This window comes from Pseudorca crassidens, chromosome 16, assembly GCF_039906515.1.
Source record: "Pseudorca crassidens isolate mPseCra1 chromosome 16, mPseCra1.hap1, whole genome shotgun sequence".
In the NCBI taxonomy this organism is placed as follows: domain Eukaryota; kingdom Metazoa; phylum Chordata; class Mammalia; order Artiodactyla; family Delphinidae; genus Pseudorca; species Pseudorca crassidens.
Genome location: NC_090311.1, coordinates 57,785,840 through 57,856,984, shown reverse-complemented (window position 1 = coordinate 57,856,984; position 71,145 = coordinate 57,785,840). Strand labels below are relative to the sequence as shown.

The following is a 71,145-nucleotide window of genomic DNA, read 5'->3' as shown; positions in this document are numbered from 1 at the left end:
CACCTGGTAAAGGGCAGAGGTAGAAGTTGAACCTAGGCAATCTGGCTCCAAATTCACAGTCTTAACAATACCTCACTCCTTTCACGAGGCTGCTCTATAGAACAGGAAGAGTAGATGCACCATCGCAGACTTCCTGGGCCAAGTGTGGCAGGCAGGAAGGGTTCCCGGTGGAGGTGTCAGTCTGGAGCTCAACCTCTGTTTCCTTGTGTGCTCTGAGGAATGTGTGGCTTTCCCTGCCTCTTCTCCCCATAGCCCCAGAATCTGAGCCCAACCCTCGGAGCCCGAAGAAGGTAACCTGCTGAAACTCAAGCCGCAGGCCCAGGGTGTGGCTCTGTCCCAGGTTCAGGGCACTCTACCCCAGCCAGCAAGGGCAGGCTGCCCACAGTCATAGACCCGGATGTTGATTTAGAGACTGGCTTCTGGAGCCACTATTTTGGATCCTGCTGACCATGCATAAGCAAGAGATAGCAACAAGGGCTGAGTTGTCAGGCTGAGTGGGGGGACCCAAGGGAATTGGGGGTGCGCAGACTACTGACGGGACTAGCTTTGTCTGCTCTGGAAAATTATAGGCCCCACCAACCTGAGGATGAACTGAGAAGTTTTCCATCCTGCCTGGTTGGGCACAGCAGCACCAGCCCTCCTGCCAAACTCCAGCTAGGACATGTGTTTACCCTTTGGAAAAGGCCCAGAGAGCACCTTAGGTAGCCAACAGCCAGCTGGGATTAGGACCAAGCACTGCAGGCAGCAGAGCAGGGGATCTGCTGGGCAGTACCTGCCCTTTGAGGCCAGAGCCTGGAGATCCTGGATCCAGGAGGCAACATCCAGCCTCATTTTAGCTTCTCTGAGCATCAGTTTGTTCATCTGTAAAATGGGGATATTAATCCCTATGGCCCAGAGAGGGCTGTCTACATTTGTGCAGTTTATAAATTGAAGGAGGAGTAAATGGGGCCTAAAACCCAGCCTGTGCTCAGCTCACTGAGTTGGGCACCATAACTTGGAACTACGTCTACTTGGGAGGAAGGGACACCTTTTTCTTGACCAAACTGTTTGCCCAGGAGTGCTCCTGCCTAAAAGGCTGGTTTGGTCAGAGGGTGCCCCTTTTTGGATTTGCACAAAGGAAAAGCACTTGCCCTCTGGAAATAGAGCAGATGGTGGAGAAGGGCAAAGGGCCCTTAAGTTCCCAGGAGAAGGCAGGGCTGTTCCCCGAGAGCCTTGGCAGGGGAGCAAAGAGGGAAGTCAAAGGTGGCCCAAGGGGACAAGATGAGCTGGGAAGAGGGTGTCAGGGTGACCAAATGGTGAGATGCTGTGTGCACGTGGAGCTGGGGGGAGAGGAGGTGCCTTCCGGAGGCTGGCCCAGTCCCAGGGGCAAGTCCACTCCCCCTGGTGGCCCCTGTAGAGAGGGCCCAGTAACACGGAACTCTACCTGATGGCAGGGTCATAGCCAGAGAGTGCGGGAGTCATGGGGACCTTGAGCCCAGGGAAAGCCTGGTGAGAGACAGCCAGCTGGAAGAGAATGACAAGGCACCAGGCAATCATAGTTCAGTGTGACAGGTGGTCCCACAAGGGGTGGATGGACATTTTGGTAGCATGAGGAAAAATACTCCACTCAGGTTTGCTGGGTCCAGGGGCATCCCCAGAAGTGACACCTAAACTGAGACCTCAAAGAGACCCCAACAAAAATGAGTGAGGATGTGCATTCAGGTGCTGCAACCTGAAGCATGTGCAAAGCACCAAGAGGTAAGCAGGTGGTACATTCTGGAAACTGCAAGTGTATTTAGCATTTCTTAATTACATGGCATGTATGGGAACAGAATTAGAAGAGAGATGTCTGGAGACATGAGACGGTCTCAGAAAACGAAGAATCTTTATGCTTTGTCAAGGTGTTTGTCCTTCAGGGGTTGTAAGTGTTGGGGTGATGTGATGCGATTTTCCTTTTAGTAAGCTGTCTGGGGCCCGCATGGAGATTGGAGGGGGCAAGGCTAGAAGCAGAGAGACCATCAGGGGCCTGAGCAAGAATCCAGGTGAGAGGTAAGGTGGCTTGAACTTGGGTAGTCAGCAAAGATGAAGCTAAGTGAGCAGGTCTGAGCCCTGTTTAAGAGGTAGAGTTGGTAGGCCAATTGGAAGAGTGGCAGAAGTCCACCACTGACTTGGATGACAAGGCCTATCAGAGCCCTTCACTAAAATGGGAACTAGGAAAAGGAGTGGGTCTGGGTGGGAGGTGATGAAAAGTTCAGTTTGAAGCTCAGGTTCAATATTCAAATGAAGGTGGCCAGTAGGATACAGAGGTTCTGAACTCAGAAGAGAGAATTGGGCCGCCGTAGGGGTCTGAGAGTCATCAGCCTAGAGATGTGAACTGAGGCTGTGGGGACAAGAGGACCCCCAGGAGAGCGAGAACACTGAAGGAGAGAAGAGGCAGAGGCCAGCGTCCTCGGACACCTCGATGTTTAAAGGTCAGCTGGAGGAGGCCAGGGCTGCATGGAAACAGCCAGAGAGGGAGGAGGAATGCCAGCCCATCTAATCCTCATAAATACCTCACGTACAGGTGAGGAACCTATGGGCTTTTTACATTGTTTTATTTTATTAGGGTACAAACAGTAAGAAACGCACAGCCAAATGTTGCCCCATCATATAACCGTCCCTCACCAGGAATTCTGGCATGTCTCCTCCCAAACCCCTGTGCTCTAGTTTAATGCTTCTGTTAGGTTTCTGTGACTTTAGTCAGTCCTTTTTGAAAGAAGAACGAAAGTGAAAAAACTGACCGGATTCAGGAGATGCTGTTTGTGCACAGCGAGTTTTGATAGTCGGTGTTTGATACAGGGTGGGCATGGAAAGGATGGTGATGCATTGAACTTTGGTCTTTACTCAGACAGTTGACTCAGACTCCACCTCTAGGCTGCCATCATGGGCTGGCAAGCCTTCTGGAGCCTCGTGACCACTGCCCCACAAACCACCAGAAGGTCTCCTGTCTTTATTATGATGAACCTTTTATTATAGAGACAGACTGAACTCTTTTCTGCATAAAGAATCTTCGGATTGGGTCAGGGAGATCCACCTGCTAAAGGTCACCACCCAGCTCTCCCTGCCTCTGCCTCAGCTAAGCCCCCACTTGCTATTTACATCTCAAGGTGACTGGAAGCAAGGTCCCCAGGGTCAGGCTGGTTGGGTGGGCCATGCTGGCTGGAGGGTCAGGGTTCCTGGTTGCCCACCAGGTCACAGCCGCCCCGTCTCCTGCCCCAGTCGGTTGTCCAGAACCTGGAGCTGCCGGAGGAAGCCTGAGTTGGGGCAGATATCCCGGTGCGCCTGCACTGTCTGGATGGCCTCCACCAGCGTCATGTTCTCGCAGATCATGAGGAAGGCCAGGACAACCGTGGCAGAGCGGCTCACCCCCATGGCACAGTGTACCAGCACGCGGCCTGCGGGGAGACCCAACCTAGCATCAGCTACCTGTTCTCACACCGCTTGCCCCTTAGGGAAACAAGGATGCTTCTGCCCACCTATCACAGCATCCTGGAGTACTGACACTGTCCTCATTGTCATATGGGGCAACTGAGGCCCAGAGAGGAAAGGGACTCGCTCAAGGTCACAAAGCAAGTTAGTGGCAGGGCGAAGGTTAGCAGCGGGACTCCCTTCTCCTGGTGCAAGGTGCCTCCTCTGGCATCCCTTGCCACTCTAGCACGGTGGGGAGTCAGTACTCCTGGAGTCCCCTGGGTTTGCAGGGGGTGTCCACCTCCCTCCCTTTCCCCCCAGTTCTGCCCTCTCCCCAGCCCCTGCAGCTCTACACTGAGGCCTCATCTTAGCAAACGCTCTTGAGCAGTTTTCTCTAGGTCCTGTACCTTTTGCCCAACACCTGGCCTCTTACCAAGCGACGACCACACTGGACCTTAGTTATATCTATGATTGTTGGTTTCCAGGGTGTCCCTGAAGGGGATGCTCACTAAATGGTAGTAGTGAGCCCCATGAGGTGGGAGGTTGCTGAAGGACCCCACCATCCATGCTCCTGGAAAAGTAGATAGCCCCAGACCCTGCCTGCACCCCACCTCCACCCCAGTGCCTTCCCCAGCAGCTGACCTTGGGGAATGATGAGGGCACTTTGGATGTATCGAGCAACGGGCAGAAAGTAGACACTGAGGTCGAAGAAGGGGTTGTCATCAGCCTCAATGCCATAGTACTCCAAGGGCATTCCACGGTAGAAGTTGGCACCTGTGTCCACCTGAAACTTTCCTGCGGCAACATTCACGATGTGGGTGATGCCCAGCTGGGTCAGCTTGTTCTTGTCCCGGGCTGCGTACCTGGGGGGGAGGGGCACGGGGGGAGTTGGGAGGTGGGGTAGAGCTCACTGGGTCAGCTCTGGCTGGCCTGGAACTTGCCCCCTTGCCTCCTCTGCCATCCTCCTCCAAGGGTAGACTGGAACCAGTGAACTGGCTTGGGTGAAGGGGCTCCTCTAGTAGGAGTTCAAGACTCCCTTTCACTCAGCCCAACTTTTCTGGAAGGCAGGTCGGCCACATGGCATCAGAAGCCTCGAAAATGTACACTTACTTTGCCCCAGCAGGTCTCCTAGGAACTTAAAGAATCCCAAGTGTGCTCACAGACAAATGTAAACTGGATCTAATGTTTAAGATAGAGAAAAAGTGGGGAAAAAATCACTAAATAGCCTATAAAAGAAGATTGACTATGGTATAGCTAAATGAAATACTACACAACCACTAAAATGTGGTAGATAGATGCTGGTGAACCAAGAAAGGTGTTGGTGCTATATTGGGAAAAACGGAGGATAACAAAACAGAACATTGTTTTAAAGTGTTTTAAAAGTATGCTGTGCAATGCAATTCCATTTAAAAAGTTTTCTATATAAAGCAGATTACAAGATGGGATTATAAAGCGATACCATTTTTGTATGCATTTTTAAAAAGTCAACAAGGATTTTATTACTGGTTATCTGTGTGTGTAGGGGGGATACATATTTGCCCTATTGTTAATAGGATATTGATCTATATTTTCTAAATATTAAGGAAAACATAAAATCCACATATATTCATCCATATGTTCTAAATTTTAAGAAAACTTTTGGGGAAAATGACTCACATTCCACTCTATATATACATCCTAGAGAAACGTGTGTGTTCCCAAGGCACATGTACTAGCTTCTAGAATCACCGTTTATAATAGCCCCAAAGTGGAAACAACTCAAATAGAATAAATAAACTATGGTGTATTCATACAAACGAATAATATATAGCAACCAAAAATGAATGAACTATAGCTACACGTAATGTCGGCGAATCTCGCAATTTTGAGCAAATGACGCCAGGCACAAAATACACAATATGATTCTATTCCTATCACTTTAAAACATAGGCAAAACTAACACAAATGGCGAAACTAAAAGGAAAAGCAAGGAAATTATTGTTTCAATACTCAATGATTATCTACAGGGAAAAGGGTTATGATGAGAAGGGTTCCACAGGGGCTTCTGAGGCACAACTAATGTCCTATTTCTTGACCTGGGGGGTGAAACTGTTCGTTTATGCTCTGTGTACTTTTCTTAGGTGTGTTCTATTTCCACAAAGTAATAATAGTGTAAAAGGAAATAAACATGTGGAAAGAGATGGTTGGAGGCAAAGAGGGTGCCAACTCTGCCCCTTGGCTCTGGAAGAGGCTCCCCTTCTGTTCTCCCCAACACCCACTGTGGATCGTACTTACGCATCTCCCAGGAAGAGGTTGGGCCAGACTTCGTTAATGTGGCTCAGCACGGCAGCCCGACGGACCCACAGCAAGCGCTGCAGTGAGGCCAGCGTGGGTGGCTGATAGGGGGGCACCCGGACTGCCCCGTGGATCTTGGGCCTCCGGAGGTCCTGTTTCTGCAGCGAGTCCATCCTGGAACAGAGTGGAAACTGTGGTGGCGAGGGGCAGGCTCCCCGCAGGTGGGTCCAGCTGACAGGGAGGCCCAGGCATGGTGCAGTGCCCAGGTGCCACTAGGATGCTTCAGAAGGGCCTCAGTTATTTCACATGAGGTTATTAACCAGCTCAGCTGGGGCTGAGGCCTTTCCCCAGGGAACAAGGGAATCAACCCCTCGTCACCGCTGTGGAGCTGGGAAGCCCTCTCTCCTGCCCTCTCCAGAGGCCCCTGATGTTGGAAGCTTTTTTCAAGGGGTTCTTGGAGTTCCCTGTTTGTAACAACTAGTCAGTGCAGACCCCACCCCTTAAGTCTGTGGTTACTTGGGACTTCGTAGGGGTGGGGACTCCAGATGGCTGTGGCCCTCAGAGGGCACCTAGGAAGACCCCTGCCAACTGGGCAGCTCATCTCAAGCCCCCTTCTCCGCTACTTCCACGGCTGGTCCTCAGACTCCCATCCCTGTAACAGGTGCTTGAAGGTCAGAGCCCATCTCTGGAGGGAGGGGCCTGGGCTATGAACTGACATTTGTTAACACTTCCGTACTGAATGAGCTAATGCCTCTTAGGGGCCTGGTACCTCATGCATGGTAGGTCCCTATCATACATAGGAGGAAGCTGAAGCAGGAATGTGAAGGTCACAGAGAATAATTTTTAAGTAATGCTCAGTCTTATGGCTGTTAAGGAGCAAGGCCGGGCTTTCAGTCCAGTTCTGTTCTCCTTCAGTTCCGTCCCCAAGCGTTCGAGTTACCACCTTCAGGGACTCCAGAGAATGGTCGCTAACTCATCTGTCTCTACAGGGGAGCCTAGTGCAGCTGTTCCATATCTGCCTATAGGCCCTGGGATTTCCTTCCTTACCCGCATGACTCAGGCCAGTGCTGCAGGTCAGGCCTCACCCAGGTGGGGTGGCTTGTGTCAGGAGTCAGCTGGCTGAGGGGGTCCGAGACCCTGCAGAGCTGGAATGTCAGTGGCACCAGAACCTGGGTCTGGTGCTGGGCTTGGAAGGAGTGCCTCTCTTGGCTAACTGTCCCTGGTCCCCTCAACCAGTAACTAGGGAAGGTACAAACTGGGAAGAACTTCTTTGCTCTTTGGTAGGTAGTGCCAGGGCCAGGAAGAGAAACAGGAACCCGGAAGGCCACCGGTTTGGCCAAGCTCACCCAGTGAGCAGTGGGAGGGCAGGGCGGAAGCGAAGGCCCGGCTTTCCCTTCCATCCCCCACTGTGACCTCTCAGGGCAGGCTGAACTGCCTGCCACCTACCTAGGGCATGGTCTGGGCCTGGGAGTCGGGGTGTGGGTGCAGGGACAGGACTCAGCACAAGAGCGGAACGGGGCCGGGGCAGGTTCCGCCCGGAACACAAACGCTATGAAGCAGCTAGAATTCCAGGTCCTCCCCTTGGAGCCCATGGGGGTGGGGCCTGAGAGCAGACCTAGGCCACCGCTGACTGAAGTGCAGACCTTCCAAACGCCCGGACCCCTCTCTGCTTGGTGTCTCTTTGCGATTAAAGGCTCTTGGCCCTGGGACTCCCCATGGAGATGGGAGGCTATGTGAACTGGTGGGAAGAGAACTTTAGAGGGAGCGGGGAGAGCCTGGCCACAGCTAATTCCGAGGTCAAGAGCAAGTCTTTGCTCCTGTCTGGGCCGCGGTTTCTCTTTCTCAACTTAAAGATGCTGGCCTTGCTTGACTTTAAGGAATCTCTGGAGGGTCTGACCTGAGAATGAGAGAGGAGAGCCTGGGTTTGCAAAAACTACAGGGTACAGCACAGTGTATTGTGTTGGAGTGGGGAGAGTCCAACAGCCACACTGGGCTGGAGCTACCAGCTGGGCCTGCAGGAGCCCCAGGTCGGTTGCGTTGGGGCTTTGGGAAGTCTGGCAGGCGCCGCTGCAGGCCTCTGAGCTTGGTGTGGGGTAAGGCTGCCACCCAGTGGCCAATTGGTGCCTTGCAGCCCCGCGGTGCCTGGGCGCGGATAGCCAGGCTCCAGCTGAGACAGAACTTGTCCCTACTCCTCCTGGAGGCTCCTGGGAGGAGAAGGAGCCAGTAGAGGGATCAGGGATGAGGGCTGACCCCTCTACTGGCTCAGCCTCTTCTACTGGCTCACGCCTCAGCCTCTTCGGGGCTTAGGCCCAGGTCTGGAGAAGGGGGCTTTTTCCTCGGACTTAGGGGTACCCCTTGCTAGGCCTCACGTTGGACCTCACACCTGATGCTCATGGATGTACCCCCTACCTGTCTGCTCTATCCCACAAGGGTCCAGCCCACCTTTTCAGCCAAGGTCAGGTCTAGCCCCCACCCAGCGACTCATCCTTCAAGCTCCGGGCACACCCAAAGAAGGGGAGTTGGTGGCTGCAGCAGCCCCCTGGTTTCCGCCATCCCCAGACCTAGATGCCGAGTGCCCCGCCTGACACCTCCTTCCGCATCTCCTCAGCCACCGCAGGGTGAAGCCTGGGTCCAACATCCAGCAGGGACAGGGCCGGCCTGACTCTTCTCCCCCTTCCCTCTGGTACTCCTCCTGCGACCTTCCTGTGTCTCCTCCCTAAGCTGAGCAGCTGCCTCTGTGGGCAACGGTTTTCCTGAGTCGCTGCTGTTTACAAGTTCAGACACCTGTGTTCTGCCTTTGTTGGTGCCTCTCTGTGTCGCGCTCCCCGGTTGCCTCTGTTTCCCTGCCTCTCACAGGAGCTTGTGCTCCTCCAGCAGCCTCCCAACACACCACCCAGCACGCCGGTAGCCTCAGGCCAAGGCCCAGGCCTCCTCAGGGCAGGGGGCCTCTGCCATCTACCTCCTCCCTGAAGCTCCAGACGTGCTCCCCTGGTCCTCCCTTCTGTTCACTCTCCCTGCTTTCTCCTCCTCCCCCCAAGGTAGACCACAGGGACTGTGGCCACAGGACAGCTAGGGCTAGACATCTCAGGGCAGGACAAGTGAGGAGTCTGGTGAAGGAAGCCTTGGGGAGGGTGGCCGGCGGGTGGCCTGTGGTGAGCTGCCTGGGGCTCTGCACTCTGTGTGCAGGCCTTGGAGGAGGGCGGACCTGAGCCGAGTTCTCAAGTCTGGAGCTTGTTTCTGTGTAGTCTTCTCTGAGCTAGTTTTCTCAGTGGGGCTGCTGTGAGAATTCCATGAGATAAGAAATGTTCAAAGCACCTCCCACGGGGTCTTCCTCCTGGTAGATGCCCCATAAATGGTGCATCTTCCTATTATTATCATCACCATTATTACTCTTTCCCTTTCAAGACTCAGCCATATCCCATGGGCTAATGAGGCTTGGTCTCTAACTCTTTGTATTTCTTGATTTTTCTTTCTCTGTCCAGCAATAATTATTGTATTCACCACTAACTAAGGACGTACTGTGTATCAGAGCTAAATGCTTACATTTTTTTCACTGAATCCGCACAGTACCCTTATGAGGCAGATGATATTATCATCCCCTATGCCGTAGGTCACATAGCCAATAGGCGTGGGAGCCAGGATTCAAGCCCGGGTCATTCTGACTACTCTGCTTTGTCTGTGCCTCTATCTCTGACCCAGTCCCTCCCCAGATCTAAACCACCCCCCCACCACACACACACACACACACACACACACACACACAGGCACAGGTGTCCTGGCCCTCATTACCCAGCATGCTCTGCAGCCCCCCTGAAATAGGTGCACTCACCCACCTGTGGGGGTATCTGGCCCAGGCTGAGGTCTTCTCTGACGGGCACTTTTTGCTCCCGGCTTCCAGCCGCCTGTCTCTGCACGCTTGATGCTGTTTCTATTTTTTGATCGGAGTTTAATTATAAAGCATGATGTGCTGCTCCCCTCCTCTGGCCTCCCCCTGCCACTCCCAACTCACCCACTGGTCCCCTGGCATGGTCAGTGCCAAGCCCAGCCAGGCACCTGGCCGTGCTGGGAGTAGAGGCAGTCTGGCAGGGGTCTGCCTGTGGTATGTGTGGATGTGGATGTTGCTTGTGAGGCAGGAAGAAGGAAGACTGAATAAGCCATTTTGAAAGGTCGGTTGGCCTTCAAGGGTGATGTGGAGCGTGGGCAGAAAGTTAAAGCTACAAGGATCTTCCATGGAGGGGGACAGGGAAGAGAACAGCCAGATCACACCCACACTGGCCGCACTGCCAACATCACAAGCCAGGTCCAGGGGCCCTTGGTTGGGAGCTGAGGATTACAGGACTGGCCCAGGATAAAGATCCAGAAGACTCAGGCTGAGGGAAGTGGGGGCAGACAGAGATATAAGTGGAGTTCAGAGCAGGTCTTTGGAGCAGGCCCGGCCTTCAGTCAGAAGCTGTGTGTCCGCTAACCACTCTGCCCTCTGCCAAGCTCCTCCCTCCCCCAGAAGACATTCCTGCACAGGCCTCACTGCTCCTCGAGGCCAGTGAGATGGTCTTTAAACTCCCTTCCAAGGCTAACGGCTCAGTGAGGGACCTTGGATTTGGGCCTATTAAGAACACTCCCTGCTCTCCAGAGACTCTCTTCATATACCCATACTTTAATACCCTTCCCCACTCATACTCCCAGATGACTGACACACACACAGACGTATGCATAGCCACGTAGCCACGCCTCCACGGGGTCTCTGAAGCCCGAGCTCCAGGGAGCTAGGGCTCAGCCCCTGCTGGGGCTCCCTGAGCCCTGGGGAGAGCTGGTGGAGACGGCCGTGGCCAGGGGCCATCATAAATGCTTAGAATCCCCCCTCCCGTGTCCCCCCACTCCTGAGGGGGACAGGGAAGAGAACAGCCAGATCACACGCCCGAGGGGCCTCAACCAGGAGCCCCTTCCCACCTGTGAGAACTGGAGACAGTGGCTGAGAGGGGGTGCAGGCAGCAGGAGGAAGCACATGGAGTTGCAGGCTCTAGGGCAGACCCCACACTGGTCTCTTACCATCTTCTGGGTACCCACCTGGGCCAGAGCCTCCAGCAGCACCAGCAGGGCCAGCGCCAGGGTGGCAAAGTGGCAGAGCCCTGTGGCAGGGAGTAAGGACCAGTTCTGGGGGAGAGATGAGCTCCATGTTACAGGCAGGTAAACCATGGTTCAGATTGGCCAGGACTCATCAGGGCAGGGACAAGAGCTGTCAGATAAGCCTGCTTCTGCCTTGAGCCTCTGTGTAAGGTCAAGTGGGTACGGGTGCCGAGAGAGATGAGGCAAGTTCGGGGCCCAGGGCTCATGGAGGGAGATGACCTCCCCAAAGCCCCCTCATCTCTCAGAGTCCCCAGCCCCAGGGCTGCTGTGTACAGTCACACAGGTTGCTCACTGCACAACTCCTGGGGCTCCAGCTGTTGGATGCACTCCCAGTAACTGTGCAATGCTGTAGTCCAAATGATTCTCCCAAAGCTAGCTGCCCGAAGGGAGAGATGCTGAGGGCTGAGGTCAGAGTATTTTAGGGCCCCAGGCCGCGGAAGTGGGATGATTGGGCATGATCAGAGATTTGCTGTTCTCCCAGGTTCCCAAACCTTGTTTAGAGGAAAGAGAGCAGGATGGGAACATGCCATTCCTGTCCGCCTCTTGGCTCCCACACCTGCAGAACTCCCCACGACAGTTTCCCGCCCAGCTTCACCCCAGGCCTAATCCCAACGCCAGCTACAACCCTCATTTTCTTCCTTTACACTCATCCCCAAACTCTAAACCTCGCCCTCCATCCTGCCCTAATCCCTGACGCCAAGATGCTCATCGTCCTGACAGCATGTGGGAAGGGGTCGATATTGCTCAAACGCTCCCCTTGGTTGGGCTGGCTGTGCATTCAGAGACAAAACCACCTCTTATGTGTGGGGGCAGGGGGAGATTCAGTCCATGCCCCAGGGAAGGTCTTGGCAGGAGGAGGAAGCTGCTGCTCTTCAAACTCCCAGGAGAGCCTAGGCCAGTGCCCCACTCCCACCTGGCAGCGGTGGGGCACAGCCAAAGTCAGGGTTGAGGAGAGATGAAGGAAGGAGCAGTATGGGTAGCAGGAGCTGGAGGCTGGATAGGGGGAATGGAGAGCAGCTCTGGAGGCTTAATCTTCCATCAGATGGCCCTTGGTGGGGATGTTGAGTGTGAGCAAGATGGGCTGTTGGGGACAGTTCCAGCCTGGGCATGATGGGAGAAGAAGGGCAGTAGGAATTCTGCAGCTCCTTCACAATCTGGCACCCTCACAGCCACTGACCCCAGAAAGAGGCACCCCTGCCTCTCCGTTGAGCTGGAGGAAAACACAGAGCTGACGCCAAAGAAATTGCGGCAGCACCTTGGCAACCATTTGTGGGCTGGGAGCCTGAGAAGCATTGTTGCTGCTAGGGGAGCCCAACTCCTTCTACTGGGCAGCTGGGGACGCTGGGGCCTCTGGCGGGAGGCAGGTGCCTTGGGAAGAGGAGGTATTAGGGATCTGTTCCCCTTAGGCAGCTTAAAGACGGGGCGCTATTCCTCCAAATGCACTGAACAGGGAACAGGAGGAAGGCAGAAGGTAAATGGACAGACTTCAGGGAAACCTTTATGTCCTAAAGGGTCCCCAGGACCAGAGAGGGAGGGAGGTTAGGGAGGGGCCTTCTGTAGGTCTCTGAGATCACATTGGGTGGGGTGAAGGTAGACAGTGGGGTGCTGGGTCCAAGGCAGAGAACTGAACGGCGTGGCGCCAGAAGAACTTTATATCAAGCAGGGCTTGTGCGAGGAGGTCATGGCTGGCGGCAGGAGCACCTGTTCTCCTTCCCTGTGGTGGGAACGGATGCTCAGGGCTGACAGAATTAACTAAGCTTGGAGCAATAGCTGCAGGACACTTTTTCCCTAGAGCTGGGTTCCAGACCTGAGGGGAGGGTGTGCAGAGGCATGGGAAGGGCCAGACAGCCCTCAGGTGCAGGACTGGCTGTGCTGCTGCCTCGGTGGGGTTCAGGTGAGCCCCACAGGCTTTCAGCCAAGGAGGCAGGACAGATCAGCATTAGGACCAGGTTGGAAGGCCTCACCTCTTCCATTTTATGCTTTCCACCCCTTTCCTTCCTAGCCTTTCCATCTTCTCTGGGTCTGAAGAATCTGGGTGGGCTGGAGAAGAGGGTCCTAGGAGAGGGGTGCCTCAGCCAGGCCTAGGTGAGACCTTGGATTGGTGAGGGGAGCCCAGCAGCTTGGGGAACGGGCCAGGCCCCCTTCAACCCTCTCTTCCAGCCACACACAGCCTTGATCTCCAACCTCTGAACTGGTCCCGTCCATGTCCCCTGCCAGCCCTCACCCAACCCCTTACTTCCAATCGTACCCTTGCCCTCTGCCCAGCCCTCACCTGACCTCTCACTGCAAACTGTACCCAGCCCCGGCCCCTCACGCCCTGCCCGACCCTCACCTGGCCCCTCAGCTCCGGCCTGCACCCCGCAGCTGCTGGTCCAGCCGGCAGAGCTGGTGGAGGAAGCCTTGGTTGGGGAAGACCCATCGGTGCTGCCTCACGGCGATCACTGCCTGACGCAGGGACAGCTGCTGGCGCAGCATGAGGTAGGCGAGGACCAGCGTGGCAGAGCGGCTCACCCCTACCACGCAGTGCACCAGGACCCTGGCTGAGAAAGACATCCTGCTGAAAGACCCTTTCCCACCCACCAGCCCGCCCAGGGGCTGAGGTGCGGACCCAAGTTCCTTTCCCTCCTCTGCCCTGGGTATATTCTGTGACCCTGAGTAAATCATTCAGCATGGATGGGCCTCCATTTCCTGCTCTGTCAAATGGGCACACCAGCACCTATTATGCCTACCCTTGGGATGGGGTCCACACTCCCCAACGTGGCTCACAGGACCCTCTGTGAGCTGGCCCCTGCTGACCCTGCAGCCTCACCTCAGGCTGTCCCCCCACCCCCCAACTCTCAGCTCTAGGAACACTGGGTAACTTTCAGTTCCTTGAAGCTGTCATGGTCCCTGGCCTCCAGCCTTACCACATGCTATTTCAACTACCTGTAAAAGTTTTCCCCTTCTCTTGGTCTGATTAACATCTAATTTGTCAGGTTTTGGCTGAGACATGGCTTCCTGACCACTCATGGTATCACTTGAATCACAGAGCAGCTCATCCTTTTTGCATGTGGCCCGGTGAATACAGTTGTAGAGGGAAGTCCCCCCCACCCCACCTCCCTTTGCTCTTCACATTTGCCCACTCATCTGAGTAGCGCTTGTAATACTTCACAGTTTGACTTTCTTTCCACCGGGGGCCCTGCCTTGCCTAAGTGTGGATTCCCAGTATCTAGCTCCGTAGCTGGCACAGAGAAGTTAATAGTTGGTGAATGAATGGTGAAGGAAAATGAATGTTAGAGTGCCTTGGATTGAACAGTGCTATGAGCCATAGTCTTGTCTTTCCCACGACACAGAGAAACTGAAGTCCAGAGAAGACACTGGCTCACCCGGGGTCAGGTGGCAAGGGACATGGCTCTCACCCAGGATGAACATGAAGCAGCTTCCCCAGGCTCCTTTGTTGTACCCCTGGTATTAGAAGATTTTTTCCATTCGGAAGTACTTTGGGGCAGAAGCCAGACATCTAGGTACCAGATAGCAATGTCCCAAGGCTGAGTGATACAGAAAGAACTGTTTTGTTGTTTGGGAGACCTGGCTTCTAGCCCCAGGGCTGCTCCTAGCTCGTGGCATGACCTGTATTCTAGGGCTCAGTTTCCCTATCTGTGAAGCAATGCTGTTGGATAAAGTGCTGGAACACTGAGCAGAGAGTTTTAAAAACCTGATGGCCCTTTAAAAACTAGGGGTGTGAGGACACTGATGTTTAAGGGGAAACTGGACATCCCCCCATGACTGAGCAGGATGCGATATGGGTTCAGACCCCAAGTCTTACCCCCGGGTGTGCTGAGGGCACGGTGGATGAAGTCAGCTGCAGAGGAGAAGTAGGCACTGATGTCGAACTCAGGGAGGTCGTGGGCTGGCACCCCCAGGTAGCTCACAGTGCTGCCGTAGAAGTCAGGGCTGCCCTGACAGTAGAGGCCCCCATGGGCAGCATTCAGCACGTGGGTGATGCCCAGCTTCCAGAGCTCAAAGCGGTTATTTGCCGTGGCCCTGGGGAGGGGAGGAAGGGGAGCAGTGAGGTCCAGGAAGGCTTTGTCTGGACCCCTGCTTCAGAGCGATGAATCCATTAGGGTCCAAAAGGAGCCAGAAGGAAACCATGGGGTCTGCGGCTCACAGCCCCCCCATAGGAGCTTTCTGGTAGGGGAGCTGGTGGTCAAGGGATTTAGCTTTAGCCTCTCTTTGCTCCCTGAGGCAATCCACCCTTGCCTTGGCCAGGACAGGAAGGAAAAGGATTGCTTCGGCCCTGGGACCCAGCTGCACCTCCCTTCTTGCCCCATGCCCTACCATGCATATCTGGCCTCTCCTGGCCACTACCTCATACCTGCTTCTAATCTGCAAATATTTAAAGGTGACACCTCCCCTGATTCACCTTCAGTCAGCCTTCCTCACCCACTCTGTGTCCAGAGGAGGGAGGCTGGAACCGGAAAGGCAAGCTCTCTGTCCAGCTCATCTCATACCCCAAATCACCATTCCCCAGTCCTTACCCCGCCCCAGATCCTCCAGTTGTTCTGGATGTGCCAGAAGACTCCGGGAACCTCTGGGAGCTCCCTTCTTTCAGGCAGGCAAAGTCTCTGCTCCCCCTGGTGGCTGCACCTGCTCACTGCACTGTCCCCAGTACAGAGGGGTCCTGGAGAAAGTCCCTAGGCTGGGAAGCTCAGAGAAGAACTATTGCCCTTATACCCACCCCACCCCCATCTCTGGTGAAGATCCCAGGAACTGTCTCTCCTTGTCTCCACCCCCTTATCCCTTCAGTCAGCTACCACTCACGCATCTCCTATGTAAAGGTTGGGCCAAACTTCGTCCACGCGGCTGGAAGAAAACTTCCCTGCCCTCAGGAGCTCCTCTAGTTCCAGGACAGTGGGGCAAGGCGTGACTTCGGCATCTCCCCTCAGCTGTGGGAGCGAGGCCTCCGCCATGGGCCGGCCCACCTGCCCCTCTGTCTCTGCGGTCACTCCTCTCTGCCTCTCCAGTGTCATTCCTTTCCTAGAGATTGGCAGGGACAGGTGAGACAGCAGCAAGTGACTCAGCAAGTCACAGGGGCCTCTAGAGAGAACAGGACATTTTCCTCCGCAGGCCACCCCCTAACCCCAAATTCCATGACAACATGGAATCAGACATACCTCTGCAAGTCACCTCTCAGCCTCAGTTTCTTCACCTCTGATGTAAGAATTGTGAGGATTAAATGAAACAAAGGATATTCTGCATCTAACACATAATAGATGTTTAATAGATTTAGACTCCTGTGTAAGGCTATTTGGTTCCAAGGACTGAGTTAAAGTAGACATCTGGGGTGCAGAGGAGGTGATTGCCTCCAAGGATTCGTGATAGGAAAAGTTCTTCAGGCCTGGGTCACAAACTAAGTGGGAGCTGTATGGCTATTGGATGAGCTTCTGAATTATGGGGCTCAGGGGAGGGTTCCTGAGTTATAGAGTCGGAGAAAAGTGGCAAGGAGGCATGGAGGACCTCATCTAAAGGGTGCCCACAGGGTTTATGGGGGAAGGTTTGAACAGTGGTTCTGTTATGAAAATGGCTGATTTCTCAAAAGAGAAGGCTAAAATGGGCTGCATATGTCAAAGGGGGGGAGAAGGGAGATGAAAGTTCCCCTAGACTTTCTGAAGAACCAAAGGGCTATCATCAGAAATATTTTGGGGAGGGGGAGGGAGAGTCCTCTGCCTATAAGGGCTTTTGTCTTCACAACAGAAACAGAGAAAAGTCTGTATCTGTCCTTCTGCCAGAGCTAGTTATGGGATGAAGAAGTGATATGTCTTGCCGGCTCTCAGATGACTTCATGAAGGCTTGATCCGGGGCATGAGCTGCAGTGGGGAGGCTCCCAGCTGCCTCTGGCTTTGAGTCTGCCTCGAGGGTAAAGGCCACACCAGGGCATTCCATGGTAGCAGTTTGCACTCATGTCCACCCCAGAGCCTGTCCCCACCCCCATCAGAGCCACTGAAGTCTGCCTTGCACCACCTGGGAAACCAAGGCCAAGAAGGGGCTGGAGCCCAGGTCGCAGGTGGTTTTGGACTTGGTTTACGCCAATGCTAGGCCTGGGCTGGGGGCTTCCCTCAGGGTGGGGCAGTATAGTAAGGTGAGAAGAGCATAGGTTCAGGCAGATTTGAGTAGGAATGCTGGCTTTGGCACATATTAACTGCCCAACCTCAGGCAAGTGTCTTGGCCCTTCTGTGTTGTAATACTCTGTAGAGGTGGCACAAGGATTAAGTGAGATATTTATATGGCATTTGGCATAGGGACTCTCAGAGAATAAAGGGGCAATAAATGGTAACAATGATTGGAGGTTGGCTATTGGAGAGGAGCTGGCTCCCTCCGAAGGAATTAGGATAACCTCCTCTGGCCCCCAAACACTATTTGCTACTCCCATAGGCTCCGCCCCATCTCTGGTAGCCCCTCATCTTCTCACACTTCGGCTTTGGGCCTGACGCATGCGCTCTCGGGTTTCCTTGCTGCGGTTTCTAGCCTCCATTCTCCCCTCGCGCCCATCTTGAGTCCCGCGTCCCTTCCGGTTTTGGCCCCGCCCCCGCCCTAGGGCTCCGCCTCCCGCCGGTAGGGCCCCGCCTCCCGAAGCAGTTCCGGTTCGGATTCGAGCGGCTGCCGGCACGGTTGAGACGAGGGCCGGCCGGGCAATGCCTGCGCGCAGCCGCCACCGCCCCAGGGTCCACTTCGGCTCTCCTACCCGGGCTCCACCGCCGCTTCTTGAGGCGTCTCACTACGGGGAGGCTCGGAGGGCGCCGGGTTCCGACAGCTGCTCAGACGCCGACTCGGAGGTGGGTCTGGAGAGCCCGACTCGGACCGCTGAGGTGAGCAGGAGCTGAGGCGGGGAAGAGGGGCTTTGGGAGAAGCCTGCAGCCAAGGGTGAGTGGAGAGTCGGGGATGGAGCCGGGGGCTGCCACGGACAGGGGTTCGGAGGGGCCCCGGGAGACCGTTGAGGGAGCGTGGAGAGTCCCCTTTAGCATGGAATCTGAGGGAAATGGAGGTTGTTGAGCCGAGGGCCTGAGGGGCGTGACGATGGCCCGAGACAGAGGGGTAAGGAGAGGTCGAGGGGAGAGCGAGAGGGAGTGGGAGGCTGAGGGAGATGTGGCCTCGAAGAGGCAGGGACTTGAAGGTTTTGGAAAGCCGGGTAGTGAGGCAAAAAGACCGAAGGGGTACCGCGGGAATATGGGACCGGGGGAAGAGATGCTCTGAGATTTGGCACTGGGGGCACGGAATCAGAGGAGCCGGACCAGGGTCGATGTTACCACCTGGCCAGAGAGAGGGAACCGGGGTGGGACTGACAAGATCGCTGACCAGAGTGGGTGGTGGTAATTAGGGGAAGGATTTAGGCTTGAAGAGGAAAGGGCCATCGGGTGGCAAGTCGTCTGGCTTTAAAGGCCAGAAAAAGAGAAATGGGGTCAAGAAAGAAAAGGAGCCCTTGGAGGCTCTAATTTAGGGCTTTGGCATTTTCACAGGTGTCTTTCAAAGCATGGACGATCCCTAGGGTAATATATTTGGGTCATGGGGCTTTCTCATTTGTGGACAGTGAATACTTTTAAGAATCTGGGGTGGGAGGGTTGATGTTAAACACTGATTTGCCCAAAGACTAGGGGAAGTAGTGAAAAGGAAGTGATGTTTGGAAAAGATAGTGAAAGGAGTGATTCTGTAAATAAAGATAATCATTTGGCTTTCTTCTAACAGTAATAATGTGTTTCTTTTTTTTTTCGTTGTATTTTTCTTACATTTAAGTTTATCTTAAGTACCAGACAAGTTTAGACAATCTTTTTTCACAAAAAAAGATTTAATACATTACCTTTAAATTAAAAAAACTAAACTGGAAAAAAAGAATTTGGACACTTAGATTTTACAGATACTCAGTATCAACTGATTTCACTTTGGTAGCTTGAGTTGACACGTATTGGCCACAGGGTAAAGACGTGGTCAATACAAGTGTCTGGGTTAAAAAGGTACATAAAACTGTATGTGAAATCACCACAGTCCAGGAGGCTACCAGATGTTCCTCTCACCTGTAACTCCAGAATTGGAGTTGTGTCTTGAAAATTGGAAGGAGGGTACGTTGACAGATTTGCAGGACCAACGCTTTGCAGATATTGTATGAATAATACTTTTAGTAGAGTTATCTAGAAGACTAAGAATAGAGGATGCTTGTAGTTGTCAGTTAACAGAACTGGGATAGATGGGTACACAGATGCCTTTTATAGAAGACATCGTACCAAAACCATAGTTATGCCAGAAAAATAATGATTGCAGTATTTATACTCTTTAGTTGAAATAGATTAATTTTCTTTTGTAATTGTTAAATTATAACATCTTTGTGAAATGTTGACTTTAGCCACGTCTCATATGTTGTTTTACTTTTACAACCTTTTATCCTGTTATAGGTTTGCAAAGTTGTTGGCATTTCAAAACAAACTTTTAATCAAGTATTTCTAGTCTAAATGGGTATCCAACGGTTAAATCTTCATGAGATGATAATTTACTGATTGCAGTAAGCTGTTAATTTATGTGTATTGACTATATGTCATATCTTCAAATGCTCAGTAGACTAATAATTATTTCTTCAAAGGAGAGATGAATTCTTAACTTTGCTTTTAGCTGATGTTAAAAGATTAACTCCTTTTTCTTTAAATTAGTACAAACATCCTTTAGTTGAAGAAGTATATATAGTATTACTATTGTTAATTTATGTTTGCTTACCCTCACTAGATTGAGATTCTCTAGAGACCTTGTCTTCATACTTAGCTCTAAATAAAAGTCTTGGCATGTAAAAATTTGCTGAACTGAACCGAAATATAAGAACTCTCTATTAAGGTTACATCTTAATGTTACTGCAAAATTAAAGAAACTGTTACATGAATTTGTACAGTTAATACATTAGCGTCCCTAATAGTTTGTCTTTGTTTTGCCTTGACAGTTTTCACAGCCACTTAGTTGTAAATAAAATCAGTTTTATGGTAGAGCAGTTTCTCTAAGGCAAGAAAATCTATATTACTCCATTAGAAGCCATTATGACTGCTGTGGCAGAAGATGCAGATATATTTAGATAATCACTTTTGATTTCAGTAGCATCATCGCCATTCTGCAAAGACTCTTTACTTTGCACAACTACTTGTAAACATTTTTATTTTGTTAATCACTAAGATCTTCAATGCTTTTTCAGAACTTTGCGATAGCTGACTTAGAGACATTTTCATGACTTTTCTGAGAAATGAAATTTGAACATTGTTTTTGGGAAAATGTTGAATCACAGATGTTCTAATGAATATCATCATTATTTTGTCTTATAAGAATAACCATATTAACTAGTTATTCTTTCAAAATTCTTACCTCCAGGCCTGATGTAATACTATGGTGTTAATAGTAGGATGTACCTAGCACAGCCATTAATCATAACAGTGATTCTTACTTTAGGTCTTATGATTCTCTTGGCTTTGAGAAATCAGGAGGTTAACTAGAAATTAGAGGAGCATGGGCCAGGTATCCTTTGAGAACAATTCAGTGTTTACATGCTGCCTTTGTCACTGGTAATTTGCCATTTGAATATGTGGATATGGATTTGTGACAGACCTGTACCCCCTCCTCCCATACACATAGCACCATCCTAAGTGGATCTTAACCTAGCTGAGTCTAGACTTCAGGCTTCCATATTTGAAATGTTTTGTTACTTCACTAAATGATGGGCCCTGCTAGTAATAAAATCACCTCACTGCAGAACGTAACATAATATGAGTCTATCTTGGCTTTTGTTTAGGATGGTAGAAACTAGGAAAACTTGGTCATAATAGTTTCAGCACGGTGTTTCACTGTTAAACAGAGTTTTATGACATGTACCTTAGAAGACTATTGTGGAGGCAGAGACCTATGTTTGTATTTGTCTTGAATATTTATTGTGGGCTTAGTGTAGCTTTTGAATTGTGGCTGAGGACAAGAGATATTTATCTATTTATTTATTTATTTATTTTATGCTCTGAGATTTGGCAGTGGGGGCGAGGAATTTTTATTTATTTTATTTTTGGCTGCACTGGGTCTTCGTTGCTGCACGCAGGCTTTCTCTAGTTGTGGTGAGTGGGGACTACTCTTTGTTGCGGTGTGAGGGCTTCTCATCGCAGTGGCTGCACTGTCGTGGAGCACGGGCTCTAGGTGCACGGGCTTCAGTAGTTGCGGCACACGGGCTTAGTTGCTCCACGGCATATGGGATCTTCCCGGACCAGGGCTCTAACCCGTGTCCCCTGCATTGGCAGGCAGATTCTTAACCATTGCACCACCAGGGAAGCCCTATATCTATTATCTTGACCCTTTTTTCTGTTCTCTTAAAGTTCTTGACAGGTAAGAAATTCTAGTAGGAGGTGAGAACCATGAATTCTGCTAATTTAGGGTCTTCCTAAAGTTCCTAAGTTAAGCTGTGTCACTGAGTTATTGGAAATGCCTGCAAATTGGCTTTAGTGTGGAACTTTGAGACTAAATTAAATCTATGTCAGTTTCATCAATACAACATTGGTATGAAAGTCAGAGATTGCCAGACCATACATTAAATTTTGGGGCCAAATCCAGTATATTTGCACAATATTGTAATGGAGATTGAAGTCTTGAGCAAGTTTCTCATTTTCTATTACGTTGATTTGATTTGGGGGTGTAGCATATTTAAAAATGAAGATTTTTACCAGTCAATCTGTCAGACCACTACTAGCCTGCCCAAATATTATTTTAATGATTAGAATAAAAATTTGAATTTTATACACTTGGCTTCTTTACTGGTGTGCTCTGACATTTTGCCAGGTTAAGGATTTTTCATCAAACTTACCACTAAATTTTGACCATTGTGTAAAAACTTTTACTACAACTGAGGATATAACCTGCACAGTGTTGTCTGATTCTTATTCATTGAACTGATTCTTATTCATTGAACTGAGACAGTTCTGAATGTGGTAGAGAATTAGGTACAACCAGATAGTGGAAGTCTTAGTTTAAAGGCAAGTTGGAGTCAGAAAAGGTTTGTGTTCTTTGGTATACATGACAGCCTTTTTTAATAACGGTATATAATAGTGCATGGTCTGTGCAGCAAAAAAAATGTCCCAAGGCTAAAGTGCAGCCAATAGAATGATAATGTAACTGAAAAAACAATTTAATTTATTTCAAATGTGCTACCCCAAATTCTGCTGCTCAGTGGGACATAGTAAAACGGTAGAAGATCACTGCTAGAGTTTCAAAACTGGTAGGAAGTGGTTCTGGGTCTTTGAAACTTTTGTAATTATAGCAGATTCAGATACTTGGAAACAGTGCTTACTAAGAAAAAGTAAACTACCTTTTGATAACTATAAAGGGAAAATAATAGTTTTTTGTTTGCTCAATGAAAAGATTTTAATTTAGGATTAAAAAATTTTAATGGAATTTTTTTAAAGCTGCATAGGGACTTCCCTCGTGGCACAGTGGTTAAGAATCCACCTGCCAATGCAGCGGACATGGGTTTGAGCCCTGGTCTGGGAAGATCCTACATGCCACGGAGCAGCTAAGCCCATGTGGCACAACTACTGAGCCTGCGCTCTAGAGCCCATGAGCCACAACTACTGAGCCCGAGCGCCACAACTACTGAATCCTGCGTACCTAGAGCCCATGTTCCGCAACAAGAGAAGCCACCACAATGAGACGCCCGCACTCCACAACGAAGAGTAGCCCCCGCTTGCCACAACAGGAGAAAGCCTGTGAGCACAGCAACCAAGATGCATTGCAGCCAAAAAGAAATAATTAATTAGTTAAAAAAAATAACAAGTGTTGGTAAGGATGTGGAAAATTAGAACACTTGTGTGTTGCTCGTGGGAATGTAAAATGATGCTGCTTTGAAAATGGTATGGTGATTTCTGAGAAAATTAAACAGAATTACCAAATGACCCAGCAATTCCACCTCTAGATATATACGCAAAAGAAGTGAAAGCAGGGACTTCCCTGGTGGTCCAGTGGTTAAGACTCTGCACTCCCAATGCAGGGGGCCCGGGTTTGATCCCTGGACAGGGAACTAGATCCTGCATGCTGCAACTAAGAGCCCGAATGCCACAACTAAGACCAGGCGCAGCCAGATAAATAAATAAATAAATAAATAAATAAATAAATATTTTTAAAAAAATGAAAGCAGGACTTGAAAAGATATTTGTATACACCTATGTTTATAGCAGCATTATTCACAATAACTAAGAGTTAGAAGCAACCCAAGTGCCTATTGATGGATGAATGAATAAACAAAATGTGATATATACATAGAATGGAATATTATTTAGCCTTAAAAAGGAGGGAGGTTCTTATATATGCTACAACATGGATGAAGCTTGAAGATATTATGCAAAGGAAAATAAGGCAGACACAAAAGGACAAATATTGTAGGATTCCACTATTGTATCTAGAAAAGTCAAATTCATAGAGACAGAAGGTAGAATGGTGGTTGACAGGAGCACAGGGGAGGAGACAATGGGGAGTTATCGTTCAATGAATATGGAGTTTCCATTTGGAATGATGAAAAAGTTCTAAAAATGGATGGTGGTGATGATTGCACAATGTAAATGTACTTAATTCTGCTAAACTGTACACTTAAAAATGGTTAAAATAGTAAATATTCAGTTATGTATAGTTTAACACACACACACACACACACACACACACACACACACACACACACACACACACACACACACACACACACCACATCATATCTGTGATGCAGGCATTAGAAAGCCAGTACTGCCACTCTACAACTTCAGCTGCTTCCTGACACAAAGTCAGTGACTAGAAACTGGAGAATTACTTGTACACTCACATACAACCAATATTTCAATAGTCTTTCTTGTGGATACCCAAAACTTCAGGAAAATGGCCCCTACTTCACTTTCTGCCTTCCTCCCATGTCAGAGCATCTAGTTGGCTGAACCTAATTCACATTTAGAACCCTAGTTGCTAGGGATCCTGGGGAATAATTTTTACCTTTTTAACCTCTGTAGTACAAAAGACAACTAGAGGGAGATCGGAAAGGATCATGAGTGCCATTGCATCATATTTGTGAAAGGATCCTGAGTGCCAATTCATCATATTTGTCACAGGCACTAAGTCAATGGTGATTCATAGATGGTAATACTCCTTGTAGTCAAGTCATCATTTCCAGTAGTTGGCCAGATTGTCCTGCAGCTGTTCAGTCACAAAGATAGGATAGGACAAAACAAATAGCTTCAGTGAGGCAGAATAGGGAAAAAGTTTGTTGATAGTTATTGTCTCCTTTTGCAGTTCTGGGCTGATTGTGCTTAGTTTGTTAAACCTAATATACAGTATTTGCAGTTTTAATTTGGTAACTGAGTTTTAATAAGTAAATGAGTTATTTATATTATCGTGAAGATAATTTAATGCATATCACTCCATTGGTATGCGTTAAAGGCTCATTGATTAAAGAACAGCCATGCTACTGTTAAGTAATACCAGATAAGCTGTTTTTATTGTATTAAGTATGGAGATAAGATCATGGGAAATATGCTGAGCTCTTTTGCTGTCAAGCTGCTGACATCTTTAATTAGTATGAATTAAATTTGGAGAGAAAAGAAATAAATTTTCTAGTAAATGAACAAGTTGATGTGCTGAAAATTGCATTTTTTAATAGTTTTCAAGGGACTTCCCTGGTGGCCTAATGGTTAGGACTCTGCGTTCCCAATGCAGGGGGTCTGGGTTCGATCCCTGGTCAGGGAGCTAGATCCCACATGCATGCTATAACTAAGGAGCCCGCCTGCTGCAACTAAGTCCTGGTGCAACCAAATAAATAAATAAATAAAAATAAATATTAAAAAAATAGTTTTCAAAAATTTCTCACCAGAGTCCATCCAAAAGATAAGAAATGTTTTGTTCCACTCTGTACGGAACAGTCAGCTACTTTAGTTTATCTGTTATCTGTGAGTTGGAACTAAGTTTGAGTAATGCCTCTTGATGGTAAGATTCTGCATGAGTGGACTATTCTCTCAGTGCCTTGATAATAACATTGACCTTTGATAACTAATTTCTTAATTGCTCATGATTTCAGAATAAACTTCTTTTAAATTTTATCTCAAATTGAAATGTTTCCTTTATGTACCAGTTAACATTTTGGACAAGTACCATGCTTTGCACACAGAGCTTTTTGAAGTGGATCAAACTTTAATGACGTAGCTAGGAGTTAGTGTCTAAATAATATGTCAGATTTTTTTATTCTGTTATTCTACTTCTATAAATCTAACCCAAGGCACTGCAATACTATTTGTAATAGTAATAAAATTGTGAACAGTTGCTGACAGTGGGGAAATGGACAAATTATTGTATAGCCATACAATGGAATGTCCTTTTCAAAGGATAGTTTGATAACATTAGACAGGACTCATGCAATAATGTTAAGTAAAAATGATACAGAATTACCAATGGTATGGTTTCTCTATAGAAATTTTTCCTATAGAAAGTTCTGTGGATGAAAGATAAATAAAAAATTACAAGCATTAGTTCTCTGGGGGGTAATTTTGAAATTATATTTTAAATGTTCTTCAGCAAATATGTATCGCTTCTATATATTTTTCTGTCTTTTTATTGTAGAAGTTCATTACTTTTAAAGATCCAAACAATGCAGAAATTTGTAGACTACAAACTATAAAAGTCCTTCAGTCACCTACCTAGGCAAATGAAGTCCAGTTTATCAACTTGCTCTTTTATGGATCTTGCTTTTGTTGTCATATCTAAGAAATCTTTACCTAACCTAAGGTCAGAAAGATTTTCTCCTGTGTTTTCTTTTTTTTTTTCTCCTGTGTTTTCTTTTAGAAGTTTTCTAGTTTTAGATTTTACATTAGGTCTGTGATCCATTTCAAGTTAATTTTTTATATGTGGTGAGAGGTATGGATTAATTTTTTTTGCATGTGGATATTCATTTGTTCTAATACGATTTGATGGAAAGACTATCCTTTCTCCACTGAATTGCCTTTGCATGTCTGTAGAAAATGAGATATCCATATGTATGTAGGTCTATTTCTGGATTCTCTATTCTGTACCATTGATTTGTTTATCTTTATGCCATTACTACTTTGTCTTGATTAGGGTAGTATGATAGAATTCTAAAATGACCTCCAGTGACCTTTGTATAGTGGGAAGGACCTGTGAGTCTGATTATCACTCTGATTATGTTATGTTATATGGCACAGTTGACTAAGAAAGGGAAATTATCTTAGTGGACCTGACCTAATCAGCCAGCAAAGGACTGGGCGTTTCCTGGAGAAAGAGATTCTAAGTACAAGGGGCATTCAACAAAGAAAAACAACAGAGAAAAAGCTGGTTTTCAGAATAGGAGGGGGCCCTAAATGCCAGTGGCCACTAAATTTACAGTAATTTGTTACACAGCAGTAGAAAACAAACACTGTATATAGTAAGTCTTGTAATTAGCTATCTAATCTTATTCTTTTTCAAGGTTGTTTTGGTTATTCTGTGTCCTTTGCATTTTCATATCAACTACTGAAATAAGTTTATCTATAAAAAAGTCTGTTGGAATTTTGATTGGGATTCCATGAAATATATAGATCAAATTTTGGAAGAATTGACGGATGTCAATGAAAAATTAACCAGTCAATCTAAGAAAAAAACGGAAAATTTTATCTGAGCCAAATTGAGCACTGTAACCCAAGAACAGCACATCAGAAAGCTCTCAGAGCTGTTCCACCAATAAGAAGTGTAGGCATAGTTATATAAGTTTTTTTGAGACAGAGGGCTGTACATTAAATGACGTTTTATTGACAGTTACACAGTCCAGATCTAAAAGTCGTGTGGCCCCTTACAAGATCAAGAAGGAATGTTATCTTTCTTTTTTTTAATACATTTATTTATTTATTTATTTTTGGCTGTGTTGGGTCTTCATTGCTGCATGCGGGCTTTCTTTAGTTGTGGCGAGCCGGGGCTAGTCTTCATTGCAATGCGTGGGCTTCTCATTGCAGTGGCTTCTTTTGTTGTGGAGCACGGGCTCTAGGCGCATGGGCTTCAGTAGTTGTGGCAAATGGGCTCAGTAGTTGTGGCTCACGGGCTCTAGAGCACAGGCTCAGTAGTTGTGGCGCACGGGCTTAGTTGCTCCGCAGCATGTGAGATCTTCCCGGACCAGGGCTTGAACCCTGCGTGTCCCCTGCATTAGCAGGCAGATTCTTAACCCACTGCACCACCAGGGAAGTCCTGGATATATTTTTGATAGGCTGATTGTTGGATAAGAGAAAGAGAGGTGACAAGGATGATTCAATTTACCAAATTCAAAGATGGATTCTTAACCACTGCGCCACCAGGGAAGTCCCAAGAAGGAATGTTATCTTTTAAGGAGTTGCCTGGCTGGTGCTAGGAGAATGTTGCTCTTTATGGCTGAGCAGGTATTTATGCCAACGGGGGAGGTTTGGTTGATGCGTAATATAGATACACAGTTCTCAGTAGTGGGGAGAGAGGAGGCCAAAGGGCAGAGAAAAAATTTTTATGTTTGAATTCTTCTTGTCTGGACATAAAATATGAATTTTATTTCACAGCATTTTTATTTTCTTAAAAATTTGAGTCTTTTGACCCACCCATGTCACTATTTATTTAGATCTTTAATTTCTCTTAGCAATGTTTTATAGTTTTTAGTGTACAGATTTTTCGCATGTTTGGTCAGATTTATCCTTGGGCATTTTATATTTTTTGGTGCTATTGTAAATGGCATTATTTTGTAAATTTCAATTTTTTGATTGTTTATTTCTAGTATATAGAAATACAATTGATTTTTGTATGTTGATATTAAACAATCTTGCTAAACTAAATTATTAGTTCCAGTAACTTGTGTTTGTGTGTATGTGTAGATTCCATTGAATTTTCCACATAGATTATCATATTGTCTGCAAATACAGTTTTGTTCTTTCCTTTCCAATCGTATGCCCTTTATTTCTTCTTCTTGCCTTATTCTACTGGCTAGATTGCTCAGTGTTTTACCAAAATGATGAGAGTAGACAGTCCAGCCTTGTTCCTGATATTAAGGGGAAAGCCTTTAGCCTTTCATCATTAAGTATAATGTTAACCATAGGTTTTTCAAAGATGTCCTTTATCAACTTGATGAAGTTTCTCTTTATGTCTCGTTTGCTGAGAGTTTTTCATTGGGAATGAATACTGGATTTTGCCAAATGCTTTTCTGTCTTTTGAGTTATTGTGTGGTTTCCCTGTTTTAGCCTGTGGTGAATTATTTTTATTTTCAAGTGTTAAACTAACTTTGCACTCCTGAGATAAACATCACTTGGTTATGTTGTATTATCCTTTTAAAATATTGTTGGATTTGATTTGCTAAGATATGTTTAAATTTTTTGCTTTCACATTTGTAAGGGCTCTCAGGCTGTAGTTTTATTTTCTTGTAATGTCTTTGTCTGGTTTTGGTATCAGGGTACTACTGGCCTCATGGAATGAATTCAGAAATATTCCCTCCTCTTCTGGAAGAGTTTTATTTTAGTAGTCCATTTCTCCCAACTTTTGTGCTATTGTTGACATATTTTACTTACATATTTACCCATATATCTACCATTTCTGGTATTCATATTTTCAAATGATGGCATTTTTGTTCTGCCTGAAGGACTTCCTTTTCACATTTCTGGTAGCTCAGGTCTGCTCGAGATGAAATTATTCAGTTTTTGTGTGTCTGAAAAAGTATTTGTTTTACCTTTGTTTTTGATCGACATTTTACCGGTCATAGAATTATAGGCTGATCATTTTTTTTTCTTTCAGTCTTTTAAAGACATTGTTTCACTGTCTTCTAGCTTGCAATGTTTCCAGTGAGGAATCTGCTATCATTCTTATCTTTGTTCCTATGTGTATAATGTGTGTATCCTCTCTTTTTACTTTTAAGATTTTCTCATTGTCATTGATTTTGAGTAATTTGATTATGATATGGTGTGGTATAGTTGTTTTTGCTTGTTTGTTTGTTTTTTATTTATTTTCGGCTGCGTTGGGTCTTTGTGGCTGTGTGCGGGCCCTCTCTAGCTGTGGGAGCAGGGGCCACTCTTTGTTGTGGTCCACGTGCTTTTCACTGTGGTGGCTTCTCTTGTTGGGGAGCATGGGCTCTAGGCGTGTGGGCTTCAGCACTTGCGGCTTGTGGACTCAGTAGTTATGGCTCGTGGGCTGTAGAGCACAGGCTCAGTAGTTATGGTGCACGGGCCCAGTTGCTCCGCTGCATGTGGGATCTTCCTGGACCAGGGCTCGAACCCGTGTCCCCTGCGTTGGCAAGCGTATTTTTAACCACTGCGCCACCAGGGAAGCCTTGGTGTGGTATAGTTTTTTGTGTGGTTCTAATGTTTGGAATTTATTGAGCTTTTTGATTTGTGTTTATAGTTTTCACCAAATCTTGAAAAATGTTAACCATTGTTACTTCAGGTATTTTTTTCTGCACTCTCCTCTCTCGTTGTTTGGGGACTACAATTATGCATCTATTAAGATGTTTGAAGTTGTCCCACCTCTCACTGATATTCTTTTCATTTTCTTTTATTTTTTTAATCATGGTAAAATATACATAACAAACTTATATTTTAACCATTTTTAAGTGCACAGTTTAGTGGCACTAAGTACATTTACATTGTTGTGCAACCATCACCACAATCCATTTCCAGAACTGTTTCATTATCCCAAATGGAAACTTTGTACCCATTAAACAGTAATGGGTATTTGTCTCCTACTGCACAGTCCCTGGAAACCAACATCTACTTTCTGTCTCTATGAATTTGACTACCAAGTGAATCATACAATATTTGTCCTTTTGTGTCTGGCTTATTTCACTTAGCATAATGTCTTCAAGATTCATTTTAAAGGCTGAATAATATTCTCTTCATTTTTAAAAATTCTGTTTTTCCTGTGTTTCATTTTGAATAATTCCTATTGTTATGTCTTCAAGTTTACTATACTTATGCAATATCTGATCAGCTGTTAATCCCATGCAGTGTGTTTTTTATTACATATCTTGTAATTTCATCTCTAGAAGTTTGAGTTGGATCTTTTTTATATGTCTATATCTCTATTTAACTTTTTGAACATATGTAATACAGTTGTCATAACTATGTTAATTTCCTTGTCTGATAATTTTATTATCTGTGTCAGTTCTGGGTCAATTTCAATTGATTTTTCTACTCAATATAGATGAATTTTTCTACTCCTTTGCATGCCTGGTAATCTTTGGTTGGTTGCCAGACATTGTGATTTTACCTGTTGGGTGCTGAATACTTTCTTATTCCTATTAATATTCTTCTGCTTTGTTGTGGGATGTAGTTAAATTACTTGAAAACAGTTTGATCCTTTTGGTTCTGCTTTTAAGATTTGTTTGGCTGGACCAGAGACATGTTTAGGTTTAGGGCAGGATTTCTCAGTATCAGCACTATAACACTTTGGGTCAGATCATTCTTTGTTGTGAGGGGCTGTCCTGTGCATTGTAGAGTGTTTAACAGCATCCCTAGCCTCTAGTCTTTAGATGATCCCCTAGTTGTGACAACCACAAATGTCTCCAGAAATTGCCAAATATTTTGGGGTGGGCAAATTGCCCTCAGTTGAGAACTACTGTTTTTAGGGTTAATTCTTCCTTACTACTATGGAAAGATCTTATTGTGTACTCTACCCAGTGCCCCATGAATCATGAGATTTTTCATTTTTTTCCAGTCTGGTTGTTTATAGTAGGCACTTTTAGTGGTCTTGTGTGAATACTGGGCATTATTGCCTCTAATCTTTCTGGGTGGTTCTTTTTTCAGTCTTGTTTGGTTTCCTCACATATATGTGCTGATCAGCATTCAGCTGCCTATTCAAGGGAGATCCTTTGCAAATCTCTGGAGTTCCATCTTAGTCTGCTTAGGCTGTTATAACAAAAATACCATAGGCTGGGTGGCTTAAACAACAAATCTATTTCTCACAGTTCTGGAGGCTGAGGAGTCCAAGATCAAAGTGCCAGCAGATTTGGTGTCTGTGAGGACCTGCTTCCTAGTTCATAGGTGGTCAGCTTCTAGTTGTATCTTTAGATGACAGAAGGGAAGAGAACTCTTTGGGGTGTCTCTTATAAAGGCATTAATTCCATTCACGAGGATTCTGCCTTCATGACCTAATCACCTCTTAATACTATCCTATTGGGGGTTAGAATTTCAACATATGAATTTGGGGGGAATATAAACATTCAGTCCATAACAAGTTCTCTGTCTGTGTATCTTTCTCCTCTCTAGTATTCTATCCCAGGTACACTGCCATCTTGATTTCCCTAGATTCTCAGTTCCATTGCAACTCACCAAGTCTGCTGGGTCTCACCCAGTTTATATCGTGTACCACTCATGGCTGGGGCAGTAGGGCTCAACTTGTTTCCTACTCTCAAGGATCTCCTTTGTTGTCTGGTGCCCACTGTCTTGAAACTGGTTTTCTCCCCATATATTTAATCTATTTTTTGGCTGTTTCAGGTGGAAAAGTAAATCTGGTTTCTCTTATTGCATCTTGTTCAGAAGCAGAAGTCCCTTTAACTGATAGTTGATTCATATTAATTATTGGTTAAAGCTGAAAGTATTCTGAAACATTTACTTACCTAATTTCTTCATTATGTATATTTGTATGAAACTTATAGCTCTCATATTCTTCGTTAAAAGTCTCCTGTCCCCTGTAGCTCCTGTGGTACAATGTAAATATTAAATTGCCTTGAAGCCTTTTATCATCTGTTAATATACCTCTTTAATGCAGGTTTTCATAGTGTTATCTAAGTATGTAGTAGCACACAATTAACGGTTGTGCCCTGACCTGATGAAGCACAACAGTGCAATGTGTCATGCTTTTAGGGCATTGCCACAGCAGGCTCAAAGACTTCCAGGAGGCTTTCTTGTATGATAACTCATATTTTCTAGCAGCTAAAACATCAGCATCAAAGCCTGTTTGTTAGCCAGATTGAGGGTGTAAAGAACAGATTGTTAGCCAGATTGAAGGTGCTATAAGACAGAAAAAAAAAAAAAAAACCATGAAAGAGATCATTTTGAGCAGTGTGTGAGATGAAACTACTGAAGAATAAGGCTAAAAGGATGGGGTGACTTGGAGCCCGTTGGTGGTAAGCTGTTAGAAAAAGGAGAAAGGTAGCAGAATAGAAGTAAAATGACAGAAGGAATCTGGCCTTATCTTGTATGAGAAGAGCTTCTCATACTTATTACATCGTAATTGTTGCAGAGTTTGTAGCATGTGTTTGTTGGATATTCAGGGATGAAATGATTTATTCAGAGAATACCTTGGGGAAAAGATATGTATGTAGTGTGTAGGATGAAGCCATCTGGCTATCTATATGGACTAAAACATAGCAAAATCATTTAAAATGGAACTATATATATGTAATACGTGATATAAAATTATATATATCAATGTGTATAAATTCCATGAGTTGAAAGTGAATAAATCATAATTCCTTGGCCTTTGGGATGACACTGATATACTGTAGGTAAAAATAAAAAAGTTGAGTACAATTTTTTGTAGCTCTGCAGTATATAAAACATGTCCTTACAGATGCATGTACTGTTAATTTTTTAAGACTGAAAAGCTATTGTGGATTAATACTGTTAAAAGCTCTGTTTTGAAACACTGTGATTTAAGATTTTCAAAAACTAGGATTGCTTTTTAGTAATTAAGAAACAAATATTTAATGGGCATGTTTCTTGTTGGCTGAATACTTTTGATGGTATAAGAGGTACTTGGGTAGTTGAGTATCTGCCTTTTTCAGGTGATTATAGGTATTCATGGCAAGAGTTTGTGTGGATAGAAGAATGCAGAAGTAGCAGCTTTTTACTTTCCTTAGCATAAAGAAGCATAGAAAGGTTTCATAGCCAAAAATGCATGTTGTAAGGGAATGATAAGCACTAAAATCAGGAATTACTACATCTGAGAGGAGAGGAAGGGGTTGCTATCAGGGAAGGACATTCACTTGTATTGATGTTTTGTTTTGCTTTTAAAGCAAACTTTTAAAATCAAGTTCAACATATGTAAAATGTAGATCGTACGTATACAGATTGATGAATTTTCACCTGTATAACTAATACCCAGATTAAGAAACAGAACATATGTATTGGAACTGTTTTTTTTTTTTCTTTCAAGCTGGGTAGTGGGCACATGGGTGTTTGTTGTGTCATTCTTTCTCGTTCTTCTTCTTTTTTTTTTTTTTTTGCGGTACACGAGCCTCTCACCGCTGCGGCCTCTCCCGTTGCGGAGCACAGGCTCCGGACGCGCAGGCTCAGCGGCCATGACTCACGGGCTCAGCCGCTCCGTGGCATGTGGGATCTTCCCGGACCGGGGCACGAACCCGTGTCCCCTGCATTGGCAGGCGGACTCTCAACCACTGCACCACCAGGGAAGCCCCTCTTCTTCTTTTTTAATGCTTTAAAGTTTACCTACTGTGGAGTTTTTTTTTTAATATATTTATTTATCTATTTTGGTTGCACTAGGTCTTAGTTGCGGCACGTGGGCTCCTTAGTTGTGGCATGTATGTGGGATCTAGTTCTCTGACTAGGGATCAAATCCAGACCCCCTGCATTGGGAGCGCAGAGTCCTATCCACTGCACTACTAGGGAAGTCCCCTTACTGTGTTTTTAAAAAATCATCTCAGAAGGAAATATGGTCTTTAGAGATCTGGAAAATGTCAGAAAGCCCACAGGCTTTAGTAGTTGAGAAAGTACTTTAGGGAACTAGGTTTTTTCTCCATGTAGGCCTTTGTCTCCCGTATATCTGATAAAGTTTATAAACCTGATATAGACCCAAGTTACTGAACATTTTAAAATGGAAAAAGAACATAAACAGAACTGTGTGGGATCAAAGTAGTAAAAATTATTAGTACTTTTTGAAACAGTACATTGTTGGCCTTTTATAATTGCAGTATAGGGAATTCCCCAGGGGTCCAGTGGTTAGGACTCCATGCTTTCACTGCTGAGGTCCAGGGTTCAATCCCTGGTCAGGGAACTAAGATCCCGCAAACCACGTGGTGAGACCAAAAATTAAAATTAAAAAAAAAAAAGGAAATACTATAATTGCAGTATAAAATATGGCCCCTCAAATTTATGGTACATTGAAATGTTTTATCACTAAATCTCAATGATAGTTTAAGAAGAAAATTCCTTTTTCAGTTCTGTAATGGAATATTCAAGGTATAGAAAGAAATGAGCTGTTAAGATATTTATAGATACTTAATATCTAGTAAAGACTTTATATCTGTTGTAGAAATTATTTGTATAGTAGATAGAAATATGCTTAATCTAAGGGGTTTCCTGCAGTTAGTTATCTATCTGCCTTTGTGGGGTTGTGTGTTTTTTTTTTTTTGCGGTACGCAGGCCTCTCACCGCTGTGGCCTCTCCCGCCGCGGAGCACAGGCTCCGGACGCGCAGGCCCAGCGGCCATGGCCCACAGGCCCAGCCGCTCCGCGGCATGTGGGATCCTCCCGGACCGGGGCACGAACCCGCGTCCCCTGCATCGGCAGGCGGACTCTCAACCACTGCGCCACCAGGGAAGCCCGGGGTTGTGTGTTTTTTTGGAGGCGGGGTGGGGGGAGACTTATTCCACGAACATGAAGATTTCTGAAATTTGATTTATTTTTACGTATAACAAATCTTTCTATATATCTCATTTTATGAACAGTGTTGAGTTATTTTTCTCAATTCTTCTCACCAGTAGGCTTTTTCTAATTAAGTAATGGCTTGCTGTGGTGTGGAAAAGCCATTTGTAAAATATTACCAAAAAAACATTTTGCAAAAATATTCGGTCATTAGCTTTCCTTTTGCTATTGGGGTTATATGCATATAATTATTAGAATGTTAATCTGTTGAGAACTACTCATTAATGAATAATTTTTGTTTCTTTTACTCTCGTCTGGAAGCCAATAGGGCAGTGTAGATGAATTACTGTTTCTGATGTGTTTACGTGTATTGTCTTCAAAGGAGTTCTTAGGACACCCTGAAATTTTTGTTTTATTTTCCTGTTTTCCCTTGACAGGTAGTGGAAGAGGAAATGGCTTTTCCTAATCAGCTCTGCATTCGCCGCTGGACTACCAAGCATGTAGCTGTTTGGCTGAAGGATGAAGGCTTTTTTGAGTATGTGGACATTTTATGCAATAAGCACCGACTTGATGGAATCACATTGCTAACGTTGACTGAATATGATCTCCGGTCTCCTCCTCTGGAAATCAAAGTCTTAGGGGACATTAAAAGGTTAATGCTGTCAGTCCGAAAATTGCAGAAAATACATATTGATGTTTTAGAAGAGATGGGATACAACAGTGACAGTCCCATGAGTTCCATGAGCCCTTTCATTAGTGCTCTTCAGAATGCAGAGTGGCTCTGTAATGGGGAACCTTCACATGACTGTGACGGACCCATCGCTGATTTGAATTCTGATCAATACCAGTATGTGAATGGTAAAAACAAACATTCTATTCGAAGATTGGACCCAGAGTATTGGAAGACCATATTGAGTTGTATATATGTTTTTATAGTGTTCGGATTTACATCTTTCATAATGGTTATAGTCCACGAGCGAGTGCCTGACATGCAGACCTATCCACCACTCCCGGATATATTCTTAGACAGGTAAGTTTTGTTTCTAGTTGCCAAGTTTGTAGAAGATAGCTGTACTAGCAATGATAATGATATATTCATGATAATTACATTCTTTATTATTGTTGTTTTGGTTGATATATACTTCCCATTTGCCTTATCTTGTGCTATATAAAGATGCTTTAGAATTGCCTTTTTCTCTTAGAGTAAACTAGACCTTAAGCCTAGATGAGTAGCAAGAACCACTGCTTAATTTATTTTTCTACAGCTATGTTATAGCTCCTTGGGCACTTCAGATTTTAAAAGGGTTTCCTGGAATGTTATATGTAATAAATGGAATTTGTTTACTTTTTAAAAAAAAAAGATGAACAGGGTTTTGCTTCTTCTAAAAATATGGGGAGGTCTCATGTATCATCAGATAAATTAGAACTATCACAAATACAAACTGATTCATGGATAGTATTCTGTTTTTATAAATACTGAATGCATAAAAAAGAGTATAGTATATTATATGAAAAATAAGAATAGAACAAAACTCAAAACTATTAGTTTTTATATTTGCGGGTTTTTTTTTTTTTTTTGCGGTACACAGCCCTCTCATTGTTGTGGCCTCTCCCATTGCGGAGCACAGGCTCTGATGCGCAGGCTCAGCGGCAATGGCTCACGGGCCCAGCCGCTCCGCAGCATGTGGTATCTTCCCAGACAGGGGCACGAACCGTGTCCCCTGCATCAGCAGGCAGACTGTCAATCACTGCGCCACCAGGGAAGCCCTATATTTGTGGTTTTAAAAAATCTTTTGAAAGTTTGTAGTGCTGTCTTGTTTTTGTAAAACGTTGTGCCCCTGAAATTGAAACTGTGATTAAAAATCTTCCAACAAACAAAAGCCCAGGACCAGATGGCTTCACAGGCGAATTCTATCAAACACTTAGAGAAGAGAAGAGCTAACACCTATCCTTCTCAAACTCTTCCAAAATATAGCAGAGGGAGGAACACTCCCAAACTCATTCTACGAGGCCACCATCACCCTGATACCAAAACCAGACAAAGATGTCACAAAGATGGGCTTCCCTGGTGGCGCAGTGGTTGAGAGTCTGCCTGCCGATTCAGGGGACACGGGTTTGTGCCCCGGTCTGGGAAGATCCCACATGCCACGGAACGGCTAGGCCCTGTGAGCTGCGGCCGCTGAGCCTGCGCGTCCGGAGCCTGTGCTCCGCAACGGGAGAGGCCACAACAGTGAGAGGTCCATGTACCGCAAAAAAAAAAAAAAAAAAAAAAGATGTCACAAAGAAAGAAAACTACAGGCCAATATCACTGATGAACATAGATGCAAAAATCCTCAACAAAATGCTAGCAAACAGAATCCAACAGCACATTAAAAGGATCATACACCATGATCAAGTGGGGTGTATTCCAGGAATGCAAGGATTCTTCAATATACACAAATCAATCAACGTGATACACCATATTAACAAATTGAAGGAGAAATACCATATGATCATCTCAATAGATGCAGAGAAAGCTTTTGGCAAAATTCAACACCCATTTATGATAAAAACCCTGCAGAAAGTAGGCATAGAGAGAACTTTCCTCAACATAATAAAGGCCATATATGACCAACCCACAACCAACATCCTCCTCAATGGTGAAAAACTGAAACCATTCCCACTAAGATCAGGAACAAGACAAGGTTGCCCACTGTCACCACTCTTATTCAACATAGTTTTGGAAGTTCTAACCACAGCAATCAGAGAAGAAAAAGAAATAAAAGGAATCCAAATCGTAAAAGAAGAAGTAAAGCTGTCACTGTTTGCAGATGACATGATACTGTAGATAGAGAATCCTAAAGATGCTACCAGAAAACTACTAGAGCTAATCAATGAATTTGGTAAAGTAGCAGGATACAAAATTAATGCACAGAAATCTCTGGCATTCTTATACACTAATGATGAAAAATCTGAAAGTGAAATTAAGAAAACACTCCCATTTACCATTCAACGAAAGGAATAAAATATCTAGGAGTAAACCTACCTAAGGAGACAAAAGACCTGTATGCAGAAAACTATAAGACACTGATGAAAGAAATTAAAGATGATACAAAAAGATGGAGAGATATACCATGTTCTTGGATTAGAAGAATCAACATTGTGAAAATAACTCTACTACCCAAAGCAATCTACAGATTCAGTGCAATCCCTATCAAACTACCACTGGCATTTTTCACAGAACTAGAAAAAAAATTTTCACAATTTGTATGGAAACACAAAAGACCCCGAATAGCCAAAGCAATCTTGAGAACGAAAAACAGAGCTGGAGGAATCAGGCTCCCTGACTTCAGACTATACTACAAAGCTACAGTAATCAATACAGTATGGTACTGGCACAAAAACAGAAATATAGAGCAATGGAACAGGATAGAAAGCCCAGAGGTAAACCCACGCACATATGGTCACCTTATCTTTGATAAAGGAGGCAAGAATATACAGTGGAGAAAAGACAGCCTCTTCAATAAGTGGTGCTGGGAAAACCGGACAGGTACATGTAAAAGTATGAAATTAGAACCCTCCCTAACACCATACACAAAAATAAACTCAAAATGGATTAAAGACCTAAATGAAAGGCCAGACACTATCAAACTCTTAGAGGAAAACATAGGCAGAACACTCTATGACATAAATCACAGCAAGATCCTTTTTGACCCACCTCCTAGAGAAATGGAAATAAAAACAAAAATAAACAAATGGGACCTAATGAAACTTAAAAGCTTTTGCACAGCAAAAGAAATCATAAACAAGCCGAAAAGACAGTCCACAGAATGGGAGAAAATATTTGCAGATGAAGCAACTGACAAAGGATTAATCTCCAAGATTTACAAGCAGCTCATGCAGCTCAATAACAAAGAAGCAAACAACCCAGTCCAAAAATGGGCAGAAGACCTAAATAGACATTTCTCCAAAGAAGCTATACAGATTGCCAACAAACACATGAAAGAATGCTCAACATTGTTAATCATTAGAGAAATGCAAATCAAAACTACAAGGAGATATCATCTTACACCGGTCAGAATGGCCATCATCAAAAAATCTAGAAACTAAATCCTGGAGAGGGTGTGGAGAAAAGGGAACCCTCTTGCACTGTTGGTGGGAATGTAAATTGATACAGCCACTATGGAGAACAGTATGGAGGTTCCTTAAAAAACTACAAATAGAACTACCATACGACCCAGCAATCCCACTACTGGGCATATACCCTGAGAAAACCGTAATTCAAAAAGAGTCATGTACCAAAATGTTCATTGCAGCTCTATTTACAATAGCCAGGACATGGAAGCAACCTAAGTGCCCATCAACAGATGAATGGATAAAGGAGATGTGGCACGTATATACAATGGAATATTACTCACCCATAAAAAGAAACGAAATTGAGTTATTTGTAGTGAGGTGGATGGACCTAGAATCTGTCATACAGAGTGAAGTAAGTCAGAAAGAGAAAAACAAATACCGTATGCTAACACATATATATGGAATCTAAGAAGAAAAAAAAAAAGGTCATGAAGAACCTAGGGGTAAGACGGGAATAAAGACACAGACCTACTAGAGCATGGACTTGAGGATATGGAGAGGGGGAAAGGTAAGCTGTGACAAAGTGAGAGAGTGGCATGGACATATATACACTACCAAACGTAAAATAGATAGCTAGTGGGAAGTAGCCGCATAGCACAGGGAGATCAGTTAGGTGGTTTGTGACCACCTAGAGGGGTGGGATAGGGAGGATGGGAGGGAGGGAGACGCAAGAGGGAAGAGATATGGAAACATATGTATATGTATAACTGATTCATTTTGTTATAAAGCAGAAACTAAGGCACCATTGTAAAGCAATTATACTCCAGTAAAGATGTTTAAAAAATAAAAACAAAACGTTGTACTCTTCTGAAAGTGCCTTATAGTATATGGGTTTTTTTAAAATGAAATGAATTAAAATGTCCATGTTAAGATGGCAGGATGACATATATATAACATTTTATTCTCTCTCGAGCCCTGACTAAAAGTATAGTAAAGAAGTTGTGTTTGTTTGTTGGTCTTAAGTTGTAAACTTACAAGGAAAGTGTAGATAAGAGAGGAGAAAACAGCCATACATTTTTGGGAGTTTGAAAGTAGATGGGTGAGGGACTTCCCTGGTGGTCCAGTGGTTAAGGCTCCGCACTGCAATGCAGGGGGCCCGGGTTCGATCCCTGGTCAGGGAACTAGATCCCATATGCTACAAATAAAAGATCCCGCATGCTGCAACTAAGACCCGGCACAGCCAAATAAATAAATGAATACTAAAAAAAAAAAGGAAAAGCAGATGGGTGAGTGGCAACTAGCAGAGCTAAAGTAACCTAATTCTAAAGCAGCAGTTGGGAAAACTGAGAACCAACCCAAACTATCTTGCAGATTTCTCAAAGCTCTGGATACTGTGGGTGAAAGGGTGGTGCTAAAATAAGAAAGCTGTTTAAGAAGCTGTTAGATCCCTATATCTCCTTCCCTGTTCTATCGTACACAATTTTTCCAGCAGAAGACCCTAAGGAAGTAAGGAAGACAGCATGTGGATATCTGATGAAAGAGTACTCTAGGCAGAGGAAACAGCAAGGTGCAGGAATCCTGAATTGGTAGTAGGCTTAGCATGTTTAAGGAACAGCAAGTGAGAGATGGAGAGAACAGTTGGAGGTGAGATCTGAGAGGAGACAGAAGTCCAGATTTTGTAGGTACTTGTAGACAATTGTAAGGACTTTAGCTTCCATTCTAAGTGAAAAGGGAAGCCATTGGAAAGCATTTAGGAGAAGAGTAGAGCGATCTAACTTCCATTTTAAAAGGTCAATCTAATTGTTGTTAATAGAATAGCTCGGTGGTGGGGATGGGAAAGTAGAGGTTAGTTAAATTATTGAATCCGTCTAGGCAAAGATGGGGTGGATTGGATGAGAAGAGTAGTGGTACATACGTGTGTGTGTGTGTGTAGATATACATATATGTATATATATGTGTGTGTGTGTATGTATGTACATACAGGCAACAAGATTTGCTTATGGATTTGCATGTAAGGTGTAAGAGAAAGAGAGAATTCAAGGATTATTTCAAGATTTTTTTTTTAAATTAATTTATTTATTCTGGGTTGTGTTGGGTCTTTGTTTCTGTGTGAGGGCTTTCTCTAGTTGTGGCAAGCGGGGGCCACTCTTCATCACCGTGTGTGGGCTTCTCACTATCGCGGCCTCTCTTGTCGCGGAGCACAGGCTCCAGACGCGCAGGCTCAGTAGTTGTGGCTCACGGGCCTAGTTGCTCCGCGGCATGTGGGATCTTCCCAGACCAGGGCTCAAACCCGTGTCCCCTGCATTAGCAGGCAGATTCTCAACCACTGCACCACCAGGAAAGCCCTATTCCAACATTTTTGACTTGATCATCTGGAAGGATAGAGTTGTCCTTTATAGAGGTGGGAAGACTGTGGAAAGACCTGACTTGAAGAGAAAAGTAAGGGTTTGGTTTTAGACATGTCAAGTTTGAAGTATCTTTTACACCAAATCAGAAGTCAAGTCAGAGATGGAAAGATGAGTTAGTGTTCAGAGAGATCTAGGCTGAAATTTGGGAGTTACAAGTGTAGATAAAGCCATGATATTAGATAATGTCTACTAGGAAGTGAGTTTAGAAGGGAAAAGAATATTGAAGATTGAGCCCAGGAACAGGTATAATGTTTAGAGGTCAGAAAAGTAAGGCAAAACTAGTAAAGACGACGACTGAGGAGGTCAGGGCAGAGAGAATGAGAGAGTATTATGCAAGCCAAGTTAAAAAAAAAATTTTAAGAAGACAGGAATAAATTATAATTAGCTGTGTCAAATGCTGCTGAGGGGTCAAGTAAGATGAGGATAATTGACCGTAGACTTTGACGAGAGTTAATAAGGGCAAAAGCCTGATTATAATGGGTTCAAGAGAGAATGTGAGACTGGAATTTACCTAAAGGTGTATCTCCACAAATATGAAACAGCATATGGACAGAGTTATTCATTGCGACATTAATTGTAATAATTATAAATATTGGAAATAATCTAAATGCTTATCCATGGAAAACTGGTTGAATATACTGTGGTACACCTACACAATAGAGTACTATTTAATCATAGAAAAGAATGAGGAAGATTTCTATGAACTGATGTGAAATGGTTTGTAGGAAAAACTCAGTAGCTGTGAAGCACCATGAGCATCCAGATCAATGGTTTCTAAATACCAATCTGTACTAAAGGAACAGACCAGGGCTCCTTAGAGAAAGGAAAGGGTAGCATGTGGATATCTGATGAAAGAGTACTCTAGGCAGAGGAAACAAGTCTGGGGCATGGTAAGCATAAAATTAGCCTGAAATAGATTTTGTGCCATAAAGCAAGGAAGTAGAAACCTATCAAAAGAACATATGAGCTGGTTTTAAGGGGCTCTCATTGATCAAATTAGGACAATTGGAACATCAAAAAGCATAATAAGGGCTTCCCTGGTGGCTCAGTGGTTGAGAATCTGCCTGCTAATGCAGGGGACATGGGTTCGAGCCCTGGTCTGGGAAGATCCCACATGCCACGGAGCAACTAGGCCCGTGAGCCACAACTACTGAGCCTGCGCGTCTGGAGCCTGTTCTCCGCAACAAGAGAGGCCGCGATAGTGAGAGGCCCACGCACCGCGATGAAGAGTGGCCCCTGCTTGCCACAACTAGAGAAAGCCCTCGCACAGAAACGAAGACCCAACACAGCCAAAAATAAATAAATTTTTTAAAAAAAGCATAATGATGGTAATGGATTATAATATACTAAGAAAAAGAATCTATGAACCCATAGTGATAAATAAAACAAACAAAAAATGGTTGACTGAGAGGGGAAGTTCTTCAAGGGAATTATAAGGGAAGTTGAAGAGCCATAACCAAGCTCAGTACATGAACTTTAATTGAATCCTCAATCAAGGAAAAAAAATACTGCTATAAAGGACATTTTAGGGACAGTTAGGAAAATTTGAATATGGATGGCATATTAAATGATACAGTTTAACACTAAATCAGTGTTACAGTTTCCTGGGTGTAATAGTGTATTGGGTTATGAAGAGGGTATCCTTGTTCTTAGGAGATACATGTTGAAGTATTTAGGGGAGAAGTGTCATAATGTCTGCAACTTATTTTGGGAAGGGTTTAGTCTCCTCCAAGAGTGTGTATGTGTATTTAGGTTTGTATAGAAAGAGGGAAGTAAAGCAAATATGGGAAAATGTTAATTATTGTAAACAATTGATAGATTTAAGTGAAGAATATAAAGTGTTTATCTTACAGCTTTTCTTTGTTATGATCAGAATTTTTCAAAGTAAAAAAATTGGGTAAAGCAGTGAGAGAGGGGAAGAGAATGGGAAGAGAGAAATTGGAAACAATCAAGTCTTACAAGCCCTTAAAAGTTTTTCTATAAGGGCAACAGAGAAATGGAGTTGTATTGGAGAAAGGAGGAAAAGATATGGAGTCTCCAGGGTTTTGTTTTGGATGGGCTATATTATATAGCATGATTGTTGTACTGATGATAGGAATGACCCAATTTAGAGGGAAGAAGATACTGTTAGAGGAAAGAGAGGGTATAATTGATGGAATAATATCCTTGAGTAGATGAAAAGGGGTAGGATCTAGTGGGTGGGAGAGGCTGGTCTTAGGCACAGGGTCTATTAATTCATAACAGAGGGGAAGACAGAAAATATGGGAACAGATATAAGGTTGCTAGATGTGATGGTAAAGCATGAGGAAGTCCTCTGATGATTGTTTTTATTTCCTCTGAAAACAGGGATTTAGAAAAGAGAGAAGGTCGGAGGTTTGAGGAGAAAGGATGAAGTGTAAAATAGTCATCTATGAGAGTGAATAGACTTGTGTGATGTAGTAGCAGCACTAAAGACCTCCTTGAGGTTAATAGTCATGTTGATATTGTGTGTTTTTACCAGCCTCACTCAACTGCACAGATACAGTTATAGAATATGTAGATAATTGGATTTAAGTGGGCTTTAAGTTTTGCTAGGCAATGCAATGAAGGAAAAAGAGGAAAGGGAGTGATTATAATGACTAACCGTGGACATAGGTAGAGAAGGAGGGACAGGAGGATATGAGGTAGGTGAAGGACTACCTCATGAGGTGAGGTAGGTGAAAGTGTTATAAGATCTGTGGATTTGGGGTCTCAGAATTATTGAAGTTGGAGTACTAGAAGGAATAAGATGGAAAGACAAGAGGTGTTGGTTAGTATAGAATTCTTGACGTTGAGATTATGAAGAATAATCTTGATAATGACAAGATCCAGTTTATAACCGTGGATGGTGGGTCGCTGAAGTAGAGTAAAAGACAAGGTCATAGGAGGAGAAGTAAAAAGAGGAGTGAGAAGGATATGTACCACAACAGGAGAAGTTTTGGAGAGTGACAGTGAACCAAAACCTAAAATCTCAAGAAATCAGCGAATGGATGCTAAGGTTCTATAGATGACTATGAAAGGCATAATGGGAAAAAAGAGGGAAATGATTGATCGTGAGGATTTTATTTTAAAGTGTACAATTCAGTGGTTTTTAGTATATTTACAAAGGTGTGCAACCATCACCACTAATTCCAGAACGTTTTCAACACCCCAAATAGACTCATATCCATTATCAGTCACACCCCATTTCCCTCCTCCCTCGAGACCCTGGCAACCACAATCTACTTTCTGTTTCTATTTCTATGGATTTGTCTATTCTGGACATTTCATATAAATGGCCATTACAACATGAGGCCTTATTTTGTGTCTGGCTTCTTTCATTTAGCATAATGTTTTTAAGATTCATCCATATAAGTAGTATGTATCAGTACTTCATTCCTTTTTATTACAGAATATTATTTCATTGTTTGGATGTACTACATTTAGCTTATCCATTCATTAGTTGATGAAGGTTTGAGTTGTGTCCACTTTTTGGCTACTATTAATAATGCTGCTATGAACATTCATATACAAAGTTTTGTATAGACATATGTTTTCAATTTGCAGTGGGGGTTTGAAACCAAATTTTGCCTAACAAGTCTACAGTTCCACCAGCTACAAAGCCCCATGCTCTTAAGTATGTAAACTTTATTCACAGGAGAATGGTAGCAGGTGCTGTCAGCATTCCTCCTATATCCCCTCAGATCTCTTTTCCATTTTCTTGCACACTTATACTCCCAACATCCAGCAATTGTATGTCTTTGTTGGAGAACTGCTCTTGGGCTGCTAGAATACAGTTTGCCTGCTTAAAAAGAGAGCCAAACATACTTGGAAATTTACATCCCTTCAGCAGCAGCCCTTAACCAATAACTGATGAGGTGGGGTGTAAATATTTCATTTCTCTTTGCCCTAATTAGGACAACTTTTAGGTTGGACGTACACTGTCTCCCAGATTCCTTGCAGGATTGAGCCAAAGTTACCCTTGCCTGAGTTTACCACAGGGCTTTGCTTGATGTCTCACTCTTGCCTTGCTTCCTTGCCTTCCTGATCTCATTTCCCTACTACCCTATATTTTCCCTTAGGAACATTTCTAATAACTTTCACAGTGATCTTTGTTTCAGAGTCTGCTTCTGAAGCTTACTTGACACAATTCCAAGAGCTTCAGCAGATCATAAGCAAAAAATTAGGAGATAGAGATGCTTCTAGAGGCAGGCCCACTTATATGTGAGGAAGGATAGCTAATAGAGAAAACAGAAGCACTATAAAAAGCACACATAAATAATGGAAAAACCACATTAATCTGGGGCTTCAATGCCTTTCATTTCTCAGTAGTCTCTGAGGTCATTACCATGTCCAGTGTAATAATCAGTGTTCACAGTGATGACTCTGAATTATGAAAGAAAATTAAATTCTATCCAGAAAAAAAAGGCATAACATGTATAATGCATTTTAGAAAGCATTGCATCAGAATAAATATGAGATATTGAAAACACATTTGACAATTTACTTACAACACTTCACTAAAAAAGAAACAAGAAAAAGTGGGGGTGGGGGCCCCCAATAATCCCATGAAGGCAGAAGCAGTGATAATAATGAAAATTTGGAAAGTAGAAAGCTAAGTGTCTCTTGTGAGGTTGGGAGTGGGGACTAGTGGTGCCCAAGAGGTGAGTTTATTTGTACTGCAGTACTCCAGAAAAACTCTCAAAACAGGAGGCATCAAACATCTCTCAAGACTGGGTATAGATAGGAGCTAAATATGGGAGAGCTGGTTGAAAATCATTTTAAGACCTGTTCTACTGCAACAGAAGACAGGTGGTTTATTCTCCAGAGTAGTTGAATGTGAGGAACTCTGGACTTGGGGACACCATGCCCAGATGAGAACAAAGGTGCCTGTTTTCATTGTATTTTCTGTGATTAACTGTAAATTAACTGATTTAATGTAATTAAATTGGTTAACTGTAAATCTAGATCACAGAGACTTCCAGCTCCCTTCCTTAAGTAACCAGACTTAACTTCCCAGCCCCAGTCTTCCAAGCAGGAGAACAGATTCCTCTCCTTGGAAAACCTGCACAAGAGAAAAGGACTATAGATACTGTGGTAGGAGAGATATCCCTATCTCCTCAACTAGACCTCTGTTCTATCCCAGTGAAACCCATACTTCACAACCTCAGTCCATGCACACAGAGCATCACATTATTATTTTTTTTTTAGTACTTCCCTGTCAAATATGAACGGTCAGTCAAGAATCACCAGACATTTGAGGAAAACAGATCAATGCAAATAGGAAAAAAGCAAACTGGGAAACACAAAATAGGGAGCAGAAGAACACTTCATAAAAAAATAACCATTCATATACTCACAGATAAGAGATATTGCTTTCTATGAGACAGTAACAGTAGACTATGAAAAAGGAAAATTCAGAGAAAACTTTTGAAAAATAAAAAATGAAAGTAGAAATTTAAAATCCAGCAGGATGGGCTTCCCTGGAGGCGCAGTGGTTGAGAGTCTGCCTGCCAATGCAGGGGACACGGGTTTGAGCGCTGGTCTGGGAAGATCCCACATGCCGTGCAGCAACTGGGCCTGTGAGCCAGTTACTGAGCCTGCGCATCTGGAGCCTGTGCTCCGCAACAAGAGAGGCCGCGATAGTGAGAGGCCCACGCACCGCGATGAGGAGTGGCCCCCACTCACCACAACTAGAGAAAGCCCTCGCACAGAAACAAAGACCCAACACGGCCAAAAATAAATTAAAAAAAAAAAATCCAGCAGGATAATTGGAACATGGATTTGATGAAATTGCCCAGCATGTAGAGCAGAGATAAGAAGTAGAGGAGAAAAAGTAAGATGAATCCAATTGGCCCAGCAGTGGAAAAAATAGGGGTTTTAGGAAGAACATAGAGAAGATGAAGAGGAAGATATTATCTAAGCTATAATAAAAGGAAATTTCTCAGAGTCAAAGAATGTGACTTCCTAGATTGAAAGAGCACCCAGTACATGAAATGAAAAATTTCAGAACACTAGGTATAGACAGAAGATCCTAAAAGCTTCTTAAGAGACAAAACAAATAACACACAAAGATTGGAAATCCAAACAGCATCATACTTCTTAGCAACCGTGGAAGTGAGATGACAATGGAATAAATGCCTCTAACATTCTGAGACAAAATAATGTCTAACCTAAAATGTTCTGCCTAGGCAAACTACCAAATAGACATAAGGCTAGACCCAAGGATATTTTAAAATCTGCAAGTCTCAAAAAAATTTACTCTCCAACCCCACAGCTACTAGAATTGCTAAAATGAAAAAAATTGCTAATGACAAGGCCTGACGAGGATTCAGAGCAACTGATGCTCTCATACTTTGCTGGTAGAAATGCAAAATGGTACAACTGCTTTGAAAACAGTTTGATAGTTTCTTAAGTTAAACATAAACTTAACATAGTACTCAACAGTTTCATTCCTAGGTATTTACCCAAGAAAAATGAAAACATACATCCATGCAAAGACCTGTATGTGGTCTTTATTCATAATCACCCAAACCTGGAAATAGCCCAGAATACGCATCAACCTGTGAATGGATACGGAAATTGTAGACAAAGAATAGATAAAGAATTAATTGTACATGCAATAACTTGGATGCATCTGAAACATATGCTGAGTGAAAATAGCCAGATACAAAAGGTATTTGGACAAATACTGTGTGATTGCATTTATATGCCATTTTAGAAAAGGCAAACCTATAGGAATCAGAAATCAGATCAGTGGTAGCCCCACAGCTGGAAGTGAGGAAGGGAAGTGACTAGAAAGGGACACAAGGGAACTTTTTGGAGTGATGAAAATGTTGTCTTTATTGCGGTGGTGATTACATGACTGAATGTGTTTGTCAAAACTCTTTGAACTGTATAGCTAAAAATGGTGAATTTTTCTGTTTGTAAATTAAGCCTCAGTAAATCTGACATAAAAAAACGAGTTTATCCTCCATCCCTCCTCTGAGAAAATAATTCAAGGATACACTACATCAAAACTAAGGAGTAAACTGAGAAAGAGGAGGACATGGGATTCAGGAAACAGAGGATCCAATATAGAAAAGAGAAATTCCCAAGATGAGGGTTAAGTTTTATTCCAAGAAATAGCCATGCAAGAGGGAATAGAAAATGCAGCCTTTCTAAAGAAGGAGCTCTAGGAGAGATTTCTCCAAAGGAAACATTGAAATTGATAGAATTGTCTGAAGATGAATTGGTGATAGGCACACAAGAAACAGAACAAACTTTTTTTTTTTTTAAGTTATTAGCTCTGGAGAATTGTAAGAAGTTGTACGAGAAAGGGATTTAATCTTTACGTTCCATTGTCTTAGCTATGAACTATACTTAAACATTTCCATCAAGTAAAAGCCAAAAATTATTTTAAACAAAATTATGAAATAATATTGAGAGCATGGGAGAGAAAGAGAGAGTGTGTGTATGTGTGTGTATGTATTTTTGTGTGTGTGACTAGAAGATATAACGTCAAATAAAACAGAAGAATGAAAGTGACTGCCTCTGGAGAGCAAGAATTAGGTTTAGGCTGGGGGTGGGGCAGAAAACTTACTTTTACCATAAACACTGTAAAACTATTTAAAATATATACATATGTATATACACATGTATACATATGTACACGTACACATACATATATAGGTTTTTTTAATGTTCATTTAAAAAGTTTAAATTTTTAGAAGTCATTGAAAGGGATCTTTTATCTGAAAATTTCTATTATGTGAAATAACCCTTTCCCCCATAATGCCAGATAAATAAGGCAGCAATAGATTAAAAATTCACAAGAGGAGTCTTTATTTTCTGAGGTAACAGGTAAAAGATGAGTCCCTGAATGAAGACGATTGACTCTCTTCAGTTACTCTGAATAAGGTTTGGAGTAGACTGTTAATACCTTTCAGACTTCATGTCTTCTTTTTAAAAATACCTTTATTTCCTTAGTTATAAAATTAACATGCCATTGTATAAAAATTTTTAGTGTAAATTTACAAAGAATAAAAATAAAACTATCAATAATCTTACCACCCAGAGATGACCTATTTGGACTGATTCATTTCCATCTCCTCCCTTCCACCACTCTCCTCCTTCTTTTCTTCCTCCTCCTCCTTTTCTCCTTTTCCTTCCTTCTTCTTCCTTCTTCTTTTTCTTCATCTTCTTCTTCTCCCTGCCCCCTTCTTTCTTTCTTTTTAATTGAGAATGTGACATGTCTTTTACTAGTGGGTAATCACAGGAGCTGTGGATTTGGTGAGGAAAGACAACAATGGAAAAGATAGAAGAAAACAAATATAAAACAAAGGAGGGGGCTTCCCTGGTGGTGCAGTGGTTGAGAGTCTGCCTGCCGATGCAGGGGACATGGGTTCGTGCCCCGGTCTGGGAAGATCCCACGTGCCGCAGAGCGGCTGGGCCTGTGAGCCATGGCTGCTGAGCCTGTGCATCCGGAGCCTGTGCATCCGGAGCCTGTGCTCCGCAACGGGAGAGGCCACAACAGTGAGAGGCCCGCATACAGAAGAAAAAAAAACCCAAAAAAACAAAGGAGGGCAGAGAGAGAAAGAAAGGAGTAAAACAAAATAAAAACTGTTTACTTGCTTGAAAACAAAATATACTAAAAAAAAGAGTAGTTGAGTTCAAGCCCTGACTGTCTGGATTCTGAAATGAGCACACCATTTAAGAAGTGAGCCTTTTCCCCCCTGTCTTTTGGGGGCAGTCCTGTATACAGGTCTGCCATGTTATGGGAAAGGAGAAAAAAGTTATTTCTTTACAGAGAACCATGACTGGGAATCACAAACAACAAAGAGGTCCTGGTAAATGAGGTACTTTATGAAACAGTTTTTTCCCCAGGTTCTCCAGATATCATCTTCTAAAAGAGGTAGAAGTTAAAGAAAACAGGGACTTCCCTGGTGGCGCAGTGGTTAAGAATCTGCCTGAAAGTGCAGGGAACATGGGTTCGATCCCTGGTCCAGGAAGATCCCACATGCCGTGGAGCAACTAAGCCTGTGCTCCACAACTACTGAGCCTGCGCTCTAGAGCCCGCGAGCCAAAAGTACTGAGCCTGCATGCTACAACGACTGAAGCCTGCATGCCTAGAGCCGGTGCTCCACAACAAGAGAAGCCACCGCAATGAGAAGCCCACGCACCATAACAAAGAGTAGCCCCCGCTCGCCGCAACTAGAGAAAGCCTGCCTGCATGCAGCAACGAAGACCCAACACAGCCAAAAATTAATTAATTAAAAAAAAAAGTTAAAGAAAACAATTTTAAGGTCATAATTAGCAGAGTATCTTACTGACAGGCTGGCGCCATTTACATACATATACTTCTTGTCAGTCCAAAACTTAAATTTTTTTCTGTTTCAGCGTTCCTAGAATTCCATGGGCCTTTGCCATGACAGAAGTATGTGGCATGATTCTGTGCTATATTTGGCTCCTGGTTCTTCTTCTTCACAAGCACAGGTACCTGTCTTATTCCATTAAAAGACTGAAAGTGTTTTGACTGTCTTATGCAAAGGTCATCAAACCTTGTTTCTTCCTTTGCTGTTTCCTTGTTACTTTCCTTCTCTAGTCATTGTGACATTATAATTACTGACATAGGAAAATGTTCGGGTTTTATCAACAAAAGAGTCAGCCTGAGGTAGTACCTACATATTTAGTAATATTCTGAAGGTATTTTGCAGGGAAGGATTAGAGATGGCGATATTCAGCCATGGGCCAACCACGACAATCTAAGTCTAGCCTTGCCTTTCTTTGGAAACAAATCAGAAATGTCACTTTCTATAGAAGGCTAGAAACTCCTCCAAGGGACAGTCTTTGGTCAGATGTTTGGGTGGAAGAAATTATTCTCTGCTTGGAGGAGGCGCATTAAAAAAGAGGTCATTTTGCACACCGTGCACATCTAGCAAGTGTAGTTTACTTCAGATGGTATAGAAAATTGCTGAATAGGGAAGGTGCTTCTTTTGTGCTTTTACAAGAGATATAAAGGGAAGAAGTTTTTTGCATTAAAAAAAAGGAGCCTAAATAAATAAATTAAAAAAAAAAAAAGGAGAGAAGCATAAGAGGAGGCTACTTTCCGACTTTAATGAGGGGAAATTATTTAAGTAAAAAAATAAGCATAGTGTGGAATCTAAAGAGTAATACAAATGAATTTATTTACAAAAGAAAATAATTTATTACAAAATTTATTTATTCACAGACATAGAAAACAAACTTACGGTTACCAAAGGGGAAGTAGAGGGGGGAGGTTATTAAATTAGGAGTATGGGATTAACAGAGACATACTACTGTATATAAAACAGACAAGCAACAAGGATTTACTGTATAGAAGGGAACTATATTCAGTATCTTATAATAACCTATATTGGAAAAGAATCTGAAATATATATGTGTGTATATATATAAATATGTATATAACTGTATCACTTTGCTGTACACCTGAAACTAACACAATATTGTAAATCAACCATTCTTCAACTAAAAAAAAAAAAGCCATAGTGAAGAAAAAAAAGATCTGATAAAGTTGTGGGTCTGCTATCCATTGTCTTTGGACACTGAAGAGGAATAGGGACACTTTCGTGAATTTTTTATTCTTTCTCCTCACCAGGGAATGGTTGAGGTAAACTACAGTGATGAGCTTTAGGTCCTAAGCAGCAGTTATTTCAGTGCTTTGAAGGTGAAAAGAAGCGTTGATGATTGCTATTCTTGTCACACTTTTAGGCCATATTGTACTTCATTCTCTCTCACTTTGCAACAATATTTATAACTGGATTGCTTAAAACCAGAGGTGGTTTAAAAACACATGTATCTGGGCTTCCCTGGTGGCGCAGTGGTTGAGAGTCCACCTGCCAATGCAGGGGACACGGGTTCATGCCCTGGTCCAGGAAGATCCCACGTGCTGCAGAGCGGCTGGGCCCGTGAGCCATGGCCGCTGAGCCTGCGCGTCCAGAGCTTGTGCTCCACAACGGGAGAGGCCGCAACAGTGAGAGGCCTGCATACCGCAAAAAAAAACCAAAAAAACCCCACATGTATCACTGCTGCTTTCTGGTTTAACTTTGCCTCACAAGACCCTGTAGATTTGAATTTATCCACTCTTCAAAACAAGAAAGAGTTTACCTTATATAGGAAACCTTGGTAGGTTTAGCAAAGTGTAGCAGTGACCAGCTAAATGCAAGTTTTGATGTTGAATTAGTCAAAGTGTTTCTCAAAGTGTGGTCTTTGTAGCACTTTCTAGAATCACCTGGGCTCTTGTTAAAATTCAGATTCCACGTTGTCCTCCTCAAAAAGCTCACAAAATGATGGCGTGGAAAAAAGAAGGCAGAGACTTTTGCTCTGGACTTTCCACCATATGGTAAGAAGATTCACCATAAATCCTGTGTTAAGAAAGGATTGCATCACTGAACTTGCAGGAAGAAAGGAAAATCTCCAAGAGCCCCAAACACACAAACACATGAAAAAGAAAACACAGAAAAAATAATCTGTGGTGTACAATCAGAGGAATGAGTAAGCATCTCTGAAAAAGCATTCCACTGGTTGTAATGCCAGAGCTAAGATAAGGAGACTAAGCCTTAGGTATGTAACAAAGTTGAGCAGCTGATACCAAGACTCCCAGATTAAGCTGTGGATTTTGGAATGGGCTAGAGTGTTCTCAAGTCAGTAGTGCTAACTGGGTCTCAGAAGAAACGAATTTAATTCTTCTCTGGATGAAAGTATATTCAATTTAGGCTCCTGTGTTTTCCCAAAATATTGGAGAGCAGGGCTATTAAGAAAGGTGAGAAGTGGTAGAATCCTCCTGCTTTGAGTTTGGGACCCTTTCCATTCAGTGTTACTTTTTCTCTTTCTTACCTTATTTTCTTCTTTTTTTACATTACAACTGCTACACTCTAGAACTGGTAGTGAACCAGAAATGAAAGAAACCCTGCAGGGACTGAAACCTAGCTTGAAATAATTTCATTTTCTAAAATTGCATTAAGGTGACCCCAGATTGTTAAAGCCCATAACCACTTGCCAAAAGAGATATCAGATCTCTCTTTGGGAAGATAATATAGGCCTAAATTTAATTCTAAAATTTTTTATATACAATATCTGGCACTCAAGTAAATAACTAATAAAGGGGTACATAAGTATGTAAGAGAATATGATCAAAATTTAAGAGAAACAATAAATAATGGAATAGACCCACTGTGGATCCAGAAAATGGAGGTAGCAGATACAGATTTTAAAGTAACTCTGCTGACTGTGTTCCAGATAATTTTAACAGAGAATGAAATGGAAACTCTTTAGAAGTAAACACATTTTTTTAAATCCCTGAAATTGAGAATTCAGTAATGAGTATGACATCAGGTTGAATCCAGCAGAAGAGAGAATTAATGAATCAGAAGATAATTTGAAGAAAAAAATTTTTTAAAGATAGAAAATAGATGAAATGTTTGGGGACACTGAGGGGATAGCCTGAAGGTTTACCATATAGATAATTAGAGTTCCTTGAGGAGAGGAGAAAGAAAATAAAACAGAAGTATATTTGAAGTGAAAAAAATTAAAAAATAATAAAATGCAGATTCCTGAGCTCCATCCCAGGTGTACACACTGAAGTTTGACACTTACCTAACCTTGTGTTGAGTACTTTTTTTTGAGGGTGGGAGGAGCATTTCAAAAATGTTTAAGTAAAGTCTCTGTACTTAAGAATCATATAGTCTGTTTTGGTTTAAAACATTAAAAAAAATTGTTAGAGATATACTTAATGTAAAACTTAGTATTAAAAAAACTTAGTATTTTATAGCTTAAATTTAAGAGATATTAAAGAATGTTTATTATATAATTACTGTCAACCAATTTACAGTGTCATTAATGAGCAAAAAAATTCCCTAGAATCACATATTTAACTTCTCATTAAATAAGTTATGACAATATATGAGTAATAAACTAACACTAAGCTAAGAGTCAGTATAGGTACTATCTTCTCTCCTGCATAACTCTTACTTTCTCTTAGCCATATTTTCTTAACAGTGAAATGATGCTCTTAGGTCTGCACTGTCCAGCATGGCAGGTGCTAGCCACATGTGGCTAAATTTAATTTAGTGAAAATGAAATAAAATTAAAATTCAGTTCCTCACTTGTACATTTCAAATGCTCAAGAGCCACATGTATATAGCTTATTGGACAGTGCAGTTATAGTCCATTTCCACCATCCTGTTGGACAGTGCTTTAGATGGTCTCTAAGATTTCTGTCCTCTTCAAAGAATCTAATGGTTTTCCTGCTTGTTCTCCCTTTAAGTAAACACTAGATGCCTGAGGTATTTTGGTTTGTTTTCTTCTGATCTTTCTCCCTTTTTGGTCACTGTTCACAGGTCAATACTTCTGCGAAGGCTTTGTAGTCTGATGGGCACTGTATTCTTGCTTCGTTGCTTTACCATGTTTGTGACCTCCCTCTCCGTGCCAGGACAGCACCTACAGTGCACTGGAAAGGTAGCCTACTGTCTTCTTTATCATTCTTTCCTCTTATTCTTGGTGTGTTGATGGCGCCATATACGAACTAAGGCTAAGACTTTGCTTTTAACATTAAAATGTGCTTTTCAGCATTTTCAGTATCTGTAATGAACCTCTAGAAATAATTTGGTAAAAATCTTAAGCCAGAATCTACCTTCCTGTTACTTCTATCCATTGATACTAACTAGTTCAATGCTGTAGAGCTATAGAAAAAAAGTAACTTTCTATTATCATTTTCCCTTTCTCACCATCCTCAACATCTTTAGTTACTCTTATGACGTAACTCTGGCCCCTTCACTGTCCTCATCACTCTTTAAAAAGTGTTGGAGTTGGACCATATTCCATTTAAAATGTAGTACCCACTACTCTAAACTTTACTCTTTCTGAGATATATTTAAATAATGGCTAACTTTTGTTTTTGTTTTATACTTTGTTGCTTGTTTTGGTATACTGTAGACATACCTTCTGGTTAAATTGAGAGATGATAGATTATGCAGATGGGAACAAAAAAAACAGGGTAATGAATTACTGTAAAAAATAAAATGTTTAAAAACCCTGAAGATCACCTGTGCTTTATATATAAAATTGGCTGTTGTGACTCATTAAATTTGGACAAGAGAATTTATTAGCCTACTTTTCTAAGCCTCCATGCTTTAGTTATGTGTTCCCAAATATTCAAATGATGTATTAACACCTTTGTTATTTTAATGTTGTTTGTAAAGTGTAAAACAAAATTAAGTGTCTGTTCTTCTACTGCAATATAAATAGCTGAAATACCTGCAAGGGAAGATTAAGCAGCCAAAGGAGATCAGGAACTAAAAATACAGTCCTGAGCTGCAGAGTGACCAAACTTTCTCCAGGTATAAGGAGACCGACTAGTAAGAAAGGAGGAAGGGTTAATGACATTTAGGATTTAGTGTAAAGGAAATGTTTTATTTTTAAGATAAAAGCTGTTTTTGTTTCTTCTCTTTTTCTTTTCCAAAAAGGGAAAGTACTTCTTTCTAGTTACAGTTATATAAACTTACCGTAAAAATTCAAATTTTATAGAAATATATAAATTAAAAAGTAAAATCTCACAAAATTCCCACTTCTTTCACCCCACCCCATAAATAATACTGTTAATAGTTGTGTATATACCACATGGACTATTTTTAACCATGCTTACATATTCATACAAGTTTATATAGATAGATACTTTTTAAACAGAAAATAGGATTATATTGCAAACATTGTACTTTAGCTTATATTTCATTTAATAGTATGTTGTTTACTTTCTTCTGAAGAGATATGTATAGCTATACCTCATCCTTTTTAATAGCTGCATAGTATTCCATTGTACAATTTACCAGTCTCCAAATGATGTACATTTAAGTTATTTTTAAATCTTACTATTTATAAACAATGCTGTCATAAACATCCTTGTACATTTATGGTTTTTCACTTATTTAATCGTCTTAAGATAAATTCCTGGAAGTGGAGTTAGGAAATTAAAGAACATACACACTGAAAATTGTGATACATATTGCTCACATTTTCACTAGGAAAGACTAGTTTTTCACTACTATCACCACTATGTGCATGTCAGTTTTCCCATCACCATGCCAGCACAATTTTTGGAGTCACTGCCATTCTGATTAATGAAAGATGATATCTGAGACTTTTATGGTCTTATATTTTAAATTTAAGTCTTTAATCTGTCAACTGAAATAAAAATGCACAACGTGAGAGCTGTGAGTTTATTTCGAGACTTACTGAGGACTATAGCCCAGGAGACAGCTTCTCAGTTAGCTCTGAGGAACTACGCTGAAGACGTAAGGGGGAAGGTTAGCATATATGTGATCTTGGGGAAGGTGTACGTGTAATCAAGCCACACATCTTGGTAGAAGGTTGCTGCTAGTCGTGAGGAACAAATGTCTTAGTTAATGATTTTAGTGCTTTTCTAAGTATGGGAAGATGCAAGAAATTGGGTTCATAAAATTTTCTCCTGAAAAAATCTAACTATCCTGAAGGCCTTTTCTGTCAGTTTTCACAGAGCATAGAGTGCCTTATTCCTGACTGTGTCCTGAAGTCTTTTCAGGGTATGTTGAAGGTCAGCGACTGCAGTGGCTAATGACTTAATTCTTGTAGAACCAGGTGGCAAGTGACATTCTTTAGTTAGCAAATCTATTGAATTTCTGTGCATGGTGTGAAGGAGGGATAGAACAGTTACCCCCAATTATTGTAGTATGCTAATTGATTAGAAGAGATTTAAGAAGAAATACGTAAGCTTATTATAATGAAAAGAGAATTTCCTGTAGCTGAGGGATTTGATTGTGGATCAGCCACTAAAGAGGAAAGTATATGTGCGTAGGGCTGCAACATGTGCTACAAAAATAAATTAGGGACTTCCCTGGTGGTGCAGTGGTTAAGAACCCGCCTGCCAATGCAAGGGACACGGGTTCAAGCCCTGATCTGGGAAGATCCCACATGCTGCAGAGCAACTAAGTCCGTGCGCCACAACTACTGAGCCCGTGTGCTGCAACTACTGAGCCTGCACACCTAAAGCCCGTGCTCTGCAACAAGAGAAGCCACTGCAATGAAAAGCCCGTGCACCGCAACGAAGAGTAGCTCCCACTCTCTGCAACTAGAGGAAGCCCATGCGCAGCAACGAAGACCCATCACGCCAAAAATAATAAAATAAATAAATTTATAAAAAATAAATAAATAAATTAGATACCATCCCACTATAGTATGGACAGCCCTTTTTCTGTCTCTAATGACTGTTTTTTATTATCAGTTAGTTTTATGTGGACATATTTATTCAAATCTGCCCTAAATACTGTTAATTGCTTTGAATTATAATATAACCTACTTACTGACCTGTATTTGCAGCAGTCATTAAAATTAGATAGTTAAGGTGATATTAACTAGCAATCAAATCCCTTACAGTGAACTCCGTAGGGCATTTTCATTGTAATAAAGTAATTGCTTGAAATCTCACTCGCAGAAGTAGTAGGTTTGGAGACAGAACCAAGAACATGCCTGTTTTTGAAATTAGACAATGGAACCACCTTAAGAAAAGAAACACTTAGAGCAAATTTCTCATCAAAGTGTCTAAATTCATTCTGTTGTGCTGTGTTTCAATTTTTATTTTTCTGAAAGGATATTTGGGACATTTTAAGCTTGGAAAGGATGGGGAGACTTGAGTAATTGGGCAATAATTGCTTTCCTTTTTTTTGTGATACAGTATTTTTTTTTTAATTTTTACTGGAGTATAGTTGATTTACAGTGTTGTGTAATTATTGCTTTCTTTTGCGTGACATCACTTGTTTCCTGTCCTTGGCTGAGACATTTTCCTAGCAATCTCTGTTCTTCTCTGCCTGATTTTTTACTTTCACAAGTGTAATATCTCTAACCCTATTCTCATTAGAGGTCATGGAAAGAACCAAACCATGTATATTTTAGTACCTTCCCTTTCCTTTTCTCTAATAATGAATTTCTCTCCCTACCATCAACTGAGGCAGAAAGGGAAAGCCTGGGTAGTGTATAATCAGGTGAGATTTCTAATGAAATAGTGATTCTAATAAGATTGTTTCTTTTGTTCTTTAAGACATAGGGCTTTGGAATTGGATGCCCTGTGTTCACATCCTTATTACGTTACTTACTAGCTGTGTGACCTCTTATTATTACGTTACTTACTAGCTGTGTGATTTCTCTAAAGCCAGTTTCCTCATCTGCACAGTTGAATCAGTTCATAGGATTTTTGTGGAAATTAAATGCAATGACATAAAAGCATATAGCAGCATGCTACACATAGTAAATGCACATAAAATTGCAGCAGTTTTTTATATTATTATGTGTTAAATGCCTTTTTAAAAAAAGTGACCATTACTCAAACTCTTGCTCAAAATGGATTGCTTTTTTAAGTTTATGCGTGGGAGTTGGATTAGGTTTGGCTACTAATAATAGGAACTTCGCGGTGGCTATAGTTTAATAAACAAGCAATGATTTATTCTCTCTCATAAGTCTGAAAGTAGGTACTCCATCAAGGTCAAGTGTGATAAATTTATGGAGTCATCAAAAATCCATGATTCTTCTGTCTTTCTGCTCTCCTGTCCTAACACTTGGCTTGCATCCTCAAAGCCACTTTGTGGTCCAAGATGACTGCTAGAGCTTTAGCTATCATGTCTGAGTTGTAGGCTAGAAGAAGGAAAGGTAGAAAAGACTTCCTCCAAGCTGTTGTCTCTTTCGTTTATAAGTAGCATTCCCAGAAATCTTTTACACTTCCACTTACATCTTATTGTACAGAACTTAGTCACGTAGCGACACCTAGCTGCAAGGGAGGGTGGGAAATGCAATGTTTTAGTTGAGTTCATTGCCTCTTCAAATAAATTTTAGATTCTATTACCAGTGAAGAAGGGAGAGTGGATATTGAATGGTAGCCATTGTCGCTGTCATAGCTTGTTTCTTATTGACAAGAACAGCCAAGCAAATACTACTGTATTATAGGGTATAAAACTTGGAAATAGTTTTGTGTTGTAGTAACCTTTTCATTATAAAGGAACTCCAAGTAGAGAAGTTTGAATTGCATTGATTTCATTAAATTACCAAAATAGTTCTGAGTACAGCCAAGCTTTGACCACCCATTCTTGGTGTCTGGAATTAATTAGACTGGGAGTCTGGTTGCTTTTGCTTAGATCTTATTTCTAAGTCATTCAGCCTTTGAATTTCAATGGGAGTGGTAGGAGCCTCTGCTGCCCTAAGCATGTGAAGCACTAATTCTTAGCTTTCTTTATAGGTATATGGCAGTGTATGGGAGAAATTACACCGGGCCTTTGCCATTTGGAGTGGCTTTGGTATGACCCTAACTGGCGTTCACACTTGTGGAGATTACATGTTCAGTGGCCACACAGTCGTCCTAACTATGCTGAATTTCTTTGTCACTGAATGTAAGTATCTTTAGTGCTTCTATGCATATCAACTGACTAGCTGCAGAGGAGGCTGTGGGAAGGGCATCAAATTCTGTGAAGAATGGGAGAAACAGGCTGATGGAAGAAACATATGACTGAGAAACACTGGAAGAAGTGTGGTTTTAAAATGATCTTTCTGTCCTTTTCCCAGATACACCAAGAAGCTGGAATTTCTTGCACACTTTATCCTGGGTTCTCAACCTCTTTGGAATCTTCTTCATTTTGGCTGCCCATGAACATTATTCCATTGATGTGTTTATTGCCTTTTATATCACAACGAGACTCTTTTTGTACTACCATACTCTAGCCAATACCAGAGCATATCAGCAGAGTAGGAGAGCAAGAATTTGGTTTCCCATGTTTTCTTTTTTTGAATGCAATGTTAATGGTACAGTCCCAAATGAATATTGTTGGCCATTTTCAAAACCAGCAATAATGAAAAGACTAATTGGATGAAGACTGTCTTTGTAATGTGTTCATGATTAAATATACAGTCGTTGTTGAAAGTGAGTAACTTTGCTTTCTCCCCCTAGGTTGTTCCTGGATGTCTTGCTTTTTGGCCTGTATGTTGACAAAGTAAAGTTCCCTGTCCTGAGCAAGGCTGTGATTATAGCAAGCAAGAAAGAATAATTAAGAGTCCTTAGGTATCTGTTTGAACAGAAAGCTTAAGTAGATGTCTTCTGCCCCTTCTCTTTAGGCAGACTTAATGTTATGATTGAAGTCAGTCTCTTACCTTTACCTATTGAGCTTAAGCAAATCAACTTAAGCAATTTGCTGGTTGAAAGATTTTTTTTTAAATTTCCAGTAGGACTCTAGTCAAGAAATAATAATAATAATTTTTTAAGCTCCTTATTTTCTTCAAACGAAAAACCCCTACCAAGTGAGCAGTACTTGTTCTTTGAACTAATCTCTGTGTCTTTCTAAAAAACGCAACTCTGGAAAGTGATCCTTTTTACTAACAAATTAATTTTTGCCTTCTGAACCATCCTTAAGAAAAGTATACTGAATATACCAGGATCCCTGAAACAAGAAGAGAATGAAAGGGGCCATACATAAGGTGACAGAGTACAAATATAGTGCTGGTATTTTTCACCAAAATCAACAAAAGGTGCAGTTCCTATTTTGTTCTGAGGGTTCAGTATGATCATCAGTAAGTATGCATGAGGGGAAAATGCCTGCATCCATAAAAATAAAATTGGCTTAATTTTAGTGATGAAAGTACCTGGAGTAACTTTGTGCTATGACTATTAGCTAGACAGATGACAGCCCAATTTTATGCTTTTTAATGGTGTTATTTAATGAGCAAAATAATGGAGTGTTTTATCAGATGTTAAAGTTCTGTGTCCTTAAGTAGGGAGGTATGCATGCAAATTTTTCTCTTTCTGAAGTTTATAACAGGTTGCAGGCATTGTGTAACTTTTTGGTTTTTGAAATTTCTCATTCTTGGCCATCAGAACTAAGCCATCTCAGACATATTTGGATATGAAAAGGTTTTGTTGTTTTTTATTTTTAAAACAATTGTGTACATACATTCTTTCTATTTAGTTTTAATTTGGCAGTCAGGAGTGATATAACTTAGTTGCTGTTTACAACACTAGAAATTTAGTACCTTAAGTAATTTGACCTCTGTGATTACATTTGTCACTTTACTTTTAATGATTTTGTACAGTAGTTTTGAGAGTAGGTTGGTTCTAGAATTAGACTTTGAACCCCAGCTGATGAGGTTAGCCACTTGGAATATTAACTGTGTAGCTTTTACATTCTGTTTTAAAACAAGGAGTTAAAAAGGTGCTGGCATATTGAGGTCTAAAATTAGGCCACTTAGCAGAAACCTGCTCCTTAAATGGTGAAATATTTTATTTTTGCACTTTGAGTCATATTCCTACCCCATATAAGCTACAGAGGAGCCTGAATGGATTGGGCAGGAAACAAATATAATGCAAACAAGTTGCAGCTAGTGCTGAGTGATCCCAATTTGGGTGTACTCTGAACATTATTTTTTATTTTTCACTTGAGAAAATGGCACAAGGCAATTTAAGTTTTATTATGCTTTTAAATCTCATACTTTAGAATCTGGTAACATCTTCAATAATTGTTGATTCTTTTACATGCTGGGGATGAAAATGCCAACATTTCATCTAAGGAAATTGCATAATCATGAAGGGTGAAGGATGTTTCCTATGCAGTTAGAGTCTTTGACCCTTGAGGTCAAAAGATATGTAACTCCCATTTTTTTCCAGATGACAGAAGAGGACTGAATTTAGCTAGGGAGGGACTGGCGTTGGCTTTTGGGAAAATGTTTGAAAAAAAATCCATGGCAACATTAAGTCAAGAATGTTGAATAGCTACTTAATGGTAAATTTCCTAACATCAATCTTCTTTCCTTCGTGTGGATTTTATTCTAGAACAAAATAGAAAAAAAAATTGCAACTAACTTTGCAGACTTATTGATACTGAGAGTGCCTAATAGCAGACTGCAATGAGGATTGTAAAATAACTTCCCACACTTACATTTATCATATCTGTTTTGAGGAAAAGGTAAGCTAGATTTATAATTTGTTGTTATAACTATTACAGGGCATTGTTTACATATATTAATCATCTCCAGGTCTCTTCCTTGGAAAACTTTGAGACAAAATTCTTTTCCATTTCTTTTTTTAATACAAAACCTATAGTTTTGTTGCTTTTTGTTTTGTCCAGAAATTTCCAGATTTTGTCTTTGTATTTTTTTCTTGTTAAAACCATATTGAAGGTAGGATATACATTTTGGGTGTGAATATGGCTAGGTAGAGAAGCTACATGCCTTAGATCTACATATTTTTTACCTTGTCTACAGTTGGAAACGTGTGAGAGGCTTACATCATTAAACACTGAGATTTCAGTATAGAAGGAACCAAGGTTTTTTGTTTGGGGATGCAAACTGGGGGTTATACTGAAAGTCCTCCACGCAATTTCTGTCTTCCTAGGGGCAGCGTTACCTGTTTTTTTCTTTTTTTCCTTTCTTCTTTTTTTTTTAATCCCATGAAGAGCAGCATTACTGAAGGGTAATTGAAGTTTCTAATCAGGTTTAGAAGAAGGCAAGTTTGCTATTATCACCAGATAATTTGGGAGAAACCTTTTTTGGCTGCAGAATTCTCAACATGCCTATTTTCTCCATAGTTCTCTGTGGCCAGAATTGCTAGAATAAAAATACAACTTCCATATGCTAGATCTATTTATTAGTATCCCTTTAAATCAGAAAGCAATGAGCTTAGCCATGGAACCAGTCAGTTAAATAAGTGTGGACTGTTCACAGGAAGAACCCCATGCTAGAGACCTGCTGATAGTGTAACTCTGACACTGCACATGGCATTCTTCCCTACCCTGTACCTGCCTGAGTGTTGTTACTTAGAATTCTAAAAATCTTATAATTTTGTAAATCATAAGGACAGAGGCATCACATCCTTTTATAGCTGATATGAAACCATGTGTTCTAAGGAAACCTGTTTGGAATGTGTTATTTATATATTCAAAGTCATAATCATAACACTAACCTGCTTTGATGGTATTAGTAAAAAGCAATTTCATCATCAGTTTCATAGTAAACTTTTTTTTAAGGATTCTTGTTCCATAATGTTTGAGAACATTAACCATATTCTTTTTTAAACTCTCTAATCTACTAAGTTTAATTCTTTGATAGTCTTCTTGTAGACTTAAGTTACCCCTTACTAAAAGTAATTATGGTAATAGACATTTGTCAGTTCTTTACGGTATTTAGGCATTTGAGACAGGAAAACTCTTTTTTTACGATAGTCCCATGGCTTTCTTAAACAGTATTGGTTTCATTCAGATAGTTTCAGAGCCAACAAAGCATGTCAGCTTTAATGCCATCTTTACTTTGGCAGTTAAGACAGTTTGCATTTGTAAAATGTTTTAATCTGAATTACCCCACACTGCTGTAGAGGAAAATTCTTAATAACACCAGAAGTCAGACTGCTACAGGTGAGCAATGAGAAAGGAAAGAGGTTGAGGGTATTTTCTTTCTCTGTCTTTGAGTAGCTTTGAATGGCTGAAATTACTATGGAAGTAGGTTTTGTTTCCCCTCTCACCTATCCCTCACCCCCAGCAAATGCCACCAATTTCAAGTACCTAAAATATGGCGAGTTATTTTGCATCAAGTTCAATGAAAACATCTGTGAAATCTATAATCCAGCTCCCCAAAAAGTTGGTTTTTTAGAATATGTTCTACCCTAAATTGACCAAAGGATTTTATTCAGTGTACTCCATGTTTAAGCATAAGGGAACTTTGTGCCTAATATGGAAGGAGAAGGAATACTATGTTAATTTTGTTGTTATTTCAGGTCTGTTTCAATCTGAACTACTGGGTTGTCTGAACTAGCCAAGCAATGTTACCAGTTAGTAATATCATCTTTAAAATGCTTAATTTTAATAATTTTTTATTCAAAGAATCTATGGGTTGTTAAGACAGTTGAAGTATTTCTGATATGAAACAAAGGGAGTGGAAACTGGTACTTAATGGGGGAAGCAAAATTAGCTTGGGCTAAAGTGGGCATGTTTTGTTTTAAGAATGCTACCTAAATGTCACCCAATCTGCAGAGATACTAGTATTACTTGAAGATGTGAAAGTTCCTGTGGTAGCCATACCTTGAAGCACAGTGTTGTATATAAGTAAATATCTTGATTCTAAATTAAATCCAGATTTCACTAATATATATTATTTTATATCTTTGTTGTATTAAAATGTTTAAAAACACTAAAAATAAAACATTTGAAAGTTGGATTGTAGTCTCTTATTTAAATGCCTTTTCATTATTAATACAGCTGGTTTATTTTTTATGCAGTGAATTTTTATCATTTGCAAATGATTGGGCCCTGCAACTTTAAATCCTAATGTATACCTGGGCCCTGGCATTTACTAATTCTTGGTTGTCTATTGATAAGCCATTTGCCTTTTCTCCTTTCTCTTCTGTAAACTAGGAGAGAAAGGTAATCTTCATGATGGTATAAGAATAATTATAGATGAAGTCGAGAAGGAGGAAAGGGAAGCAAAGCAAATAGCTGCTTATTCCTGGGCACATTAAAGTTTTTGTTTATTGGTTTTGGGTTTATTTTAATTGTAAATTTTGTAGAAAGATGCCATCATCCTGTCAGGTTAGCTTTGGAGATAATGATGAACAGGAAAAGAAAACAGTTGTTAGGGGTAGCCCAGCAGCCCAGAGCCATGGAAGAGTGAGAACACTAAGTATTGTCACAGGGCCCTATGAGTTTATTAATTCATAACTGAATTTGTCTTCGTGATCACTACTAATTGTAGCCTCTCTGGTGCTGGCACCAGCTGGTCTCTCTCGGGAGCTCCGGAAAAGAATAGTCCAAAACAGACTGAGAGGCTGCTTGGTGGAATAGAAAATGTGGTGGATTTAGACTCTGAGGACCTAGGTATGGGTTGCAGCTCTGCTGCTGATTAAATTGGGTCTTTTCTTCCAGCTCCACTTAACCTTATGTGTAAAATGTAGGGGGAAATGCCTACCTCATAAGCTGTGTTAAGGGCCAGATTATGAAAGTACTGTGGCCTTAATGGCTCAGTACCTGGTTTATAATGCTGAAATATTAGTTGAATTTAGGTCAGAAACACAGGGCCTGCACTCCCAGGGAGTTAATAATCTAGCAGGAAAGATGACCTAAAAAATGGAACTGGCAACATTCATTGGCAGAATAGAGCAGTAGTTTTAAAGCCGTCTGGGTGAACATCTTGTGGGGTTGGGGAAGAGAGTTGGAGCTTGTACCATTTTCATCCAGAGTTGGTGTTTTACATGTTTGGCTTTCCTAGTAGGCTTTCCCTTTGAAAACAGGGTTGAGGTTAGGGGAGGTAAATGTTTGGAAACCACTGAGGCAATAGACAAATTCACTCTCTTCATTTAATAGTAGCTTGGGAGAGGAAGGGCTCACTGGGGACTGAGGATGCAAGAAGAATTCACTAAGCATGTGAAACTTGAACCTAGCCCTCCCTGATGGATAAATTCACTAGGCTGTGATGAAAGGCTTAGAGGGCTCTGTGATGTGAAAAAATTGGATTTATTTGTGTATGTGTTAGGGAACTGTTGACAGAATATGTGTTTGGTTTTATTTTAAATGGAAGCATTGGGAATGCCTATTGCCAGGGTCTAAATTGTGGGGACAGGATAAGTAATTCTGTAAAACAGAAATTGGTAAAGGGCAGAAGTTTAAGTCTAAAAGAGAGAGGAAAGATGATGGAAAGTACACAGAAGATCACTGGAGATGAAAGGAAGGCTAGCGACCCCAAAATAGTAGATCAGGGCACCAGGACTGGGCACAGTTTGTAGGAGGCCTTTGTCCCCAGCCGAGGAAGATCAAGACACCAAACAAATGAGCTGCCAACTGCTACTGGCTGGTGCCATATGAATCTAGGATATGATATACCTTGTATCCAAAATTGTCTGTGTTTTTTTTTTTTTTTTTGGCGATACGTGGGCCTCTCACTGTTGTGGCCTCTCCTGTTGCGGAGCACAGGCTCCGGACGCGCAGGCTCAGCGGCCATGGCTCACGGGCCTAGCCGCTCCGCGGCATGTGGGATCTTCCCAGACCGGGGCATGAACCCGTGTCCCCTGCATCGGCAGGCGGACTCTCAACCACTGCGCCACCAGGGAAGCCCCAAAATTGTCTCTGTTATGCTCGTGCACCTAACCGGTTGAAATGCTGACCTGCCAGGCATTAAGTGGAGTGGAAGCTGACTCTGGTGAAGACGTGAGGAGATGCAGTGGTAAGAGAATGCCTCAGAGGAGCTCAGTGATCACCCTCAGCTGTAACTTAGAAAAAGGACAGATGACAGCTATAAGACCTCTGCTGGAGTAGCATGATATTTAAATGCTGTATGTTCTCACCTCACAGAGCTCCCCATGAGAGCCAGAAATACAAAACCACCATGACCTACCTGTTCATATTCCAGCCTTAAGAGCCCTGGATCACACTCTGAAGAAAATACCTGTACGTAATGTTTGTTTTTTTTTTTAAAATTAGAGTATAGTTGATTTATACTATTGTGTTAGTTTCAGGTGTACAGCAAAGTGACTCAATTATACATATACATATATTCATTCTTTTTCAGATTCTTTACCCATATAGGTTTTTACAGAATATTGGTTGGTTATCTGTTCCACATATAGTAGTGTGTGTATGTTAATCGCAAGCTCCCAGTTCATCCCTCCCCTTGATGTTTCCCCTTTGGTAACCATAAGTTTGTTTTCGAAATCTGTGAGTCTGTTTCTCTTTTCTAAATAAGTTAATTTGTATCATTTTTTAAATTGGATTCCACATATGAGTGATATCATATGGTATTTATCATTCTCTGTCTGACTTACTTAGTATGACAATCTGTAGGTCCATCCATGTTGCTGCAAATGGCATTATTTCATTCTTTTTTATGGCTAATATTCCACTGTATATATGTACCACATCTTCTTTATCCATTCCTCCATCAATGGACATTTAGGTTGTCGATGTCTTGGCTACTGTAAATAGTGCTGCAGTGAACATTGGGGTGCATGTATCTTTTCTAAGTATGGTTTTCTCTGGGTATATTCCCAGGAGTGGGATTGCTGGGTCGTATGGTAGTTCTATTTGTAGTTTTTTAAGGAACCTCTATACTGTTCTCCATAGTGGCTGTATCAATTTACATTCCCACCAACAGTGCAAGAGGGTTCCCTTTTCTCCACACCCTCTCCAGCATTTATTGTTTGTAGACTTTTTGATGATGGCCATTCTGACTGGAGTGAGGTGGTACCTCATTGTAGTTTTCATTTGCATTTCTCTAATAATTAGTGACGTTGAGCATCTTTTCATGTGTTTTTTGGCCACGCGGTATGTTTTCTTTAGATAAATGTCTATTTAGATCTTCTGCCCATTTTTTGATTGGGTTGTTTGTTATTGTGACATAGAGCTGCTTGAGCTGTTTGTATATATATTTTGGAGATTAAACCCTTGTTGGTCACGTCATTTGCAAATATTTTCTCCCATTCTGTGGGTTGTCTTTTCGTTTTGTTTATGGTTTCCTTTGCTGTGCAAAAGCTTTTACGTTTTATTAGGTCCCATTTGTTTATTTTTGTTTTTATTTTCATTACTCTAGAAGATGGATCCAAAAAGATATGCTCTCATTTATGTCAAAGAGTGTTCTGCTTATGTTTTCGTCTAAGAGAGTTTTATGGTGTCTGGCCTTGCATTTATTTCTTTGATCCATTTTGAGTTTATTTTTGTGTATGTTGTTAGAGAATGTTCTAATTTCATTCTTTTATGTGTAGCTGTCCAGTTTTCCCAGCACCACTTATTGAAGAGACTGTCTTTTCTCCATTGTATAGTCTTGCCTCTTTTGTCATAGATTAACTGACCATAAGTGCATGAGTTTATTTCTGGGCTTTCTGTCCTGTTCCATTGATCTATATTTCTGTTTTTGCACCAGTGCCATACTGTTTTGATTACTGTAGCTTTGTAGTATAGTCTGAGGTCAGGGAGCCTACCTAATGGTTTTTTGATACAGACTAATCAGCTGCCTTTAATAAGACGTCAGAGTACATGAAATTTGATCCTATTTTTCCACAAAGACTGATTTTGGAGGCTTAGCTGGAGAGCATTTTGGCAGTAAGGATGCAATTTGAGGACTTCAACATGGTTGAAATCTCACATGCAGACATGTAGAAATGTGATAAGCCTAAATATCTAGGCAAGATTCTGAACTTTCTTCACTATTGATTCCACAGTGGTGCCTGTGATTCTTACTCTCTTTTTTAAAAGTTACTAATTTCAAGTAAATGAATCATGAACATGGTAACAAACTGTACATACTGAAGAGGCTTCTCCCACCCCTGTGCCCCAGCCTTTAGCTCTCCTTCCAAGAGACAATCTTTTTTTTTGCGGTACGCGGGCCTCTCACTGTTGTGGCCTCTCCCATTGCGGAGCACAGGCTCCAGACGCGCAGGCTCAGTGGCCATGGCTCACGGGTCTAGCCGCTCCACGGCATGGGGGATCTTCCCGGACCCGGGTACGAACCCGTGTTCCCTGCATCGGCAGGTGGACTCTCAACCAGTGCGCCACCAGGGAAGCCCGAGACAACCATTTTTAACGAGTGTGTTTTTCCAGAGCTATTCTATGCATATACAAATATATTTTTTTAAAGATTATTTTTACATTATTTTACACAAGTTGTAGCGTATACACATGTGCACATATAAACATGGTTTTACACCTTGATTATTTTGCTTAACATGTGCCAATCCCTTCCCCTCTAGGGACACACCTTAGTTGAATGAGTTGAGTTTATTGCTCATTGCAGTGAGGGAGAACACACACCATGGGGAATTATAGGGCATCTCAGTTGCAGTGTGTTGGAAAGGACTTACCAGATTGGGGTTTAGATTAGTTGGTTTTGGGGGAAAGTTTTAAGGAAGCAGCTCATATTTGCTGTGGATTGGATACTTTCAGGTTGCTGGAGCAATTCTATGATTGCATATTTTAATAAATCTTAATAAGGCAGGAGGAATGAATTGAGGCTAATGTTACAATTCATAAGTGCTGCTGTTACAGCAGTCACTCATATCAGCCAGGATAGAGGGATGTTTGGTCATGTTTGTAGTTACAGTAATGTTCGTGTTTTTATCTGTGTTCAGACATCATTACTAAATATTCTTGTTTTTGTCCTGATCCGTCATGGTCACAGATCTCCTTGTCTGATGTTGGGGTGTTCTGGGAAATTTTGTATGTTCAACAGGAAAACAGTAAGGCCTAGCTGAGAGTGCCAGGCCAGCTTCTAGCAACATCAAGTTCTCGATGATGGTACCAGGCCATCTCCCCAGTGTCAAGGGGAGCTTTTCTCTTAATGTTGTCTCCACTGCACAGAGGTCCTAATTTATTACGCATTCCCAGAGAGATGGACATTTAGATTGTTTACTATTCAAACAGTATTGCAATAAATAACATATGTTACTTTGCCTGTGTGCAAGTTTATCTGTAGAATAAATTTCTAAAAGGAAAGTTGTTGTCAGAGGCTTTGTGCATTTTAAATTTCGTTAGATATTGTCAGATTGACTTCAATAGAAGTTGTACCAATTTATTTTTCCACTAGCAATGTATGAGTTTGCCTGTTGATCCACATCATTGCCAAAATAAGGTATTACTGAACTTTTGTATTTTTGCCAACTTGATAGGTTTAAAGATGGTATCTTAATTCCCTTTCTGCATAAGTAAGCTGCAGAATTATTTTTAAATTGCGGTAAGGGAATGGTGGAATGGTGACAACTTTATTAGCATGTGAATCTTTCTGGAAGACTAACTGAATCACAGACTACGTCGTATATTTTGTTAAAAACCCATATGGCTATAAGATGTTGAATGGGAAAAGGAAGATGATTATTAGATTGAGGAGTGTTTCTCCTATTTTATTTGTAGCATAGTCTTTCAACTTGGCCATCTTTTGTCATTGGAGAGTAGTGTTTTTTCATGATAATTATCTTCCCTGAACCCTGATGAAAGCTAAGTGCCATCTAGTCTAAGGGAGAGTCCAGAGGACCTAGTTGCTCTCCTTGTTTTAAAGTTCTATAAAATGTAACTGTTAATACCTGTCTGCCTACCAGCAGTTACTATTGGCTCTGACATCGCTTATGAGACATTCCAAGGACTCGAATTTACCTGTCCCAGATATAGGGCTGTATTGTAGATGTGTAGGACCTGAGGTATGAAAGATGTTTTGAAAAAATAATTATCAAACATTTATTGAACACCTACTATATGCCAAGCACTGGTGACAAAGTCCCTGCCCTCAGGGACTTTGTTTAGAAAGCTTACTTTCTAAACAATAAACAAATATATGAGAAAGAAAAAAAGCATCCCTGATAGCTGTCAACTAGCGTAGTTACAGTGGTGTTCCCCTACTGAACCTAATGTTACCGAATATCAACAGCAGATGAGGACTCTGCATGATTGTGAAAGGCCATCTTCAGTCATAATTAAGCCTGAATGAACACCATGCAACACAAAAATAACAATACACCCCCTCCCCCCCCCCATTAATACTGGTAACTAAGAGGGACTTCCCTGGTGGTCCATTGGTTAAGAGTCCGCACTCCCACTGTAGGGGGCATGGGTTCAATCCCTGGTGGGGGGAACTAAGATTTTGTATGCTGCGTGGCGCAGCCAGAAAAAAAATACTAGTAACTAAGATACTGAATTGCCCAGGCTTTCTGAAAACACTCAATCCGGAATAGCACCCCACTTGTTTTCTTGAACACTCTGTAACATCACCTAACACAAGCCCAAATCCTGTACAGGTCCCTCCTAAAACCCTCTGAGATTCCCCACTCTTCTCCATGGTGTTCAGTCTCTCTTGCTACAGGGAGTTTAATTTTAAAAACTAACTTTGACTAATGTGTGTTCCTGGTGATCTTTGGCTGGTGGGAATTGACCCTTTAGGTAGCAAAAGTGCTGTCTTTATAACACACACACACACACACTCTCTCTCTCTCTCTCTCTCTCTCTCTAGAAAACAGGATGAAAGAGAGAGGAGCATTTGCTGCCTGACAGCGCTAGAAGGCCTGCAGAGGTGACTTTTGTGCAGAGGCCTGAATAAAATGAGGAAAGACCCATGTGGATATCTAGGGGTGGAAGGAATAGCAACTGCGCTGGCCTCTGGAGCAGGCTTGGCATGTTCTCCAAACAATTATGAGGCCAACTTGGCTTAAGAGTGAGAAGGGAAAGGGTAATTGGAAATGAATTTAGAGAAGTAGCCAGGGCTCTAATCCTGCAGGCTTCAAAGGTCCTG

General features: G+C 42.2%; 2 protein-coding genes across 9 annotated transcripts; one reads left to right on the top strand and one right to left on the bottom strand.

The window, feature by feature from the left end:
• Positions 1 to 2,967: 2,967 nt before the first annotated feature.
• DUSP13B (dual specificity phosphatase 13B) lies at positions 2,968 to 14,770 on the bottom strand. Of its 6 annotated transcripts, XM_067710448.1 has the most exons (8): positions 14,630 to 14,748; positions 14,223 to 14,351; positions 13,157 to 13,364; positions 10,648 to 10,851; positions 9,534 to 9,628; positions 5,701 to 5,874; positions 4,069 to 4,289; positions 2,968 to 3,413 (listed from the first exon to the last, which is right to left on the bottom strand). In XM_067710448.1, exons 2-8 carry the CDS (start codon positions 14,321 to 14,323, stop codon positions 3,211 to 3,213), a joined length of 1,206 nt encoding a protein of 401 aa, XP_067566549.1. In that variant the 5' UTR covers positions 14,324 to 14,351; positions 14,630 to 14,748; the 3' UTR covers positions 2,968 to 3,210. The 6 variants fall into 6 exon arrangements, with proteins under 6 accessions (XP_067566549.1, XP_067566550.1, XP_067566552.1 ...); XM_067710449.1 differs by lacking the exon at positions 14,223 to 14,351 and having other exon boundaries at positions 14,630 to 14,770; XM_067710451.1 differs by lacking the exon at positions 14,223 to 14,351 and having other exon boundaries at positions 10,765 to 10,851; positions 14,630 to 14,770.
• A 2,658-nt stretch (positions 14,771 to 17,428) lies between these two features.
• On the top strand, positions 17,429 to 64,104 carry SAMD8 (sterile alpha motif domain containing 8). 3 transcript variants are annotated; one of them, XM_067710445.1, is made up of 6 exons: positions 17,432 to 17,669; positions 34,855 to 35,447; positions 50,257 to 50,352; positions 54,237 to 54,354; positions 59,153 to 59,303; positions 59,476 to 64,104. In XM_067710445.1, the coding sequence occupies exons 1-6, from the start codon at positions 17,496 to 17,498 to the stop codon at positions 59,778 to 59,780; spliced, it is 1,437 nt and encodes a 478-aa protein (XP_067566546.1). In that variant the 5' UTR covers positions 17,432 to 17,495; the 3' UTR covers positions 59,781 to 64,104. The 3 variants fall into 3 exon arrangements, with proteins under 3 accessions (XP_067566548.1, XP_067566546.1, XP_067566547.1); XM_067710446.1 differs by having other exon boundaries at positions 17,589 to 17,724; XM_067710447.1 differs by lacking the exon at positions 59,476 to 64,104 and having other exon boundaries at positions 17,429 to 17,669; positions 59,153 to 59,317.
• The last annotated feature ends 7,041 nt before the right edge of the window (positions 64,105 to 71,145 follow it).

Excerpts from the sequence above, each read along its gene's own strand:
- SAMD8 (XM_067710445.1), top strand. The coding sequence starts at position 17,496 with ATGCCTGCGCGCAGCCGCCACCGCCCCAGGGTCCACTTCGGCTCTCCT. Across the intron at positions 54,355-59,152 it reads ACCTACAGTGCACTGGAAAG|GTATATGGCAGTGTATGGGA; the intron begins GTAGCCTACTGT and ends CTTTCTTTATAG. Across the intron at positions 59,304-59,475 it reads GAATTTCTTTGTCACTGAAT|ATACACCAAGAAGCTGGAAT; the intron begins GTAAGTATCTTT and ends TCCTTTTCCCAG.
- DUSP13B (XM_067710448.1), bottom strand. The coding sequence starts at position 14,323 with ATGTCTGGCTTCTGCCCCAAAGTACTTCCGAATGGAAAAAATCTTCTA. Across the intron at positions 4,290-5,700 it reads AACCTCTTCCTGGGAGATGC|GTACGCAGCCCGGGACAAGA; the intron begins GTAAGTACGATC and ends CCTCCCCCCCAG. Across the intron at positions 3,414-4,068 it reads TGCCCTCATCATTCCCCAAG|GCCGCGTGCTGGTACACTGT; the intron begins GTCAGCTGCTGG and ends GTCTCCCCGCAG.